The sequence below is a fragment of the Papaver somniferum genome, chromosome 10 (genome assembly GCF_003573695.1).
Source record: "Papaver somniferum cultivar HN1 chromosome 10, ASM357369v1, whole genome shotgun sequence".
Lineage (NCBI taxonomy): Eukaryota > Viridiplantae > Streptophyta > Magnoliopsida > Ranunculales > Papaveraceae > Papaver > Papaver somniferum.
The window spans coordinates 13660581-13727760 of record NC_039367.1 but is presented as its reverse complement, the minus strand read 5'-3'; the positions used below and the strand labels follow the sequence as shown (position 1 = coordinate 13727760).

Below are 67180 nucleotides of genomic sequence, written 5' to 3'. Positions count from 1 at the left end.
TTAAATACATAGTTTTATAATTTTGACCCTGAACACCATCAACAGCTTGAGAATATTCTCTTCTGATATAAGATTCACTCAAACTAGATCGAAGTTTCGATTGAGATCTTTCGACTGTTTGTAGATCTAAAGGCGTCTTGTGATAATCCATTGTTAACAGACTCCGTTCTGTGTGTGATTGATCACAAGAGATTCAAGTTGATTGTCTGCAGGTGTTTATTGAATATCTAAGAAGATTTGAAGACAAAGAAGATTTCTTATTTGAGTTCATAATATTTGGTGTGCATAAAACTTGATCGGCTGGGGATCCAACTATAATTGGTTTATCTTTGTGATAATATTGATTGATTAGTTGAGTAGATCGGCATCAATATATTGTCTTTGTGACTAAGAGTATTGATTGCAAAATCTAGACCCAACTACTTTGGTAGTTATATTGATAGATAGATCTAAGAACCTGACAAAGGAGTTTATTGGGATAAACGAAAGAGCCTTTTATCAAACTCATATCACTTGTTTGAAAAGAGTTGTTACCGAACAGATTTGTTGTTCCTTTACTGTTTGGAATGCGAACCAAAGGAATTGTTCCAAGTGCATGACTTATTGCAAGTTGAGGGCGCAGGGATACAGACGGAACTAGGTGAACTATAGGTTTAGTTGCTTGGTCTCAATTATACGAAGTTGGTATAGATTTTGTATAGCGGCTTAATCCTGAGAGTATTCAATTCTGGACAAGGTCCCGGGGTTTTTCTGCATTTGAGGTTTCCTCGTTAACAAAATCTTGTTGTGTCTTTTACTTTTCTATTTTCGTAATTATAATTTTTTTATTATAATTAGAAGTAAAATATATAAACGTTAATTTTTAATTACTTGATAGCAATCCTATTATGTTTGGTTAAGCCTGAACCTATTATCAAGTAATCATACTTCGTTGTTGTATATTCTCGATCTTGTATCCATAGTCAATCACACAAGTTATGTTGTTATCGTATTGTCTCGATCTCGTATGTGAACCGGTTAGTTGTACTGTCTCGATTCAGTCCATAGACAATCACTTTCGGAGAAAGAACTTATAGGTGAAAAAGTTATAGATTGAGGTATATTTGGGTACCCTCGTCTTTCAGGTTTCGCAGGAGCGGCTTTCTCCTTCATACCGTTAGGACCATTGTCCTTTCGGATATTTTGCGCAACGAACTTTCTCCAATTTGGAAAATAAGATCTTGTCTTTGTATTTACAAAGTCATCTCTCTTTCTATATTCGGGTCTTTTATGAGATGACCTTTTCGAGCGAGAGGCAAAATTTGAACTATCATTATAATAATTATTTTGCCTAAACTTAGGACAATAACGATCTGAGTTCTTTCGGGGAGCAAACTTAGCCAATTCATTTGATACAAAAGAAAGTGCATCTTGCATCTTACGAACTATGCATCCCCATTGCAAGTGTCCTTTATTACCACAATAATAACAATGCTTAATAACATACGAAGATTGAATTTTAATGTTACCTTTTTGTGGATCCTCTTGCATTGGAGTTCGACGAGTTTTCTTCTTCTTCTTCTTATTTTTGTTCAATGTTGTTGCTTTCTTGACATTAGCAGAAGTTCCTTCTTTGATGGATGTATTTGAAGAGTCTGCTTGAACATGATTCTTAGGCTTGACTGGTTTTACTTCTTTACAAGAAATAACATCAGTGGAAGCCTCTAATTGAGAAGAATTTGTAGCTTTAACAAATTTATCTCATTGTTATCGTTGGAAGCACTTGATTCATTATATCCTAATCCTCGTGTATCACCATGATATCTTCCTGCTTCTAACAATGAGGATAAATTGTTTGTGCTATCATTTGACTTTTTCAAGTACAAATTATCTTCTTCCAACGTCTTGATTTTATCAAGGCCCCCAGCGAGATCAGCCCCAAGGTGTTTTTCTCGTGAGAGATATACACCTTCTTTCTCTTCAAAACTCTTTTGTTGAGAATTAACCCTTGCTTCAGATTCAGCAAGTTTTTTTTTCAACATTCAAATTTCTTAGAATTTAGCTCGTCTGTATGATCTTTAAGAATAAAATCATTGGTGTCGCAACTAATATAATATCTTTGAAAACCCCTCTTCAGTTTCTTGTTTTCACGACAAAGAGGAGTCATAACACTAAGAAGTCAGAAGATCTCAGTTTTTTATTTTTTCAAAGGATCCAGTAGTTTAGAGTATTTTGTGATATCCTCTTCTACATCTCGTTCAAAATCTGAGTCATCATCATCGGAAATTTCATCCAACCCCTTTTGTAGACATACTTTCCAGTTGTCATCAGTTTTTACATCATTAACAAGATTAACTTTTCTAGTAGGTTCTCTCGAGATGATTTCATGAAGATCTTCAAATATTGATTCATAGATGCCATCATCAAGTGTTAATTCAAAACTCTTGATACCTTGTTTTACGTTAACTGAATCATTCTCAGTTTCAATAAAAACCATTTTTAGATTCCAGTCTTATAGGTTGGATCACACCAAGCACAGATTGTTAGATCTTTTCTTGTTTGCCTGCTCAGATACCAATTCACAAGACGAGGGTACCCAAATACACCACAGTATTTTTGTTTGAACCTATCAGTCCTCTTACAAGTGTGATCGTCTATGGACAAAGTCGATACAATACAACAACTTCGGTATTCATACTTTGTGTGATCGTCTATGGATACAAGATCGAGAAAATACTGTAGATGGGGAAAAACGAGTTGTTGGTTTTTTGGGAAGTGAAGAGAAGAGCGTGCTGTCGAGACTCCTCAGCCGGGAGAAATGTTAATCCTCACACAGATGCACTGCAAAGGGAGTGCTTAGATTCGAGAGATCAATCTGTATGACTCCGGCCTAAACCAAGTCAATGGCCATTCCAGAGTCAATTCGGTCGCAAAGAGGGAGATGGGTTGATCTGTAGGAGGGAAGCTGATAATTGTGTGGGATCAGTGATGATCAAGGATTGTGGGTGTGTTGAAGGTTTCTGCAATTTGTGGTGAACTGATGAGTTCGAATAAGTTCTGATGGATTGATGAATTCTTGAGAGTAGTTTTCTCGAGGAATTCTGCGTAGACATTTGATAGCTAGTGATCAATCATTGTCTGTTATCCTCAATCATAGATTCAGAGACTTATTTATGTTGTCAGAGTTGTGAACACCTTGATCCCTGTAACTGTGACGGTTTCTTGAGTGAAAGATTGGGAAAGTGGGAGATCGTGGTACAACCAGTTCCAGGTCGTGCGGATACTGGGTTGATCATTTACCCACTACTTTTCTAACTCCTCCAACCGTTGACACGACTTACTCACATTTCTCGTTGTGGATGAATCCACGTGCTTTAGGCCGCCAGACCAAAACCCTAGTTGTTATCCCCCAATTTGACGTGATTGATGTCTCACGAATCGTAGAGTCTGAATGGCAGGCGTGTATTTAGTTAGTTAGTTGTTGACTGATTAGACAGTGAGTCTAGGTTTTGTTGAATCGAGCATAAGTGATAAATGCTCAGCGATTCAAGGATCGAACATGTAGTTCTCTGAAATGATGTCAATATTGTAAGTTCAGTGATGAATTACTGACCCGTCGAACGACTGAGCAAGTATTGCTCAATTCGACGAATTGCTGAATATTGGGAATTTGGCAAGCAACTGAGCAAGTGTTGCTCAATTAAACAAATTGATAATTTTGACGTGCAACTGAGCAAGTATTTCTCAATTCGAAAAAATACTGAATGTTGATAATTTGACGTGCAATTGAGCAAGTGTTATTCAATTCGACAAATTACTGATAAATTATTAAATATTGAAAACTGAACAATATTTTAGCAACTGAGCAAGTATTGCTCGATTCGACGAAATATTTATTGGTGGCGTGACCCAATAAAGTATTATAATATTGGTAGAATACCGAATATTATATGATTAATTCATATGTTAGTTGCTGAATTAATACAAATCCATTAGTTCTTGAATCTTGCTCAGAATGATGATTCGTAGAACATTTATTTGAAACCCTAATTTCAGATCATAGTTGATGAATCGCTGAAAATATGTTACGAGTGATAGAGGGACCGACCACATGGGATGATGGGCGTCCATGTGGTGCCCGGTGCTCGAGTGAGCACGGACAGGTTCTCAGTTTGAGAGTTGGTGAAAGAATGATGATAAAATGCCGGTTTCATCATTTTACTGAAAAATTGCTAGGTTCATCATTAGGTGATGAAACCTAGGTATGAGAGATGGGGACCGACCAAGAGGCTATGGGACCGGCTCTTGGTGGTCACGTGACCAATTTTTGGCCGTTTGAGCAATCCCAGGTTGGTTGGAGAGAGTTTGAGCCCAATATGAGCAATTGAGCAAATTAGGTCAGAATTATGAAAACTTGTGGGACCGGATTTTTGCAAGCCTTAGGAATGACTCTGATCGGTCATGAGGGCATGCACACGTTGCCTTGGTATCCGTGTCTCCATACTGAGAGTTTCGGTATTTTCTGATGTGCGTTCGAGCAACATTGTGAATTTTCAGAAGAGTTTCATCTTGACTGAAATTCTTGATTTTTGTTGGAATGAGCATGTATGCTCAATTCATCAATATTTTGTAAATATTAAAATAAAAGTGTTTTAGTATTTAAAATTGTCGTGAGGGGCTGGCCAGTCGTGTGACCGTGATGGCTTTTGGTTTTTCATGATTTGAGCAATATTTGAGAAAATATGAAGAAATCATGAATTTTGCTCAAACCCGGGAGTTTCATTAATTAAAGAAAATAATAATTATAAAAGACTAGGGATTGCAAGGTGTGGGACCGTCCGGCTAGGTTATCCGGTCCCGCACACATTTCCCTAATTTTATATTATTATTTTTTCATGAATCCTTGAAATTATGGAGAATCCATGAGTTTTGTTGAAACGGAGGAGTTTCATGAGATTGGGAGCAATAATATAAAAGGCTAGGGATTGTAAGGTGTGGGACCGGGCACGGCTTGGGCATGGCCGGCCGGCTAAGTTGCCCGGTCCCCATACCTTTCCCTATTTTATAATATTATTTCATGAATCCATGAAGTTATTAAGAATTCATGAGTTTTGCACAAACAAGGAAAGTTGCTAAACTCAAGGAGTTTTCATGAGTTCATGAAAAATAACAAAATAGGGAAAAATAATAAAGGAGGCATGGGACCGGCCACGACTAGGCATGGCCGGCCTGCCGGTAGGCCCGACCCCGGGCGCCTCTTATTTTTTATTATTATTTGTTGTTTTTCTCCAGTTTTGTGTAGGATTCCTCATCTGTCTATGTTTTTGGATGCTCAGTCATGCATCATTGTCGAGTACACTTGCACCATTTTTGTGGGGCTTACTCAGTGATGGTCCAGATGCCCGGTTGTTGAGTATTTATTACTAATTTATGAAATTCAGTGGAGAATAATTCATGAAACTGAGTAATAAAAATGAATAGTTGTTTATTATTAATTCATAGGATCATCTGTGGATTTGGCTATGAATCCAGAATAATAAAACACGCATTACCATCCTATGGGATCGTGGATTCGACCATAGAATCAGAGTAATTAAGATTATCTATCACCATTTCATGAGATCAGCTGTGGATTCGATCATGAAATCGGAATAATGAGATAATGTAGTAGTTTATTGCCATTCTATGAGATCAAGCCGTGGATTCAATCATGGATTCAGAGAAATTGTTTATTTCCATTCGATGGGATCAGGCTATGGAATTCGACCATGGAATAGGAGCAATTTTTATTGCCATTCCATGGGATCAGGCCGTGGATTCGACCATGAAATAGGAACAATAATAGATTATTCTAGGAATTCAGTGATGAATGTCACGGCAGAATTAATCTATTGCATAAAAGATATTAGCCAGTTAAAGCATCATATCCATTCTGAGTGGTACATAGTCAGGAAGTCACGGGTGTTGTTTACGACCTGAAGGCGTTATTGTTCTCAATCTACGGAGAACTGCCTGAATCTATACACTATCTCTCCACATAATCAGGGAACGGTGAGTGTCACCGACGTCCTGAAGGCGTCCGCCGCCCAACTATTCTTCTATGTGGAGGTGGGTCTCTCTCCTGCAGTCAGGGAAAATGAGTGTCACCGACGTCCTGAAGGCGTTAAGCTCTCAATCTAGGGAGATCCTCCCAATTATGTTATTATGCATAAAGGTCATGATGAAATGCCAGAGATCGAATCGCTCAGCTAGTAGGGCTTTTCGAAAACATATTCATCATGGCTTCGTAAAATATGAATCGTTGCATGCCTGAAAGCCGTGTCAAAAACATGCCTCATAATTTTACGGTTTTGTCGTTGAAAATCCACCATCAACAAATACGAAAACAAGATAACTTCTGCGATTGACATACGAGATCGAGACGATACGACAATCAAAGTGTGATACTTGATAATAGGTTCGGTAATAACCATACTCTATAGAATCACTATCAAGTATAACAGAGTTAATGTATGTGTGTTTTACTTTATTATAATAACAATTACTCCCTCCGTCCCAAATCAGATGAGCTAGTTGTAGGTTGCATAATTTTTCAGGCAAGGAGGAAGGGCGGTATATTTAAGTATTTTTTACAATTATACCCTATGGATAATAACTAGTAAAACTTTGAAATGATTTATCTCTTAAACTATACCACAGTTTTTCGTAAACTTTATACCGTTGAAAAGCATTTTAGAACACCTACACAACGAATATAAACATAGCTATCAAATTATACATATTTCTTATAGTAACAATAATCAATTAAAAGGGTAGTCTTAGAAATACTCCCTTGATTAGTGAAATAGCTCATCTATTTTGGGAAAAAATTTAAAACCAACTAGCTCATCTAATTTGGGACAGAGGGAGTATAATGCTGAAATAAAAGTAAAAGACACAACAAGATTTTGCTAACGAGGAAACCACAAATGCAGAAAAACCTCCGGACCTAGTCCAGTTGCTCTCAGAATTAAGCCGCTATACAAAATCTAAACAAACTTCGTACAGTTGAGACCAAGCAGGGGATCACCATTGCTGCTGTTGCTGCTAAAGAAGAACATGAAGAACGAATCACAGTCAAAGACAATCGTTTATTGATTGTCATATTTTATTCTCTTTGTGACAGTTTCCGAGTGACATGCAAACAGTGACAACGGTATTTCTCTGTTATCGTACATTGTAACAGTGAATTTGTAACAATTATAAGCATTACAAATCTTTGTTTTCATATGTTTCATCCGTGTAAGCACCTTTTGAGTAATGAAAACAACTTTTGAGCGCTTTTCCAACATGACGAGCTAAACCCAATCCCCGGGGTGACGGAGGAAGCCATTCTCTCAAAAATTATGTAGTAATCTTTATTTAATAAATTTATGCAATATTTTTATATGATTAATTGCATTGATAAAAAATGAATTAAATGATGTTTATTAATCAAATGTGTTTTCTCTTGATAATGCATGCTTAGTTTAAGACTGTTGATGCACTATACTTGTGACTAACATTTGATATTTTAGAAATCTGATTTTGGAAATAATTTAGAATAGAATCAATTATTTAAATTGCATGATATAAATTAATCTTGAATCACATAAGTATTGACAAATGGTGGAATCTTATCCCCAGTTTCTCCATAATATTCACATCACCTTTTGTTTTGAGTTTGCTATATTTTTAGTTTTAAAATTAGGTCTAAAATCTATTTTTACAAGTCTTGAACGAACTATCTTACTACAACACTTTGAAATTACATCTACCCTCATCATTTCAATCTTCCCAGATGCTTGCAGATAGATAATATCACATGTAGATCCTTGGTCGATTAGTATCTTCCTGCAATCATATCTGTCTATTATTAGTTCTATTACCAGAGTATCACACTGTAGAAATGTTACTCCATCCAAGTCCTTGGAAGTATATATCATGTCGTCTGGAGGTAGCAGGAGACCTTCACATCTTGGATGGATATATGCGACATTAATATTGCATAGTTTCCTCTTTCTATCAATAAGGCCGACATTTGAGTCATATGAAAGTCGAGCTACTGAGTATATCTTATAAACACGCCCTTTGACTTCTTTAGCCTGAGTAGGAGCTTGACCCTTGGAGATGAACTCTTTTAGATTATCTTCCTTGACTAGGTCACTAATGAACCTAATCAAATTCCTACAACTGTTTGTGTGGTGACCGTGATCGATCTTTATGGTACAAGCAGTAATTTTTGCTTTTGGACTCATTTATCATCTTTCGAGGTGTCACAAAGTATGGTTTGTTCTTGATAAACCGAAGAATAGTTTCTGAGGATGCGTTCATCTTGGTGAAACCTTTGACTTCGTCATCCCACCTCGCTATCATCATTAACTCACAAATTCCATAAAAGCATGATAAAGTCTTAAATTGCAAACGTTCAAAATTAAAGTCATGTTATGATAAAATTGAATATTATATACAATCATTCCATTGATAAAACATCTGTTGTAGTAGTGTAATGATAAAAAAATCCATTACCAATCTTGTTAAAAACAAGATATTCGGAAACTAGATTCTTTCTCATTTCGGAAGTATGAACATCTTTAACAAGATTATTCTAACCGAAGTAAACTTTGAAACCATACCAATACAAATAATCCAAGTACGTGAGTATATCGGAACGCCACTTTGATTCAAACAATTTAGTTCAACTTTTGAACAATAACCTATCAAAATAAACATGGTGTAAAACACTAATATACCCACCTCTCATCGTATCCATAATTCAGATTAACTTAGATTGAAAATCATTGATTGTAACACTTGATATCCTTGCAATACCGAGTCAGGAAACTTGGTTTGATGCAAGCATAACAAATAGCTTCATAATTAAAATTATTTTCATTTCTTGATGAGAGTTGGTATTGATAATTGTTTTGACTTGGTTTCTTAATCTTTTTGTTTTAGTTTGGTATCAATTTCTATCTCATAAGTTTCAAAATTATAAGAGAGACACACATTTATTGTTATAAACAATAAGTATCTATTTTCACTACCTTGTTTACCTGCAATTCATTCTAATATTGAACAATCAATTTATTTTCAATCTAGAATGCAATTATTTGAACACTACATAACTACAAGTAGTTCAACAGACATACCTCATTTGCTTTGAAAGCTCAATTATGGTCATAAACCATTGTCCACTATTTCCACACTAACAAAAAAAATCACCAAAACCATTTCTCCAGACATTGATTAACTTCCGGTATTTACTCTTGCAGTTATTTATTTATTTATTAGAAATAAAAACTTGCTCAAGTAAGTAAAATTCTCACATGCATGTCATAATCATCTACCTGTGAACACAACAAAAAATAAGCAAAGTATGCACTTATATAATTGCTTAAAATTCAATTAAGAATTAGTAAGTTGATCTTAAGTGTCAAACAAATATTTACAGTTATATAAATATAACGTCATATATTTATAACTTTTTACTAAGTATATTATCAAGCATATAGATGTGGTGCACTTGCTAAAAATAATCTTATTTTCAATTGACTAAGGAGAGTTACATCTTGTAGCTGGGTAAAAAGAAGAAAGTTCAAGACGAGCGGGAAGGATATGGCGAAGCCCATGGGGTGAAACGTACGTGGTTGTACTGGTCAAATTTGGGTTGGATATTGATAATTGACTAAGCGTGCTTTGACAGCCAGTGGTGGAGTACTATCTGACAGATTCGCTCTATTATTGCCTCCTATTCTTGAGGGTGAGAGTATAAAGTACTAGATGTTTTGGGGTAAAAAATGATTCTGTTGTTTTTGGTAAACTTGGGTGTGTTGACGAGAAACGAATTCAAACCATAAGCAAATGTACTGCACATGAGTACTTTTAGATTCGAGAGATCAATCTGTAAGACTCTGGCCTAAACCAAGAAATGGTCGTTCCAGATTCAATTCGATCGCAAAGTGAAGGAGAAGGGTTGATCTTAGGGAGGGAAGCGAAGAAGGTGTTTAAGATCAGAATGTTGAATTATGAAGGTATGGCTATTTATGACTTGTATCAGAATATGGTTTCTGGATACCTGTGTTGATAACACTTGTGTTCTTTGTTGAAATAGGTTGAAATCCTATTTATACAAGTCATTGAACGCACCCATGATCTCGTAGGATGTGGAGGCAGTTAAGTAGTAGAGAAGTGGGGTTGTGTAAAAAGTTGCGATCACCATGTTTCCATTACAAAGTAAAACTGAGCACACTTTCACTCATTACTCTCATTGTTGTTAACAGCCTGTCCTTTCCTGACACTTTCTCGTAGTGGGCGCGTTGCACGCCGCACGCTGTAAACCGCCAGAACAATACCCCAGTGAGCATCCCCCAGTTTGTGACATGTTTTAAGTCTCGATTAAATAGGTGAAGTCGTGAGACTCGCCTCTAAAAGCAGCACATAGTGCTTTTAGGTCAAATAATAAATTATTTGTGAAATCAATATTTATAAAACATCGTTTATGATCGATGTTTATAAAGCATCACTTTTAAACAAACAGCTGAAAATAATCGATGTGCAAGAAACATCGTTGTTTTGGAATTCATTCAAATTAGTCGCGAACTGAGCATCTTAAAAAAGGTAGCATGACCGGCCACCTTTGGGTGATCGTTTGAGAACCCTATGGGTGAGATACCACTTGGTCGATTGCTCCCTATGGAGGAGGGGTGGCCGATTATCACATCGTTACCCTGTTGGCCTCCTGAAAACGAATCTAAACCATCCAACCAGGCTAGCGAAGTTGGATGGACGAGATGATTTACGGCAGTTGCATATTGTCGTTGATGTAATTTAGGATTTAGGAGCCGTGCGGACAACCCTCTTTTGGGCGAACGACAAGGCACTGCGCGCTTGTTTGAGCAGGCCTATCGGCCATGTGCAGCGGTGGGTTGCCAGTGAGCATGCTAATACCTTCGGTACTGACTGAAATTGAATCTAAGCCACTCGATTTGGCCAGCGAAGATGGATGGTTGTGATCGGTTTGCGACAGTAGCGCGCTGCTGCAACACAACTTAGGGTTTCTAAAACAGCACGTTCACCCTACTTTGGGCAAGCGATTCAATGCGCTCTTGGCTTTCTATGAGCAAGTCGACCGACCAAGGATGGAGTTGAGTCGCCGGTGAACACGCCAGTACCCTTTTGATCATTCGAAAGAATATTTAAGCCGTCCAACTAGGCTAGCTAAGTTGGGCGGTTGTGAAGGGAATCCGACTATCTGGATGCTAGTGCGCCCGCCGGTGGTCGTCACGGCGATTGCCTAGTTCCGCAGGGAGTAGCTTAGGCTTGTCAAATTGTCTGGCCAAATCGTGTGGCCGTGATTTCTCTTTAAGACTGCGTGGACAGTCTAGGTATTCCTTAAGGAATTTAAGTGTGTCGATTGTGCTAACTTTTAATTAAAAAGCGGGTTGACACGAAAAATCTCTTTATCAGAGAGTGGCGTAGCCTGTGTAAGTACTTTCATGCAAATCTCAATACTGACACTTCGGGAGATTCGTGTCACTCTGCTGCGAGTGAACATTAATCGTCATGTCATGCCAACATTCATAGTTCAGCTGGGGAACATAGCATAGGAGAATGCTAGACGGGTCCAGCATTAGTGAGTAATGTAGCTAAGAGCTTAAATACTGATTAGGCTCTATGCTAGTGAATTTTTTTCAATATAATATGAAGAGAGACATAGGCACTCATCAGATTATGATATATTCTCCAAATTCCCTGCGGAATATAGATATATCAAGGTCTACTACTTCTGATGCCGGGTCAAGTAGACAAACTTTTACAATTTTCGCCCTAAGCTAAAAACTACCATCAACACTAGAATCAAATCGTGATTTTTAATGTAAGTTCTTACATCTCTAATCTCTAAGCTCGAGTATCACGTATCACAATTTGGACGACATACACAACGATTTTAAAATCATCACATCTCTCAAACTAAAAACCCAAATGGAAATTTTTAAAAAGGGTTTTGAAGATAATTTCATGATATATAAGTTTCATACACATAGATTCAAAATATCTACAGGAAAATCAGGAAAACAAATTCAATCAGGAATAATTTTTCCACCCGTCATAAAATTTCAGCAACATATTGTTGTTTTCTAAAATACTTAAAAAATATTTTTAGGATTCCATTTTTTTTGAAATTTGACGTGGATGATCTTCATGATAGCTAATATATATGGTTAAAATTTCTAAATCCAATTCATTTTCACTAAAGAGATACACTGAAAACTCTATAACATGTTACGACTATGGTCTATCAAGACGGATATCAAAGTTCAATTTTAGTTATCAATTAATCTAAAACCCAAGCATAATTTTATATTGTTATTATACCGTAAATATTCAATAAAAAACTAAAAAAGCTTATCGTGTTTCAGCGATAATTTCTCCTTTAAACATAATGGTTCTCAAAATTATTGGAACAATTGCCAAAATTCGCCTGCAAAATAAATACGAAAAACAAAAAAAAAGATATTATGGCTGAGTCACCACCAGATCGCTCTCTTTAAGACGTTTCGTTGCTACGCCCAAGATTGTGCAATCAGTTCTTCCATGTCACGTCGCCCTTACGATAAAACAACCGAGTAAAATCTCTTTTAATATCACTCTTGCACTTTGAGAGTATGTGATACTTGTACACTTTTATCCTTGATCAAAATCAAAAGTTTTAGCAAACAAGTGATGATCACACGCTAATATTCTTTCTCTAAAATTTCTTTTTCTTTATAAACTAAAAGCATCTAGTAAAGCTCTATATTTTTTTTGTTTTTCCAACCAAAATCTTATTTTATATTCAAAAGATCTCACTGGAGTTTAATGAAATATTAATATGGTTTAATAAAAACCATTTACTCTTGTACATGAAATGGTCAAGGAATTTATGAAAAAAAAAATCTTTTATGATGATCAATAAGACTATTAAAAACAATTTTTTAATAGAAGTAATAAATGAAAATAATTTTTGTTTTAAAACATATATTTTCATATCCTTCTAGCTGCAATTTAATAGTATAAGCTGGTATTACGTAAAATATGATCATGTTCACCTTTAAAGCAGTACCAACTTTGAAAATAGATAGTTACAAAATGATACCGGTTGAGTGAGTTTATTCAGAAGTAAAAAAAGGACAAACAAAATCATTAACTAAATTAGTTCTCACAAATACAAGAGCATTGGCCTTTTCAGATGATAGAATTTTACTGAATTACTTCGTGTGTTTATAACCTTCTCCGCATCCTCTAATGCAAGTTAACAGTAAAATAAAACAAAACTTAACTTCTTGTAAACAGTAATAAACAAGGAATAGATTATATGAAGCTTAATTCATCATGTTTTTTTAGGATCTAGCCCTATCAATGGTGGGTATTCAAAATCATATGCAGGTCTACATTTAAAAAGTGTGATAATCCTGATGGATCAGGGATATGTTAGTTGGGAAATGCATTATATTGATCCGAGAATCTGTATTCTAGTAAATTTTGTCTTAATTTCCTTGGTAATAGTATACAAAGAATCAACATATAACTGATAAAGAGACATACATAAGCTCACCTGATATACGTAATACTTCTATTGCTTAGAATAATTGGATCACCAGGCTTGAGACTGAGAGATTTAGAGTCGTAAAAAATGATTGAATGTATACAAACTTCAATTTATTAGCCAATGTGTATCTTCGAGAGGTTTATTACCACAATATGAAAATGTATTTTATAAAATTCAGCATTGAAATGAAGAGCATGGTAAGTGTGTAAGTACAATCATTCATGATTTTCCAGTACCTTCTTACAGTTTGTTTAATCAATATAAGTACAAACAAACGTCTGCAAGATGCAAGTTACTAAATTACAAAGACACACCTTATGCGGTAGCACCATTTAAAATTACTAGATATATAGGGCGTTTATTTTCAGATGAACAAATCTTTTACCCGTCTAGGATAAAACTTGATTTTTTAAAAAAAATTGATTTGTAATACAAATATAACAAAAGTTACACTAGTTATATATTCAAGCTTCGCTAAAATTCATTGCAAACTTGCTCAAGAATGTTGTACGCATATAAGTCGAAATGAGGGAGATTAACAACTCATAAAAGATTATGGAATTTTTAAGATATTTATAAAAATAAAAACTAAATCATGATTCGTAGTAAGAAACTCAACAAAAAAAACCTGGAAAAACAAAACATATTCAAGTACAATTATATATATGTAGTATTATACATTTTGAAATGTAAAACTATCACATTAATCACATATATTTTTATATGTTTAAAAATAAAAGTAACCCATGAATCACATATGAGAAACAAGAAATTTTAATTAGACCTCTATTGTTTGAGATATCTAAATACATATTTATAGGTAACTAATGTCCTATGTACCGAAAGTTTCATTAGTCCTAGTGCATGTTCGAACAGGCGAAACTCCATCTTTCTCGTCTTTTCTTTTAATTTTGAATATCTATCACTAATATTTAAGACAATGTCAGACCAATCAAAATAGTTCACCTTTTTACTTCTTTTGGTTCTATCTGCATGACACTCAGTAACATAATACAGAAGAACTTCCTAGCAGAATATGCAAAGAGAAAATCAGCAACGAGACTTTGTCAAACATGGGTGTTCGTCTATTACCTCTTTTTATTTATATGCCAATGAATGTCACATTGTTTATATGTATTTTGAACGTGTCATTTTTTTTTTGTTCAACTTCTTTTGGAAGGTGATAAGGATAATGGACGGAAATCATCGGATGAGAATGGTAGAATGTTAATGATTGTTCTTTTCAAATCTCCTTTTATTATAATAAAGTCTTTTTTATTATCATTATTTTTTTTGAGTTTCTTAAACTTTTTTGTTTGTTTTGTTTACTTATTTGTAGGTTACCATTGATTCAACAACAGGTTCTATAGTTGAATTTGCTTGTGAAGCGGAAATAACTGAGTGGGTGTTGATATTAGTCTTTCCTTGTAATTTTTCATGGTTATTTTTCCACATTTTCAACCCGACACTTTTTTTGCCTCTTTGTTGCAGGTGTGAGCCATTTCTAGATGGAAGCTTAGATATAGAGAAAAATACTGTTATGTTGGGTTTGGATGCATAAATTATGATTCCAAAGAATTTATAATTTCAAGGAATCAAGTAAATTCTCGGCATGTTTGACAACTCATTCCAAGATAATCGTAGTTCCACCAAATCCCCTGGCCCCATGAATCCCATCTTTAAGATTTTGCATCCAAATTATATCTTGGTTATATCTTGGTTAATTGTTGTTGTACATTAGCAACGAAATAACAGACGTTAGATTAGACCATCTAGTTATCACATACTGATGTTCTTTGCAGCATCGTAAAAATAATAAAAAAGTCTTAAGCTCCGGATTACTTTTTTTTTCAACCAAAAGCACTTTGTAACTAACTTGTAACAAACTTTTACCAAAAATTGGGTTTGGTAAATTTTTTTCAAAGTATCATAAAAAAATAAAGAGATTGAAGAGATTGAAGAACTGTATCTTTAGCCATGATGTCAATAGCAAATTAGGCAGCTCTCTTTTTCATAGGTTAGGTATTACTATTCAAAAAGGTATTAGGGCGCAACTTGTTGCTAGGCTCCCAGCCATCTATGTGTAAATACTCTTCGTTTTTTTAGCCTTTGGTAGTTTCTTTTCGTAATAATAATAAAATAATACCTTTTTTTAGTAGTACGTCGTTGAAGCTTAGCTTGTTAGGTTTCCAACTAGTTTCTTGTAATAATACTCTTTAATAGATTAAATCTTTATTCAATTGACTCGCACAGAGCTTTGCTGGTAACCTAATTTTACTTATATTTCATTAAATATATTAGAATTAAAAATATAATTTATTATAATTAAAATGTATTCAAAACTAATTTTTGAAATATGTCTATTTTTGTCATTAACTATATCACCAGAATTTTAAATACTAATTACCGAACAGAATTTACAATTTATTAATTTCACCGTACTTTTTAAATTATGGTTTACCAAACGTCATGCCGATTTATTTTCACAGCACAACACAACATAAAATCACTTTTCTAAAACTCACACCAATACCAAACTAGCCATTAGATTCCCTCTCCCTATATACAACCTCAACCATTCTTTCAAAATTAAAATATGAGTAAACGTAACAGGGCTTTTTACTTCCCAAACATGACAGTAGTTGATTGGATGCGCATAAAATTGGTTGGATCCCCTGTTTGGCTGTTACCCCCTAACAAAGTTATGTTTGTATTTAAGAAAAAAGTAGCACTTCATCGTCCACCTGGCTAATCATCACTGACTAGCTATTCCACGTCGACCACTTGTTCTCCCGTTCCTGCAGTGTCAGTTCAGAAACCCAAAACGAAAAGAAAAGAAAACATTATTTCCTCTCTCAGAATACTCGCTCGATTTACGAATCCGAAAAGCTCTCCTTTATTTCTACTCCTTCCCCTGTCCTGTCATTAAAATCGGAACCGGAAAAAGAAAACCCTAATTTTATATCAGAGAGAAGATGAAACGAGGTCGAAAACCTAAAAATCCAGTACCCGAATCAATGCCAGATTCACCAGTGGTTGTAGATGATGTATTTTCAGTTAACGATGTTGAAGTTGCTGATGATACTGAAGAAGCAGAAGAACCTGTTGTTGCAGAAGAGCAACCTGATTCTGTTGTTCGTAGAGGAAGAGGAAGACCACCTAAGAAGAAATCCCGCAATGATGTAGAAAATTCCGATACTGCTTTTTTAAGAAGAAATTCTAGGGCTAATGGTGTTTGTTCACCTAATTTTAATAATAATGTATCATCCTCAGCTGTCCCTGTTGGTAAAGTTAATAATAATGTATCATCCTCAGTTGTTCCTCTTGGTATAATTAGTGAATCCGCACCACCAAATGTTACAAAAGTTGTTCCATCAATGGATGCAGTTGTTAAGGTATTTTGTGTACATACAGAACCTAATTTTTCATTACCATGGCAGAGGAAAAGACAGTATAGTTCAAGTAGTAGTGGGTTTATTATTGCTGGGCGCAGGGTTTTGACGAATGCCCATTCTGTTGAACATCATACTCAAGTGAAGCTTAAGAAACGTGGATCAGATACTAAATATTTAGCTACTGTGCTTGCAATTGGGACTGAATGTGATATAGGTAAAGTGTCTGGTTTATTAAAGCTTCGATCTTTTATGTTATTTTTGCAATAATATTGATGTTTGGGGTTCTGCATGTGTGTTTATTTATGATTTTAGTAGCATATTAGTAGTTGCATGTGTGTTTGCATTATGGAATTATATGGATTCTGTACCATTTTTGAACTGCCTCTGTGGAATTAGGTGTATCTTTAGTATTTGGGTTGTAAATACAGGGAGGGGAGTAGGAAGAGAGATCTTTATCTGTTCAACACCAATAAGTAGCTTGGAAGTTCTAGAATTATGATTCAAAAAAGCATGCTCTTTTTATTGAAACAAATATGGAGGCCTTAGATAAGAGGGTATCCAGAAGTATGATTTGTGTAGCACACTATCTTATTGTTGGAGTGAGGTTTATGATGCCAACAGGTTCTCGTTCTTAACTAATTAGCTCTTAGTTTGCATTTGAGTCACGAGACATGTGTATTCCTGGAAGTTATCTCTTTCAGCAAATGATGTTGGAGTCACTTGATTGTACAATCTAAGATATATATTGGCTTAAAAAGAAGTCCTCATTGTGATTTTGGTTTGTGATTGTGCAGCAATGCTGACAGTTGAGGATGATGAGTTCTGGCAAGATGTATCACCGGTTGAGTTTGGGTCTTTGCCTGCTCTTCAAGATGCTGTGACGGTTGTTGGATATCCCATTGGGGGAGATACAATATCAGTGACAAGTGGTGTTGTGTCACGCATTGAGATTTTGTCGTATGTACACGGGTCAACTGAGCTGTTGGGACTCCAGGTCATTCAAATGGCATCCACTTATTATATTATTCATGTCTTCCATCTGTTTTATAGGTAAAAGTTTTTGATATCTCTCATTTATGGTCCTTTTTGCAGATAGACGCAGCAATCAATTCAGGAAATTCTGGGGGTCCGGCTTTTAATGATAAGGGCAATTGTGTGGGTATTGCATTTCAGTCACTTAAACACGAGGATGTGGAGAATATTGGCTATGTCATACCAACACCTGTGATTACACACTTCATTCAAGATTATGAGAAAAACGGAGAATATACTGGTAGGGTTAAATGCCAAAATGAAATTTGGGTCAGCTGTAGTTTCTTTGATGTGGTCTGAGTTTACATTTCCTTATTGCAACTCTGGACATTATTCTACCTGTAGGATTTCCAAGTCTTGGAGTGGAGTGGCAGAAGATGGAAAATCCTGACCTGCGCATGGCTATGGGGATGAATTCCAATCAGAAAGGTGTTCGTATCAGAAGAATTGAGCCAACTGCTCCTGAATATAAGGTCCTGAAGCCATCTGATATTATCCTCAGTTTCGATGGAGTTGATATTGCTAATGATGGGACAAGTAAGCCTTTCTCATTGTTGTGATATTCATTTGTACAATATGCTGTTAATATGCTGTTAATATGGGTGTGATCCATGTCTCCTGTTTAGTGACATAGCTATTGTTCTGCTAAGTACTTTTTGATGCCAACCAGTGGTTTGTTCCACTTGATGGCTTGATTTATGTGATTCCATGCTCTGCTTGTTCTTTTTGAAATCATACTCTAAATTCCAAAGAGTTGTGAGAAATTAAGGATGCCAAATCTTGAATGTGACATCTGTTTACTGGTAAAATAAAGAATTCCTGTATCTCCATTTTGTTTTATTGATTCATTGTTTCTATTTAAGAATCTTTGTGTTGAAATGAACTTTCTTGTTTTCAACATATCAATATGGTCTTCACTTATATGCACTTTACATTCTCCTTCCTTTTACGCTATGATTTTGATTGGGATTTGGGAATTTGTTTGGAATATTTCGTCAATCTTTAGCGAAAAAATAAATAAATGAACAGAAAAGAAAAGAAAAGAAAAGAAAAGAAAGAAAAGAGTTACTAAAGAGAGAAGTATTTGAACCAAGCATGTTACTGGTAGAACACCTTCTTATTTAGAACTAAGGAATCACTTTATTAAGTAAAATAGTACACCTTATCTTTCTCCTGATAGGTATATTTCTGAGTTATGTTGGTTTTTTCCGTTTTGGTGTATTTCAGTTCCTTTCAGGCATGGGGAGCGTATTGGTTTTAGTTACCTTGTTTCCCAGAAATATACCGGTGAAAATGCATCAGTTAAAGTTCTACGGAACTCAAAGACCCTTGTATTCAACGTACAACTTGCACCTCACAGACGGCTCATTCAGGCACACATCAAGGGAAAGCCACCTTCATATTTCATTATTGCTGGATTTGTCTTTACAGCTGTATCGGTTCCTTATCTTCGTTCTGAGGTAGGCAAGTTAACATCTATTTCTTAAGTACATGTCGTCAGCAGGTATCAACTATTGGTTCATGCATCTAGTTGCTTGCTTAATTTTTTTTTTTTGTGATCAGCTTCTGTCAAGATTTGATACACTTAGAAATTCACACAGACTTGATTACTGAGGATAATTTTCAGAATGCGGACATAGTCCTCATCCATCCGTAGATTCGTTTCCGCTTGGCCCTTCAATCGCTTAAAACTCATTCCAGAAATTGAGACTTCACCATCATTGCTCTGTTTTCATATTCCTAAAGGACTTCATGAGCTTGAATTTGGGTGGTAATTTATTGAGTTTTTTTTTTTTTTGATTGGGTTCTTAAGTATCGGTTTGAGGCGGGACGACTTTTGGTATGGTTTGCTTTGTCACGTTTATCAACCAACTAGAGCAAATTAGAATTATGCTTAACTAGTAGCCCTTTGTTTTGCTCTAGTAATATGTATTAGTAGTCCTGATATGAAAAGGTTGCATATGGTTCTGTTTCCACCTTATTTTTCCAACAGAGCCCCGACATCTCAAGTCTCAGTAGCAATCCAGTACACATAAATATTAGATTCAGTTTTAGGCGAGCATCTTCTTTTATATTTTTTTACTTGGGTTACACCCTTACTCAGTGAAGGAACCCCCAAGAGGCTAAGACCACATCTTATTCTTTAAGTAAAAACTTATATTATTTAATTTTGATAAAGTGTTATCAATAGATAATTTATAAGTAATGACCTAGGGAGCGCACACCTAAAAACTCGCATAACCTGTGTTATTTATCAAAATCTATCAGTACGGGAAGGATTACGAGTATGATGCACCAGTCAAGTTGTTGGAAAAACATTTGCATGCAATGGCACAAACAGAAGATGAACAGCTGGTGGTGATCTCTCAGGTTATCTTCTCTCTTTTCTTTAGCCTAGCTTCCATGAGCTGTTGAATCATTCTGTTAATCTTACTCTTCAAACTCATTGAAGGTTAATTTGGCAAATATCTGGCAGGTGCTTGTGGCTGATATCAATATTGGGTACGAGGAGATAGTCAATACCCAGGTGAGGAACTCTTCTAGTTTAGCGTAGAGGTCATGTTGTTTAGTAGCTTATCCCCCACATTATGTGATGTTACTTTCTGAAAGCCTTATAAGTTCATGCTTTTAGGTTCTTGCTTTCAATGGTAAACCTGTAAAAAATCTGAAAGAGTTGGCACAAATGGTGGAGAAATGCAATAGTGGATTTTTGAAATTTGAACTAGAGTACCAACAGGTGTGTTCTCTCTTTCTCTCTAAATGCATGTGTGTGTGTATAGACACTGCTAGTTGTACTAGAATGTGTAAAGTCTATACTGCTAGTTGTATTTCCTAGATAGGTGTCTTCGTGCCCCTATTGCTCTCCATCTCTAACATATGACTTCACTTTTTTCATCTGCAGATAGTGGTCCTACAGACTAAAACCGCTAAAGCGGCAACACTAGATATTCTTACTACACACTGCATACCGTCACCAGTGTCTGATGATCTGAAGACATGAATCAGAACTGTGACAGGGTAGGATATGTGACGTCATTACGCCGACTGGACTCAGCAACTCTTTTTTTGTTCCTTGTGTACCTAGTGTAGTAATTTAATGGGGTAGAAGATGTCATCTCAATCTTGCAACCAGTTCCTTTATGCCTTTGGTTTCTGCTGTTTTCTGGGGGTCATGAATTCCATGCTTAACAAACTATATTGTTATAGGTCAACTACCCTTGATCTAAATGTAAGAAAAATCTATTGTAGAATTCTCGTTTATCTTTTCTTGTTGAATAAGCTTAGAGAAGAATCAAACTTGATGGTGAATGATATGGAGTAGTTCCTCTTTAAAATCTTGTGTTTTGAGCCACTAATTGAAATGCCGAATGGTTGGTGAAGCAAAGTTGTTTCTTCAGCTGGCAGAGGATCCTAAATCTTGGTCATCTAGGTTTAATTTTGATCGAATTTCACTGGAGATGGAAACCTTAGTTAAAAACATTTTAGAATATGGTCTGTGAGCTTTTATAATCAATCACTTGAAAATGGATTGTCCAAGTTCCAGTGCCAAGGATTGCTTGTAATGGCCTCCCAATTCCAGTAGCTCAAATCATTCATCAAATGAACCTCATATCTCTCCACATAGGCTCAATGCATGATGGATCTATGAGACATCTTTAAGTTAATTTTTGATGGAAAAAATTCATTGTAGGCCTAAGTCGTCGAATGACCTTGAGTAAGGATTAAAGAATAGCAACATATGAGCTCGTTTCCGATAAAAAATTCTAAAATCAAGTATCTTTATAATGTATTTGATAAAAACGAAATCATAAACTTATTATACTATATTATTTTATTTAACCTTTCCATAGTAAATTTTTTTTTTTTTATTAAATATCCTTAGTTTTGACATCCAACAAATATACCCTTATACAAAAATAAATATACCCCTATCATTTAAAAACCTTATCCATTACAAATTAGATTACCTTAATACCCTCACTCATATAATGTATTTCTTTATTTCAAAATACAATAAAAATTTGTATCTAACATTTCACCGCCACCACCACCACTAGTCCACCACCGCCCGCCACCACCACCACCCGCCACCACCGCCGCCGTCGCCAGTGGCGTCAACAATCTAAGTTGATCCCCAAAAACAAAAATCAGAAAATAAGAAAAAAAATATATTTAATGTCAACAACCAAAGTTGATTCCAGAATCTGGTGTCAACAACTGAAGTTGATACCTGAAACAAAAATAAAATAAAAAAATCATGAAAAGGTAATATGGCGTTAACAACCCAAGTTGATCCCAAAATCCGGTGTCAACAACCGTAGTTGATCTCCAAAACAAAAATCATAAAAAGGTAAAAATAACATGGTGTCAACAACCGAAGTAAATCCCAAAATCTGGTGTCAACAACCGAAGTTGATCCCCAAAAACAAAAATCAAAAGCTCATAACAAAACAATATGGCATCAACAACCGAAGTTGATCCAAAATTTAGTGTCAACAACCGAAGTTGATCCTCAAAGAAAAAATCAAAAAATAAAGTAAATAAATATAAAATAATATGGCCTCAACAATCAAATTTAATATCATAATATGGTGTCAACAACCGAAGTTGATCCCAAAATATGGTGTCAACAACCAAAGTTGATCCCAAAAGATGGTGTCAACAACCAAAGTTGATCGACTTCCGTTGTTGACACAATAAGTGAAAATACTCCAACTTTTTTGGGTCAACAATGGATGTTGATCCCATTTACTGGGATCAACAATGGAAGTTGATCCCAATGAACGACTCAACAACCAAAGTTGATCCCAAAATCTGGCGTCAACAACCAAAGTTGATCCATAAAATTAATGTACTAAAATTAGTACAAACGAACCAAGAAGACAAGGTTACTCATAAATAATACAAATGCACAAACTACAATGATCAGTTTTCAACAGTAGAGAGAATAGGAGAGATAATATTAGTCACCTCCCCATACCCAGTACATGTTCCTAGTTATAGTAAAAGTACTTAAATTTGGCTGGTGCACTCCGTAAATGGCAGTGAGAAATGCATGTGATGTGAAAATTCATGTTTATATAGCAAACTCAACAAGAAAAGGAAGTACTAAGAAACACCAACAACTAAAATCTGGAATAATTTACTCACCTAAAGCAGCACACGAAACGTTGTTTAGAGATTACAATAAAAGTGCTTTACGGCTGAAACATCACTGCAACTAAGCAATTCAAACAAAGTGAAATATGTATCATTTTGGCAATTGCAGCAAGGTATGAACAACAAGAGTAAAACAAAACAATGGAAGAAATTATGAACATACAATCAGAATGTATACCTCTTTTCTTTCGTATCATGAAGAAACCACACAACCACCATCTCCCAAACCACTAATAATTTACACCCAATTTCCACAACTATATCAACCAGAACCACCACCCACCACTATTTTCGTAACTAATTTATCATTCGAACCTCACCACCACCAACAATTACACATCTCCACCACCACAACAACAACCAGAACCATTTTAACCCCACCATAGCCAATATTTCTGGATTTCCATCACCAATTTTATCATTCCAACCAAAACCACCACCTTTTAATTAGGAGCAGTTCTTGAGAATAAATTCAATTAAGATTTTTAAGCTTAAGAAACATCAATTGCAATCTCTCAACCAGACCAAAAATTGAAATTGGAAATGAAAGTTTGAGAGACGGAGTGATTACCTCAAGTGCATGGTTGAATCAAGTTTAAAAACACCATAATAATGTTAGTCACTTCTTAGATCCAGCAATCAAAATCGATGACTTTTTATTAAGCAGTCGAACCTTTAATAAAACTAATAACCATGTTCAAAGTATCCAACAAAAATCAAAATCATATCTAGTTACCACACCACCACCACCACCAGTAGCTCAAATCCCTAATCCTAGCTTTATAAATTCAATCACCGTCACCACCACTACCACCACAAGAAACTAATACAGAAAAATAAAATGCATAATTAAAACCTCAATCTCTCTCGAACTCCAAAATCTGAATCAAATATTCATCTTAATAAAAGGAGAGAAAGTTCTCTTCCGGAGAAAAAGACGACGGTAGTAACAAAAAATTTTTGAATCTGAAATATCTAATATTGGAGAAGATAGTGCTGGTATTGGGGGTAGCGGTGGTGATGGCGGCGATAGATATGGTGGTGCTCGTAGCAAAAGTGGTGGAAAGAGAAGGAGAGATTCGAGCGAAGAAGAAAGAAATAAATGAAAATGAAAATGAAATAGATGTGGGGAGGGTGAATATGAGATTAATAATCTCTTCTGGATCCGGAGGGGTATTATTATAGGTGTCAAGGGTATTTGTGAAAGTCAGTCAGAATAAGGGTAATTATTAATTACCACTAAAAAAAATGATCTTGATTTGCCAACTTTAAGTTTACCCCCATAATATTTGGTTTTCCCTATTTACCACCCCTTATTTTTCTATTTCCCAATCCCCTTATTTGTCAGGAATTTTTATTTACACGCAAACACTAAAACCAACACAACAATTAAACACTAAAACTTCAAGTTCTAGTTTACTTCTTGTTCTTCTCCACCTCCATCTGCTCCGCAAGTCCACCGTCTCTGCTAGTCATCTCAATAAATTAAATATTTTTATTACTCCCTCCGTCCCTAATATAAAGGTGAAGAAGAAAAATTCTTTAGTACCAATACATAGGCATAAAATCAATTTCAATGTAGTTTCTTCCATATTTACTTTTATTAATGTGTGTGACATTAACAAGCTTAGTTAATGTCTTTAGTAATTCCCAATACAAATACACTTTTTTAGTAATGGCTTGCTGATGGAGAAAGGAATTCCAAGTTTTTTTACAAGAATGCTTCGTACAACCATAAAGTAAACACTAGTTACTCTTTGGTTATTAATGGTTCAATGTGTCGTGATAAAGACTTGATTAATGAAGAATCTAAGAGTTCTTATGTGAAATTGTTTTCCTAAGATTCTTATTTCATGCCGAAATTCGATAACATTGAAATGCCCTCATTAAGTGTTCAACATTCTATAATGTTAGAAAAATCATTTGAAGAAGAAGAAGTAAGAAGAGTAGTCTGGAATTTTGGTACCAACTACCAACAAGTCTCCGGGTCCGGACGGGTATATAATGGAATTTTTCAAATCAGTGTGGGAAATAATCAAGTTGGATCTCATGGTTGTAATCAAAGAATTTGAAATCCATGGAAATCTTGACTGGAGACTCAACTGTATCAACATCATATTAATTCCCAAATTCGAGGGTGCCACTTCTATGCATAATTTCATACCCATAAGTCTGATTGTGGTGTTTATAAGAAAATCACTAAGCTCTTAACATAAAGAATGAAAATGGTAATGCCTACTATTATCTCTGAGTTCCAGGGTGCTTTTGTAGACTCAAGACAAATCACATATGGAATTTTAATTGCATCAGAACTTATTGATGCTAGAGAAAGAGCCGACATCCCTGGATTGGTGGTTAAAGTGGATTTACAAAAAGCGTTCAAAAATGTTAACTGGAGTTGTATTGATTACACGTTAGCTATATTTGGCTTTGGTTGTGTATGGAGAAATTGGATTAGTCTACGACCAGATTTGCGATGGCTATCAATGGGACTACATCTACTCTTTTTAGAAGTGATAAAGGTATTAAACATGGAGACCCAATGTCACCTTTTCTCTTTATTATGGTGGTCGAAGTACTATCTTTATTGATCAAAAAAGCTGCTTCAATGGAGTTATTTGTTGGTTTTAAGCCTTCTCAAGATACTGCTGCTATTAATCATCTTTAGTTTACAAATGATCTCATTGTATTTATAGATGATGAGATAGAGCAAATCAATAATCTAAAAAATATTTTACTGTCTTTTGAACTAATTTCTGGGTTAAAAGTCAATTTTAGTAAGAGAGCAGTTGCGGCAGTTGGGGATGCACAAAATGTAGCTGAATGTGCTAATAGTTTTGGTTGTCAACTTGCTGCCTTCCCAATAAAATATTTGGGAATTCCACTAGGTAGTAAGTCAAAAGCTGTGGGAGTGTGGGATGTAATTTTTTAGAAGTTCCAGAAGAAGTTAAGTTCATGGCAGAGAAGATATTTGACAAAGGGAGGTAGGCTGATGCTGATTAAACATGTACTTTCTAGTTTGCCGGTATACTACTTATCACTTTTTCAACTGCCTGCTTCTGTGGAGAAGCAAACGAAAAAGATAATGAGACATTTATTATGGGGTTCAACTAAAAACAAAGCAAAAAGGAGTTGGGTGGGATGGAAAAAGGCTTGTTTATCAAAAGAAGGGGGTGGAGTTCGTATCAAGAAGCTTAGGGTGATGAACAAGTCATTTCATGCAAAATGGATATGGAGGTACGGTATAGAATAAAAGGCACTGTGGAGAATGAGTGTTAACCAAAAGTTTAGCGGCAATCCTAAGGCTTTGTATCCTAACTCGACAAACAAATCAGTCGGCAAAATTTTGTGGTCTGGCATCCTCAAGTGCAGCTCACAAGTGGATAACAACTAAATATTGCAGGTTAATAAGGGAGATAGGTGTTTGTATTGGAAAGATAAATGGGTGAATGGCCGCTCACTTCAATTTTTATTTCCTTCATTATTCAATCTCAGCAGATTAAAAGATGCAACGATACAGGAAATGCATACTACAGATGCAGGTTGGAAGTTACACTTCTGTAGGGAACTAAAGCAAAATGAAGTGGATGAAGTTGAAAAACTAATACCTATTCTACCTGATATTAATCCCGACAGTGGTGATGATCAGAGAGTCTGGCAATTTGGTTCCAATTTTTCTGTGCCCAACTGTTATAAAGCACTTGAAGACGATGGTTTGCTTTCTTTTCCTCACAAGATCCTTTTGAACCCAAAATATCTCGGAAAGTAATTTTTTTCGTTGTACTCTATGCTATAATGCAACACCAACAATGGGTACTATCAAGAATTCTATTCAAGTGAATGGGTGTTTACTTTGTAAAGCAGCTGAAGTATCTAATCATCATATTTTTCTTCACTGCCAAACAACAAGGTCAGTTTGGCTGTATTTTCTACAGGGTTATAATCTGAATTGGGTTTTCCAGCAGTCCATCAAGTAGACATGATGGGAATGGAACAAAAAAAAAAAGGCACTAATATGTCTAGGAAAAGAAGAATTTGGGACATAATACCGTTTGCTATTTAGTGGACTGTTTGGATTGAAAGGAATAATAGGACTATCAATGGCAAGTATATGAATCTGGACGAGATCATTGATAGCGTACGTAAAGATTTTCATTTTCAATTGGTCATTTAGTTCAAACATTTTTGATGGCATTACTCTAAACGTATGTTGTCTTGGGTCCATTGTAAGTTTAGCTCTAGTATATGAGCTTTGTATCTTTTTTGTTTACTCTGTTCTCTGCATCATCTTCTTAATGGTGTAGCTGAACTTTTCTTTTTCAATAATATTTTCCTTTTTGCGTCAAAAAAAATGGGATAAAACCTCTTATTTTATTGATTTTTCCATCTTTCCTAAATAAATGTATCGGAATTGATGAGGGTGAATCAGGCAATACTAGAAAAATTTATAAAAACCAAAAACTTTCTTATTCTAAGAGAATTCTACTTCTTCGCCTATATATAGGGGACGAAAGGAGTATTTAACTGGGAAAGTTATGCTCAGGCCCCACCTATGGGTAACCCATAATATGAGGCCCTTAATAAAAAGAAGTTTAAATCTAGGCCCCGTAATATTAAAAGACCTTGATACCCTTATGCATCTTGTCAAGCCCATAATTAAATAAAATTTAGATCTAGGCCTAAAATTATTAAAATATAGTAAACATGATGTCGCACCCATCTTTACCACCGATAACCACCACCAACTACCGCACCGCCCACAACCACCGCCACCACCACCTCTGGCCACCACCTCCAACCACCACCACCAACCGCCGCCGGCCATCACCACCGACCACCGCCTCCCACCAATAACATATGGATGTATAATCTGAAGTTACATATGCAACGTGCATGTGTATCCAGAGTTACACATGGGTATGGCATGAAAAGGTTACACATGCGTATGACATGTGTAAGCAGAAGTTACACATGCATATGACATGTGTGAGCATAGGTTACACATCCATATGGCATGTGTAATGAGAAGTTACACATCAAAAAAAAAAATAGACATCAAAAAGAAAACATAAAAAAAACATGTATTACTTTAAGATTTATTTACAATAATTTCTTAGCATGTGTAGTTAAAAGTTACACACGCATCTGTCTAGTGTAACTGGGAGTTACATATGCATTTATCTAGTGCAATTGAGATTTATACATGCATGTAACTTGTGTATTTAGCGTCAACTCCAATTCCAGCAAGACCGATACCACATATAAGCAATTAGATTTTATAAAGTTATTGGAAACCTGAAATATAACACCAAGCAATCAATTTCTATAAAGATTAAATGAACCATACACACAACAATGTACAGTTTCACATGAATCTGACTAGTGTAACTAGAAGTTAGACATTCATATTGGAATTCAGACTTCTTATTCCTTTCTAACCACAATCACATTAGATTTCACGACCGAATCTAGCAAAATCATCAACATCTTCCTAGTGTAACTTTTAGTTACACATGCATTTTCCTAGTGTAACTAAAAGTTACAGATGCTCATATACAAATCACCTCCAATACATGAATACTAGATAGTTCAGTTGTAGAAGGCTAAGGAAGTACCTATATAGATATAAACGAAGACTCACAATCTGTGCAAGTTTTTGCTGCAGGGCCATCAAATCAACTAACTAAGTCAAATAAAAAAGTGATTCAAAACGGACGTATTCATAGCACGATAATACTAAAAAAGACAAAGTTACCTGGCGATTAACAAGTTCCCCTCTAACCAGTGAGATCAACTCTAAATAGAGCTCGTACGTATAAGCACGCGCATACAAAATCTACCAAAATCATTTGAAACCAAAACAAAAACCTTCCTTAGAGTCACAAGCTTAGAATTTAAATTATATGCAATTATCAGTTCATGGTTTATGGTGGTTAAAGAAAAATTGACTATACTTACATTGTCCTGCACCGCCACTGGATCCAAATCCTCCTCTAAAACCTACACCTGCACCTCCACCACCAACACCTCCTAAAATCACAAACTCAATAGGATAGTTACAACAATTTGCAATTTCACCTCATAAAATCACAAACCCAATCCGAAGGCATCTACTTAGTTTTCGCATGTAACTAATAAACATAACTTCTCACAATTTCGGGTTCACTCAAACTTTTACACATATAATTAGCATGTGTAACTCGCAGTTACACATATAATTAGCATGTGTAACTAGTATATACACATCCAATTATCATTGCATACTCGTAAAGTCTGAAGGCATCATACTAAAAGCTAATAGTCCCTACCAAAAATATACATTTTTGGATATTTCATTTGATGTTCATACACTACTTTTTCTATGGACTTAAACTAGTTAACTTAGTTTCACTAGTTTCTCACACTTACTTCAACAAACCATTTTCATTACTTACATATAGGCAGACACAGGGGCATATGGATTCGACCGAAGTGGAATTATCTAATCACTCTGATCATCATTTATAAGCGTTAAAAACAAGTTGATCATTTCTGTTGTTTCAAGAAGGGTCTCTCTAAATTCTCGATCATTAACTGAAACCTGGTCATTCAAATTGGCATTAGGTGACAAGTAACTTTACATCTGCGCAGTTGGAACCTAGAAATCTGTTTAACATGTTATCGGACAAATCAAGATTAAAAATGTACAAGATACTCAAATCATCTTTGGATTCTTATTTCCGTCCTCGATATCCTCTTCTTGTTCTAAATCATTGCATTTGAAGTCCCCTCTTTCTACTCCGCCAACACAAGAACCTGAATTAATTACTATATGTAAGTAAAATATATGTAACCTGAAGTTACACATTTAATCAGTATGTGCAAGTAAAAGTTGCACATGCTAATTAGCATGTGTAACTAGAAATTACACATCAATTTAGCTTGTGTAACTTCTAGTTACACATCTAATTAGCATGTGTAACTAGAAATTACACATCTATTTAGCTTGTGTAACTGAGAGTTATACATCCAATCAGTATGTGTAAGTAAAAGTTACACATCCACTTAGCTTGTGTAACTGAGAGTTACACATCCATATAATGCAAAGAAATGTCTAATGTATTACACCTAACTGAGAATTACACATCCATATCTGTATTTGAATTACCTGCTATAACATCCTCTGATGTGTTTGAGCTTACAATGATTAACCTATAGCATCCTCACAACAATCATTAACTGTAAGATTTCCAGGCTTAATGTAATAAACAACAACTTGAGAATCCCTAAAACTGAAACATACTAAAAAGAAATATATGCAGTGAAAAGTAATGCATGACACCCCAAAATGGGTAGAGAGAACTTACAACTGTGATCGAATTAGAGAAAAAAAGAGAGGTTAGACTTATCTTTCAGTTCCACTTCATTACAAAATCTGCTAATATAAAATAGCAAAAGACATTTTGCACAAGAAGTGCTAATTGAGAAGTATGAACATAGATGTAATTACCTGCTTGCATAGAAACCATAGTGAAGCAACATCTTGGCTGGTGAAATTTATTGGGTATCGCTGAATCATTGCATAAGCTACTTCATCCAAGATGAGTTTCATGCCTCGCCTTACACAAACAAATAAAACCAACACCACCATAATTGAGAAACAGAATTAATACTGAATAAAGATCATAATTTCACAAAGAAACATTGATTTCAATGAATTTGCATAGACGAATTATTTTACAGAGAGAAGAAAGTCGAAATTAGGCTTTGAACTTTTAAATGACTTAACAAAGGCTCTGCAATCCATTGAATCCATTCCCGACACCATTCAAAAACAGCTTCCATTTCATATCTACCAAGAACATATGAAATTGGAAATTAAAAGCGAATAAAATTCAATCAAATCTACGAGTAATAGAGATGATGAGTCGTTGATATCGAATCTCTAATCAATTTTTAGATCGCAACTTGAAATTGAGAGTGTTGATGGTGGATTTTGGTTCAAGGCTAAAATTGTAAAGGCCAAACTTAATAAGCTGACATCCTGCAGAGGATAAAGCTTTTTGATAAGTGATGAATACTTCTTCACTTTATTAATTCACATAGAATGGAGCATGTGGCAACAATCCCAATATTCTGTGAATTAAATACACAAAATTCACCCAGAACGGAGCATGTAGCAACAATCCCGAGTATTCTGTAAATTTTTAATATTATTAATTAATGCACGGTTTGCCTAATATTTCTTGTGATGTTCCCGGGAACTCTCACTATTGGTGCGGCATGATGACTGAGTGTTTCTCTTGATAGAATAACATGAATATCCAAGTATCAATAATGAGGCATGCACGAAATACCCTGATGTGATTTGTAGATAGTGGTAAAAGTGGTTCGATTCCTAGACTTGTGAAGGATATTAATTAGACTTAAATTCTAATATTAAAATAGAAAACTCACTAAAAATTATAGCAAACTCAATCAAAGATGATATCAATACAAAAAGAAACACTGAGGCTAAGATTCCACTATTTTCCAAGTTCAAAGTGATTAAACCAATACTTATATTTATGCAATTTTCTTGTTTAATTTGATTCTAAAATATTGCAACAAGTAGATTTTCAAAAGTAATAATTGTAAATACCAAGTATGAAGCATCAAAAGTCTTAAAACTTAGCATACTCCATCAAAATAGATCACAATCACTCAAATAAAAATCATATTCAATAATAGTTCAAGGCAAATAATCATATAATTATTGCAAATAAAAAGATAAAATAGAATATACCACTTTTTGTTGGAAAAATAGCTTCCTCTATCGCCTAAGCAATGGGGTTTAGCTCCTCATATTAATCATGATCTCAAAATATGTGTTTGTTGCTCAAAAGATGATCAAAAGAGTGAAAAGTAATAACACAGACTGTTTGCAACAGTGTATTGGTGTTGCAGAATCACTGTTACAGAGCGAAATAGTCACTAAAGACCTAATGCAACCGCTGTGATGAACGACACATAGGTTCTGCTGTGAAACAACGATAGTTTTCTGCGACAATTGCTTGTGCGTCAATGTTCTTCGTGTTCTTCCTCTTCAGCAGCAGAATATTGTATTTTCCTGCAACTCGATCTCTGGAGCTCTGTGGTGTTCTAAACTTCTCCTCAGGTTTTCTCCTCCCCCTGTTTCGGTCCCAACATCCTATTTATATACACAACAACCAAAAATACCGATTAAATCTCTGGTTTTCTTTTCCAAAAAGGTCGCGGATTTTCTTCCCTGTTTTGATTAAAACTCTCATTAGTAAAGATAGGATATGATTCTATGCGTCCATATACTCTCTCAATCATTCACGTATCTTCCCAAATCATCAACATACTCGACAATGTTTCCACGTACTTTCCAAAAGCAAAGCCAATAAACCCGAGAATATGTCCCTTCTCTGTTTTCTTTGAGAACGAATGTTAATATTCTCACACGTCTTCTGTACTAATACAAACTCTTTTACCATCGCTGGTTTGTCGTCAATACTCATTATCAATCCAAGTTTATCCATTCCCGTGAATATCTATCACACTATCTTGCTCCAACACGATGCTGCAACGAGTTTCCCGCCAAAAAGCAAAAAATTCAAATGTAGAAGATGACGCCCCTTATCCTGCTGTTGGGTGCTTTTAACACTTAGGGTGTCCTGGGTGTAAATAACAAGTAGGTTCCCCTTAGTAATTGAGTGCCTCTGATCCAAATAAAGGGTGTCTTTAGTGATTTCCTCCCACGAGCGCAAATACCATTTTTTTTTGAGCCAATTTTCGCGCAAAAGCTTATTTCTCCAAAAACACCTACATAAACATAAAATAATCAAATAAGTATAAAAGCGAGCACTAACAATACACATAATTGGGATCAAAATAGACACATAAATGCGTCTATCAAATACCCCCGAACTTATTATTTGCTAGTCCTCGAGCAAAAATAAAATAAAAATCCTAACTCACTGTCGCAGGCATCGTCGATTGCATTTAGCGTATGCAATAAGCCTTTAAACCCCTAGGTGTCCCTAGTGGCGGAGTGTTGTCTCCGGAGGGCTTACCAGAGGTATACCCACAAAACCTTTATACTCCAGACCCTAGCTATCTACACAGAACCTTGGAAGGCACTAAAGAATCTCCTTGGTTGACATACTTATTGACTACAGGAGGAAGTACCCTGATGCGAAATTCCAATTGTTGTACACGAGTTTGCACTCAAGCATACTAAAATTCATATGAAGTGACAGAGCTCTACTCAGATAGTCGCACTATGGACATCAATATCCGGAGTCAAAACTAATCACATGGATAGATCCAGAAGATGGATATATAAAAACATAGATGGTTTTGATGTTTACTAGGTGAACGGTGTTTCTCATATCTGTCTGAAGGCCTCCGCAAAAATGAACCTATCCTAATGGACTAAGATACCGGTCTGACTAATATCAACACACTGGCATATACAAGGGTACCAGTGGTCGATAACCCTAACTCTAGGTCAACACAACTGGCATATACAAGGGTTCCAGTGGTCGACTTTATTGAATTTATTCCAGTTGGTTTGATGGTCTGGTCTCTTTTTCTTTTTCTTCTTTTTTTATTTTTTTTATTTTTGTATCTCAATCACTCTAATTCACCCTAGCATTGGTAACAACTTGAATCGTGAGCCCCACCTAATCACTTAGAGAAACATAGTTTAAAAACAAAACAAAATAAAAACAGAAGTGAAAAGGACTCAACGAGATATGGTGAAACTATCATGTTATTTCTAACACCTGAGCCACCTGAGCTCTGTGCTTTTATGAATAGACTCTTTAGATGTTGCCATCTAGTCAGATTGGTTCCTCAACTCCTACAACCAAAATGCTTCCATCCACTTAGATTGGTTAGTGCCATCCTTAATAGGGATAAATTTCTAGGCTCTGGAGTTTATTTATTGCAACGAAAAGGTAACAAAAAGTTCTACCCACCCCCAAACTTAAATCTAACATTGTCCTCAATGTTTCTAATCAAAGAACAGTACTAAAAATATAAGTAACATGAGGAAATAGTAAAGAGAGAAGTAAGAAAGATAGTACCTGGGTGAAGTGTAACCAAAAACCTACAAAAAACAAACTTTTTATGGTTGGACTCGTCAAACTAAAATTTCAACTGTAACTATATAAGGGTTGATTAGTCATTATTATTATTTTTTTTGATAAGGAACTTTTGAAATTACCATCTAATGACCGATTTTGTCCTATTATAACAACCCCTCTAATGGATTTCACAACCCTTATAAAAGGACTTGTCCTATTGATCAAATAAGGGATAGCTAGTGTATATCCCTTACCTTACCATATTGTCTGGCCTTGGTCATAATTAAATAAGGATGATTTAATTATTTTATGAAATCCTCTATATACCCCCAGAAATATTAATGACATCCTTTTATCTGTGTACCCCATAATTTATCTACCTATCCCGTCTGATCTATAAACTTGTATACCCCCGAACAGAGCAATAGAATTCTGCTGCTGCGATTGTAAACCCTATGGTTAATTCTCGCAAAAAACAAATAAGTTCAATTTTTGATGAGGTCTATAAAGCATAAGGTGAATTTGTTGATGGAGATAAAATTTTTGGAGTGGTTGAAGTAAACCTCTCATCCATATTTTTGTTCCTAATATCATTCAGGTTTGATTTTCTTTACCCTAAACAATCCTGCCGCTACTTTTTGGTTGATGGTTATCATGTGCTAGACTGATTGTAGTCATGTAGAGTACTTCTTTTATTGAAATTATGAATTGATAATTAGGACTTATCACTTAGCAGTTCATGATGTCCGTGGTCTTCAATGAGAATAACATTGGATCAACACTTCTTCTGATTATGATATCCATAGGGCGATATGACATGCTATTTACGTTTGATACAATGATTGATCAACGGAATGGAAAGAGAAACAATGATTTTATCTTTTCAGAAAAAATGATAGAGAGTCCATCGACGGATTGGAAAGAGGACAAACAGAGATTGTCTAGATAAATCCTTCTTGTTTACCCTACAATGATGTCATATTCTTACAATATTTTTCGCTGTAACTACTTAGCTAGTACTTTTTCGCTGTAACTACTTAGCTAGTACAAATTGATGTTTTTAACATCAACAACTACTGCACTCATGTGAAAAAAATATGAAAATATACATAAGCTTAATTGGTACTGTTGTTTAACACCCAATAAACGTTCAATCACAATTCCCATTTTGGTTTCCAAGAACAGAAGGAATTTCGCTTGATACACAAGTCCTATCTGTATACATAAGCCCAACAATCAATCCCTACTTTGTTGATGTATTTTGTTGATAAAGGGATTGGTGTGGGTGAAGCCCTCTGTTTTGAATAAAAAGTATGATAAATTTAGTTACCTACATGGTTTTTCTATGTTCATCCATAATATAGATATAACATAAAGGGATTGGTGTGGGTGAAGCCCTCTGTTTTGAATAAAAAGTATGATAAATTTAGTTACCTATATGGTTTTTCTATGTTCATCCATAATATAGATATAACATATTTTTAGAGGATATGAATATCAAAATTTTCAAACAATTTAACAATTTTCATGATAATCAAATTATAACTAACATAACTAATTAATGGGGTACCGTTATTATTTTTAGGGGGTATATAAAGGAACGCCCATAAACTGTATGGATGTGGTAATGGACCTAATGGTTATCGAATTTACTTCAAAATAACCTCTTTTGTTTTAGTTATCAGTCCCGGATTAAAATCGACGGACCCTAATCAAGGGTTCTTTTTTTTCTATTTAATTTTTGTTTAAGCTTACAATATCTTTAAAGTCGAAAATTAGTAAATTACATTTCCAATGATAAATAGTCTTAAATTGTTACAAGTAGTGAGCACGTACGACGCACATCGGTAACATTATTTTATTTTTTAATTTTTCCTTCCATTTATGAAAAAGTAGTACTTTCATTTTATTTTTCAATTTGGTTTATTATTAGATATAAATGAAAGAAATGAAAATATTATTTTTAATGAAACAGAGGCAATCTTTCGTATCCGAAGTGTTTGAGCGTCATATAGGCAACATGTAAAAAGTATACAGACTCTTCCAATTTACCTTTAAATTATAGCTATTTTTTGGAGAACTACAAATATATTAAAAGTAAAATTTGATATAGTTGTTTATACTCGTTGCGTAGGTGATTCAAAGAGCTTTTCAAATATATAAAATTCACAAAAATCCGACGTACCATTTGGAAGATATGAAGTTTGAAAATATTTATCAACATTTTTATAAAAACTGGCATTTCTATAAATAAACGATTTCATATATTATTAATTTTAAGTCCCTATTCTGTTAGGCATTTCAGTCCATATTGAGATTTATTAACCAAACGGTCCTATTCCGTTAAACATTTTGATCCATATTCCGTTTGATGAACCAAATTCTGTTGGATGAACCAAAAATGGATAAGGATTTTTGATTTTGCTTGCTTGCATTAAAGAGGGAGAGATAAACAGATGCTAAATCTTATTTGATGAAAACAGAGTAAATGAGAGGCGGGAGATTCCGAATAGCATTTAATAAATCTTGGCTAGGGGCAGAGCGGATCTCCAATCCATTTTCAAATCTTAGTTTATTTCGATCCTGGCGGACTAAGAAATAATATTCTTAGTGCCTAATGTTGCGACAGGATGCCATGACGCACTACCCGCTTAGTAGCGCGATCGAGTAGCAAGTACTCCCTCTGTCCCATCATTAAGTGATCTATTTGGTTTTTAATTTTGTCCCATCATTAAGTGACCTATATCACTAAACAAGGAGATATTTCTAAAATTATCCTTTTAATTGATTATAAGAAATATGCATAATTTGATAGGCATGTTTATATTCGTTACGTAGGTGTTTTAAAATGCTTTTCAATGGCATAAAGTTTGCGAACATCCGTGGTGTAGTTTGAGAGATAAATCATTTCAAAATTTCATTAATTATTATCCATAAGGATATAATTGTAAAAAATGCTTAAAAATCTCTTTTTCCTTGCTTGTCTTAAAATTTGTGCAAACTTCAAGTAGGTCACTTAATAGGACCGAGGGAGTAGTAGGTAAGGTAAGTCAAACATGTGTTAGATGTATCTGAAAAAGCAAACGCGTTATGCATCAGCAAATCTTGAAATTTCACCCTCCTTACTTTTGTTGCGATCCCACTGGGGTCAAACGGAATCTCTTTGTTTCTCTTTCAAGCCACACAATCTCTTACTCTCACCATCATCTCGTCTCTGCATGCATGCCTCTATAAATTGAGATACTTTCAATCTACACTCTCACATCTATAATCGCTTTTCAGTCATAATATTATTTATCAATCTTTTTTCCTTTTGGCTTCCATGGCTTCCATTTCTCTCTACCTAGCCATTGTATTCTCTTTTGTTTCTTTGCTTTTCTTTTCATCTCATGCACAGTTATCGACGAACTTCTATGCTACAACTTGCCCCAACTTACCCACGATTGTGCGTGGTGCCATGACCCAAGCTCTTAACGCAGATTCCAGAATAGCAGCCTCTTTGCTTCGCCTATTCTTCCACGATTGTTTTGTTAATGTATGTCTAAATTTTTAGTGATTTATAATTTTATATTATTGTTTTCATCAAGATCAGTACACTGCATAGTTAAGATCTTTTATCCATTAGTCTAGTTCTTACATATATGTAGTAGTGGTACGTAGTGCCCATCATGCATGTTTAATCCCAACGATATTAATCCTGTTAAACATATGTGCGTGACATTAATCCCAACCATCGTTTAATGTTTGATTGTCAGTGTGTACATATTTCATCATCAAACACGTGTATATAGGAAGACACGTGGAGAGCATGCGGACAAAGTCATCAAAACATGATGACACACGCCCACAGCCAAGAAGTCCGTCCCGTCGACGTCGGATCTTTGCCCGAACAAATCTAAGGGCAAAAGTTAAAGGATGTATCGAAAACACGATGTACTGCGGAGCACCAAATAACTCCCGAAGAGTTACTTTATCTCATCCCAAAAGAAAGTAAGATCAACGGTGAAGAGAAGGTTAACTGACATGGATGTGACAGGGGCAGAAGACACTTGTCTGACACGAGCATGCGTCTCAACTACCCGCATTAAACACTCTGAGCAGTATACGTGTCGATCAACCCGTGGAACGAACGAGGATTACTCTGCGTGATTAAGTAATGAACGAAGACCTCCGCGTGATGGACACAAAGCACAAGAAAATAAGGTTCCAACGGCCCTCAGAAATGGGTCCCACAATCTGACCCTATAAATACCCCCTCTCCACCAAGAGTAAGGGGGATCGAAAAGAAAGAGTGGAGAAAGGAGAGAGAGAAGAATTGTAAGTGTAAGTTTATCTTTTACAATTCACAAACCTATGTAAACTCCAAAGTCATTCGACTACCTCTGTAATCATCAATGCATAGGAAAAACGACAACCCCGTGGATGTAGGCCTTAGTGCTGAACCACGTAAATCCGAGTCTTATTTACATTTCAGTACTATACGTTCATTTGATACTCCACGGATTTTACTTTTGTACTACGTTTTCTTTATCTTCCTCTATGTGAACGTCTCTAGTGATGATATTAGATGAGGCTATGATAAACCCGAAGGTTTTGAGCCAAGGAATCAGTACAGTCATTTCATCAGTACGAGTGGGCACATAGAGTGCGAACATTGTTTGTGAACATATAGATGCCTTCGTGATTTACGTGTTCACAATTTGGCGCTAGAAACAGGGACTTCGTCCCGGTAAAAGATTTATCTTATCCTGTGATTTCATCTTAAACTAGCATATGATTGCTCTGCTTCATTAGCTCTGACAGTATTTATTTTACCATATTCAAAAAACGCACCCGTTATCTTCGTTAGCTCCGGCAGTATCTTCATTTATTGGTTAAAAGATTTACTACCTAGATCCATGAATTTACATTTTTTTATCTAGTACGGACATGTCTTTCCGGTGGGTTTTCGTAAATCTTCAAAGGATCTACAAGCATTTTTAAAAGGGATCTTCTCGCGTTTCCACGTACTTTCAATGAATCCACACTTTTAATAAGACTTTAGCCCGTGTATTTTAACTCATGTGTTTTAATCGAATGAGCCCCCCTAAGAGTTTTTTCTGTGGCCATCGGGCAGTTTTTCCCTGTCTTGGAGTAAGGTATTTCGCAAACTAACCCGATCCGCACGAACATTTCTATTTCCCGCTGTTTGAAATTCTCCTGTGCAGAAAGAAAGCGACAAAAGGACCCACTATGGAAAAGATGCAGGAAGCAGGAAAGTCCAAAGCCTCGTCAAAGGAAGCACCAAGAACAACCCCGGTCATCACCCGAAGCAAGCAGAAAGGGGACAAAGCCAAAATGACTAGTCAGAGGCAGGATACCGCGGAGATTACTTCGCCGATGAATGCTAACTCCGTTGCAGCCGCGGCTCTCAGAGCAGCGGCGACAAAGTACAGTACGGCAGCGGCAACCCTGAAGGCTGCAGAAGCCAGCAAAACTTTTGCTACGAATCAATTTCATCATCCAAAAGAAAAGGTGGATGAATCCAGAACACATCAACCCGCGCAGCCGCCAACCTTCGGAATGCCATCAACAAACGATCAGAATCAAACCGTGTCGGCGGCTCTAACACCGCAGATGGGCACTCAGCCCGATTTGGAAAATCCAACAATCGAAGCTGAACCTCTACCACCTTTAGTACAGACCGTAGAAGAAGGCGGCACCATGGCCGTAGTAGCACGAGCTGGGACTCCCAATCAGGGGTCAAACCAATCACATCGATTGATGGCTAAGCTTGAAGAGTTGAAGAAGAGCCAGCAGGTTTACGCAAATACTGTAGCTCTGTTGGACAGAGAAAACCAAGATTTAAAAGACCGGATTGCCCTAAGTACGAAGACCAGCCAACAACTTGATGAAGCCAATTCAAAGGCACCAGAACCTAATCGAGACCGAAGAGTCATCGTAGCAGCTAATGGAGACGCGGCTAGGGGAAGTAGCGCGTCCGACCCGGATTCTAATGACGCAGAGTCAGAATCACACGAGCAGAAGAGCGTAGGGCACCACGCGGATGGAAGAGCTGCGTGATGAAATGATGGCCGAGATCAGGCAGTTAAAAGCTAGACAAGGCGGGGGAAGGTTAGAGGAGGTCATGAGAGAGGCTAATTCCACGCCCCTAACTCATCGCCTGGCCAACACCCCTATTCCGCTGAAGTGCCCTGTCCCGACCTTCGAATGCTATGACGGATCCAGTGATCCCGCTGCACATATTCGGTATTATAACCGTGTTTAGCCAGATGGAGTCAGAACGACGCCGTACTCTGTAGATACTTCCCATCAAGCCTGAAGGGATCGCATTGTCTTGGTTTGATAATTTGCCGCCGGACTCCATCCACTCCTACGACCAACTCGCAGAAAAGTTCTTAAGAACTTACATGTACAACAAGGCTGTTAACACCGGAATGGATAAGCTCTTTTCGCTGGCAATTGGCTACAAGGAAAACAAGGGAATACACTAACAGATGGCACAAGATCTGCCAAGCCATAGGAAGTGTGGACCCAGTGGTAAGTATCAACTGCTACAAGTGGGGATTAGACCGAATGAGTCCACTATTTGTTGAGATTCATGGAAGCGTGCCTAAGACAGAGGAGATCTTCGAATAATTATTGAAAAGCACGCTCGTCTTGAAGAAATCCAGCGTGAAAACCCGAGGGCATCCGCAGAGGTCTCACCGTACCAATTCCGCAGAACAAACCAATGGGGTCAAAAGGAATAGCTCAGTGGAACGGCCCACGAAGAAGGAAGGAACGAAGGGATGAACGACGAAAAGACGATCGAAAATTCGAAGATCAAGTTTACACGAAGCTCAATGCTAGCTATGCCGGATCCTGCGAGAGATCAAAGGAAGGGAAAATTTGGAGTGGCCATGGTCTAAGGGAAAACAGCCCCTAGATCCGAGAAGTCTAAAGATTACTGTGAATATCTGCTTCAACGGACACCAGACCGAGAAATGTAAAAACCTCAAAATAATGATCCAAAAATTGATTGATGCTGGCGAACTCAACATACATACGAAAGGAGGTCACCGAGGACAGATCCAAACGAACAAGCAGTCCAACTTCCGGAGGGGAACCGCACAATCAATACCATCTCGTGTTCTGAAGCCGCAGGGCCCTCACTTACACACAAATAGGAAAGAGGCTACGGAAACAGTTCGAGGACCACTGCGAATTGTATAAGATTGATGGTGTAGAAGTGGACGAGCACGAAGAGTGGATGGACTCACCTATTATCTTCGACGCTGAAGATATCGAAGAAGATATGGAAGACCATAACGACCCCTGGTCCTGACACTACCAGTGGCTGGATGTAACCTCAAAAAGATCCTCATAGACGGGGGAAGCTCAGTAAACGTTCTATTCTACGACGCATTCAAACGAATGAAACTCCATGAAGAACAGCTGATGACCTCTTATTACACCATCTACGGATTCAATGGGGCACCCACGAAGCCATTGGGAGACATCGTGTTGCAAGTTAACGCCGGACCCATGAAAGTAGAAACACGATTCAGCGTGGTTGACGCCCCATCCCCCTACAACGCCATTATCGGACGAAAGTGGTTACATAAACTCAAGGGAGTGGCGGCAACTTACTACCAATATCTCAGATTCCCTACACCTGAGGGAGTGATGGAAATCAAGGGAGATCGGGTCTCTGCAAGAGAGTGCCAAGCCACTCAGGATCGTATCAACAACGAACAAGAGCAGCAAAAAACCCGAAGAATTAAAAATAAAGAAGCCGCGAAAGAAAAGGCCATAGACCTGTTCCTCAAGGAAACCACAGGGAGGGGTTTGACAAAGGATGATAATGTCCTAAACACAGAAACAGGTACTTCAGCAGCCAAAAGGACAAACATACCAAATAGCAATCAAAGAACGTCCCAGTCCTCGGGGATCCGAAGCCGGTGTTCACACCAGTAGAGCCCGTGAAAGAAATCAACATAGGAACGGAAAAAACCCGAAGATGATCAAAGTAGGGACCATAATGGACGAAAGAAGAGAAGATTCCTTAACCAAATTACTTAAAGAATACGCGGATGTATTCGCCTGGAAGCTAGGAGATATGCCGGGGATTGACCCGAAAATAATCCAACACGAGCTGCGCATCAAACCAGGCACGCCACCTTTCAGGCAGAAAATAAGAAAAGTTGCACCGGAGTACCATAAGGCAGTGGAAAAAGAACTTCGGAAACTACTAGAAGCGGGGTTCATCAAAGAAGTCAAGTACCCTACATGGATCTCCAACATGGTCGTCGTTCCTAAGAAAAATGGAGGGGTTAGGATATGCATCGATTTTACTAACCTCAACAAGGCATGTCCAAAGGACAGCTATCCCCTGCCAAGCATAGATCAGCTGGTTGAAGCAGAAGTAGAGTAGAAGGATACGAAGAGCTGTCTTTCATGGATGGATATTCTGGTTACAACCAAGTAGCCCTGGCAGAAGAAGATCAACTACACACACATTCTACACCCCACATGGCCTTTATTGCTACTAGAATGCCCTTTGGACTTCGAAACGCAGGGGCAACATACCAAAGAATGGTCGATGCTATCTTCAGGCCATGGATGGTAGTACCTTAGAAGTCTACGTTGATGACATGCTCGTCAAAAGTAAGCTGCGCAAAGATCACCATCAGGATCTGAGAGATATATTCGAAGCAATGAGGAAGCATCACATGAAAGTAAACCCAGAGAAATGCACCTTCGGTGTCACTTCAGGGAAATTCCTCGGATATCTGGTAACAAAAAGGGGCATTGAGGTAGACCCAGCGAAGATTCAAGCCATAGTAGAAATGCCATCCCCGAAGAATTTAAAAGAAGTGCAGAAGCTCAATGGGTCCATAGCAGCCTTGGGCAGATTTATTGCCCGATCCTCGGACAAATGCAAACATTTTTTCAATATTCTCAAAAAAGGGAGTAAGTTTGAATGGACCGCAGAATGCGAAGAGCCTTCCAGAAAATCAAAGAACACCTCGCTTCAATTCCAATCCTGCAGAAGCCTGATCCTGATGAGGTTTTGGCATTGTACATAGCAGCGACGGAAGACGCAGTTAGCGCAGTTTGGTCAAAACCAATACGAAGATAAAACCTATCTTATGTCAGTAAGACCCTCAATTCTGCAGAAAGGAACTACACGAAGATCGAACAACTTATCCTAGCATTGGTATGGGCTACTCAAAAGCTGAGAACCTACTTCCTAACTCACTTCATCCGGGTCCCATGCAAAGCACCACTGGAAGCAGTCCTTAAAAGCGCAGGAAAAGTGGGCAGAATAGCCAAGTGGAACACCCACCTGGATCAATTCAACATTCATGAAATTCAACATTCCCGAAAATCCCAAGTTTTGGCGGATTTCTTAGCAGACCTCCCCCTGGACAACGACGAGGAGATTGAGGGAATACCAGAAGCCGAGGAAGAAAGCAAGGATCCAATGGATATCCTCGAACCCGCGAGTCAAAGACAATGGGAAGTCTTCGTCGATGGTTCCAAAAATAAGGAAGGAGCAGGAATAGGCATCGTCATCACCACCCCAACCGGAGAAAGGATCGTACAGGCACTCAGGTTAGAATTCAAAGAGCATACTAACAACATCGTCGAATACGAGGCAGTCGTACATGCCCTCCGTTTAATAATAGAATGGGGGTAACCGATGTAAGACTGACAAGTGATTCGCAGCTTGTCATACGGCAAATAGGGCTCGAGTACAATGTGTACGAACACCCTCTCAGCTTACATGGCCTTGGTCCAAACATTGGCATCACAAATTCCAAACATCAAGTTCCGGCACTTATGCAGAAGGGATCTCAGGCACGCGGATGCCCTAGCATATATATCCATGCTGAAGGACAAAAGCGTCGAAGCTATTAAATAACAAGGGTATACGAGCCTTCGATTGCATCACAATTCTCCTTCGCTACCAATCAAGATACAGTGGAAGAAAATATCGAAGACCAGGTAGGAGAAGACATCCATAACGATTTTGACGAAGAGATATCCTGTCAAGAGCAAATCAAGACGAAGATTTCAGCAACGAAGATGATTGGAGAAGGGTGATCCATGCGTTTCTCAAGAAGGAACTTACCCGCGGATCATAAACAAGCCAGGAAAATACTCTCCAAAGTAGGAAGATATGACCTTCGGGATGGAATCCTGTACAAGAAATCCTTCCTCGGACCGTTACTACGCTGCTTGTCCAGGAAAGAGGGGCATCGAATTCTAAACGACATCCATTATGGCGACGCAGGGAATCATAGCGGCATGAGATCACTAGCCGACAAAGCAAAAATGCAAGGATATTACTGGCCCACAATGATACAGGATGCCGCAAGAATGTCCCGACGATGTGAAGAATGTCAGCGTTTCGCCAAAAAGATACACGCGCCAGCAACAACGTTAAATTCTGTAGGTAGCCCGTGGCCATTTGCAAAATGGGGCATAGATATCGTCGGGCCTTTCATCGGGATCAGGGAAAAGACGATTTTTGATAGTAGCCACGGACTACTTCAGTAAATGGGTGGAAGCTAAAGCCTTAGCCAGGATCAGAGACGTGGATGTGTTTACTTTCATATTCCAAAACATCATTTGCAGGTTCGGCATACCAGCAGAAATCGTGTCCGATAATGGTAAGCATTACAAGGGAAAAATATAGACATGCTCTTCGATACTTTCAAAATAAGGAAGAACAAATCCACCCCCATATACCCTCAAAGCAACGGACAAGCGGAAGCCACTAACAAGACCCTCGCCCTTATCCTCAAAAAGCAATTAGACGAACATAAGGGGCGATGGTGTGAACAGTTGCACAATGTGTTATGGGCATACAGGACAACACGAAGATCTGCCACTGGGGAATCCCCGTTTCTCCTCACTTATGGAGCTGAAGCGGTCATCCCAACAGAGATCCTCATGCCAACCACAAAGACGAAGCATGGGAGAAAAATCTCACAACAGACATGATGTTAGAGAGATTGGACGACCTGGAAGGAAGAAGGGAAGCAGCATTGCAGAAGATGGAAAATTATCAACGAAGACTAGCAAGGGAGTACAACAAAAAGGTAAAACTTCGAAATTTTGTAGAGGGGCAGTATGTGCTAAGAACAATCCCACAGTATCAACGAGAAAAGAAATGGGGAAAGCTAGCACCTACGTGGGGAGGACCTTTTATAATACACGACATTGGGGAACGGTTCCTACCATCTTCGCAATCTGAAAGGCGAGGTTCTCCGACATCCTTGGAATGCTAAGTGGCTCAAACCATACTACCCATAGGTGCAACGCAGCTTTGCATCTGCGTGAAGAATCCCAGAAGAAGAAGGCAGCGTAACCGCTCTACATGTTTCTATCTCTGGACGAGGAGTAGCAAGCCTCAACCTATCAATCAAACAAGCTTTCTGAAATTCGAGTAAACAAAACTAATCAACAATATTGGGGAAAGTAGTCAACCTACAATCTCTCAGGGCTCCCATCAGTGTCCATAAGTGTAAGACCGGGGAGAAGGCACCCAGCAGAAAGAGATACCCAACCAATCTTAAGGCAACGGGTCGACGGAATGGGTGTATGTAAATATTTTACCCCATATCCTAGAACGTTGCCTCGACCCCCACCGTCTGGGAATCCTCTGGCCAAGGGTTCGCCAGCGGGGGTGACAGGTCTCAAGACGACACGAAGGTACTCCCTTCGGTATCGCACCCAAACACTTAAAACACTCTTCTTTTGTTTTTAGTGTCCTTCCTCACAATGCTTAAAATAAACAACAAACTGATATTGCAGGTATATCAAAAGAATGATCCATTTCATAAAGATTGGTTACAAAAAGCGGCAAGGCCAATACAAGGAAAACACATCAAAAATATTCTTTTTACAAAATACTAGCAAAATAACGGACGGCTAATGATGCCGCGGTCTCTACTTAGATGATGCCGCCCCATCAACAGAGTTGTTCCGAAGAGTTGAAGGGACGCTCCCACCAGATGAGGGTCCCGAGGAGGAGGAAGGTACTGGACGACGCGGATAGCTCTTCACGAGGCCATGCTCGGTCTTTAGGCCAAGCTCAATCTTCTCCAGCATCTTGTTTGTCTCCTCAGCCAATTGACACCGAGCCTTATGCATAATAACTGTCGTCCGCTGGTGGGCTTGGGATAACAACGAAGATAAAAGATTCACTTCTTTAGAAGCAACACCAACGGCCTCCTCGCGGGATGCCGTCAAACTCTTAAAATGATTAGTCTGTTCTTCCTGCTGCGCTAAGAAAGATTGAACCTTTTCAAAATTTTCATTTGCAATGCGGAGTTGTCCCTCGAGCTCTGAAAAAGACAACACAAGGGAGTTAGCACAGAAAAGACAGAATCACACTCGACGAAATAGGGTTATACCTTCGACACAAGCCGAAGCCTCTTCATACTCATTAACAAACGCATCTCGCGCTTCATCAAGATAGTCATATTCCTCGGATAATTTCTTATAATCTAGTTGAAGGTTGGTGAGAGTAAATTGACTGGCATCTAATTCTACCTGCTTCATCGAATCCATGTGACGAAGGTGGTTGACTTCGTTGTTTATCTCTGTTACCCCTTTGCTAAGTCTGTACATACATACTTCAAGATTCCTCTCAGACTCAGCCTGGCGGGCTATTTCAGCGAGAGACCGCAAGGGCTTTGCTGAGAGCCCCAACTTCGGCTCTGGCATCGTCCCTTTCTCTAGTAAGGCACACATACTCCTTAATTCCCGGAAAAGGAAGGGAGCGAGCCTTTTGTAATTCCTCTTCCAGAAGATGTATTCTAGACTCCAACAACGAAGTACGCTCACGGGATTCCCGCAGATTCTCACGTGTCCACAGCAGCGTACCATTGAACAAAGTACGGTCATGATTATACAGATTCTGCATATCAACCATCTGAACATGCCTTGCGCGCCATCCCTCAGCTCGAGCGTCCCACTTTTTGGCTTCGCTCTTAATTTTTCGACCAGCTCTTTGATACGAGATTTTTGCGGGCCCTTTCGTTTCGAAGCCATATCAGCTCGGGGACGCCACCCACTGAAGATAGGGTGGGGAGGCTCAGACAGAACAACTAAGTAGTAGAGAGGAATTACGAGGGATAAAAGATGAAGAAGAACCAAACCTGTGAAAGCTGAAACTTGGCCGCGAGTTTGCTCTAACTCAGCACGAACGGCGGCAAGCTCTGAACGAAGACCAGCCTCCGCTTCAAACCTTTCTTTCTCTTTAAGGCTTTTCTTCAGTTCTTCTATCTCCACCTCAGCCGCAGATAATGCCTTTTCTCTGTGACGAAGCTTAGCCTCCAGCTTCAAAGATTTCGCTTTAAAGAATTGATACAGCACATGGTTACAATGCTCACTCCTCATCATCTACACGTCAAACGGCAAACATTATTACACCGAAGGATTCAATTGTCACGAAGAGATACGTACGAGACTTACCTCCAAGACACGCTGCTGGGGAAAACCATATTGGTACCCATCGGCTATGGCCATCATGTCAGCAACAGAAGAGGGAGGGTCCGATACGAGGGTAGCCTCTGGAACACTCAAGCTTTTCCCCCACATCTCAGCAACACGCGCCTTGGGAGATAGTTCCATCATCCGACGGGTATAAGCATCGGAATCTTTCTCACCAGCAACCACCGGGGCAGGGTGAGGAACAAACAGCAGACTCTTTTTCTTGAGCCAATCCATTATGGCATCCTCACCCTCAAACATCAGCGAATGAGGGAAATCCTCGGACGGCAAGTCAACCACAGACTTCCCCTTGCTGACATTGCCCCATCGGCACAAGTTTCGGCATCACCACGCGCATTATGATCATCCGCGCCCTCATTTGAACAGCAGCATCTTCCTTACCAGAACCCCGAGCACATCCCAATCATCATTGGGGGAAAGCAAAGAAAAGTCTTCGGGAAAATCGAGGGCATCGTCAAAGAGTTCCCCGCGGAATATATCCTGTCAAACGAGAACTCTTGAGAAATGGTGGGGAGAGTTTCCGCAGCCTCACCAGCAGGAGCAGACATGTCCGCGATAACACTTCGTCAGCCACCCGGCGTTATTCCTCCCTACAACACCATCAACCCCGCACCAACCTCTTCCTCGACATCAGGAGGGGAAGTATCAGTGCGTTCTTCCCCATCAGAATTTCTTCATCCTCGGCAAACTCTTCGTTCACCGGACTGGTAACTTCTTCATGAACCTCAGCCTCACCCGTTACAATGGTAGAAGACTGCTTGGGCCCAATCTTTTTCTTCTTCGACACCTGCAAACCAACACACGTTCCACAAAAAGAGTTATTTCTTCATAGTTTGATTTTCAAAAAAGGAGGGGCGCGGCCAGAATCTACAATTACCATACCTTGGCAGTAGTGGCACTCTTCGATGGAAGTATAGCACCAGAACCTTCCTCCTCGTCTCCTTCAACGACGTCGAGAGCATAAGGAAAGTTCATGCCTTCGAAATTTAAACGCCAAGGACAGAAATCTCCATAACGAGCAGGAGGAGATTCACGAGGCCTGCTGCTCTCAGAAGGACGCCAACCGCGCGGACCGGGAATCCAACCATACGCCCAAGGACCAACAATTTCAATAACAGTGGCGTGCCACTCATAATCATGGTCACGCTTGATCCTTTCGCGCGCGGGAAAAAGTTTCCGCTGACTCGACCCCTCGGTGCCTGGAACATATTTCAGTTTGGCATCGCTCACCTCACTTAACAGACGAATTTCGCCCCGAGGAGCAGCGAGGTTCCGAAGGCTAACACTCCACGGTTTACGGTTCCTACTATTGACATAATCCCCAAAGGAGTTGTTGAAGTTTTCAGGAGTATACCATTCCCTCTCAGCGGGATTTGGAACGTAACATGTCATCGTCGTCTCCCCCTTACTCCGCAGATAACATTCCCTCAGTGCACGGAGATAATTCCCCGATAATTGCGACACGGAACGACTGTGAGTATTGGTGGAAGAGCCTTCACGACCAGACACATCGTAATAAAAGAATCACCAGACTTGTACAACGGCAGCATAAGACCCGCCTCGAAGGCTCCAACCGTAGTCAACAGGTGAAACTCATCAAACTGATACTTCGAGATGAGCTCGTAAGTAATATCATCCTCAGGGGCATAGAAACGAACCTCGAAGGCTTGAAGCTCATGCTTTTCCTTGAAAACTTCAAGGTCAATGTGCTTGAACGTGACTTTCTTCTTGCTGACCGAAACGCTGCGTATCACCGGGCAGCTCATCCTCTTCCGCGGGATCGGACGAACCAACAAAAGCTTCGGAAGCTTTTTTCAAAGGAGGATTCTTAGACGATTCAGTTCTCGGCACACCACCTTTGGAGTTCTTCCCTTTGAAAGAAAGTACTGGAGGCGGCGAGGAGAGGGTGCTGCACGGGCGCTACAGAACGAAGAGGAGGAATATCGAAGGCGCCACCACGAGGAGGTGTCTGCGTACACCTAGAGTCATCACGAGGACGAGAAGCAACAGACGCAGCATATCGAGACCCGGAAGGACTCTTCGATGGATCCCCTTTCCTAGGAGGAGAGGCCTTCGTCCCAGAGAAGAGACGAAACTTTACTTCCGCGGGGATCCATTTGAGACAATCTAGAGAGATCTCCCCCAGGTGGATATGTATCAGACTCTTACGAGGAGGGGATCTCGGTAGACTGGATGCCGGAGTTGGATAAGGAAGCCGCGGACGGTCAGACATGGCTGCGAAGATACAACATAAACAAGTTAGAACCAAACACGAGGACATCACCAAAGATCAAAAAACCACAAAATTAGCAGTTCATCTCAATAAACCCAGAAACCCTAAAACTAGCATACATGCTTGAATTCCCCAAAACCCTAAAACCTTAACTTAAAAATCCAATCAAAACAAAACAATGGCCTCCTCGACTTGAGAAGAAGAACAGGGCAAAACTAGCATACATGTATCAAAAGATGTTCTTCATCACAAACAAGGGACGACAGCAGCAGAAAATTTACAATCAACACAACTTAAAACAACAGAAAGAAACGAAGAAAAGAAACCTTACCACCACAAAAAAATCCCGAAAGAAGACAACAAACCAGAAACAAGAAGAAGAAACGAGCGTGATTAATGCTAGGGCAGAGAGAATTTAATGGTTGAAGAACAAAGAATGAAGACTGACAGGGAGAATGAAATTAATTTGTGGAACGTTGAATGAAATTAATTTTTCTCTTCCTTAATATACTCGAAAGAAAGAGAAGGAAGTTAAAGGAGGAGGGGAAACGTGCCCATTAAATGAGCAGTTAATGCACAAGTAAGAAACATGCCCAAGTATCTAGGAGAAGTTATTAGGAGAGAGGAAGAATATGTAACGTCTGTTTTCTTCAATGCTCCCACTAAACACTCAAGCCCGAAGAAAAGGGGAAAATTGTGTGTACATATTTCATCATCAAAAACGTGTATACAGGAAGACACGTGGATAGCATGCGGACAAAGTCATCAAAACATGATGACACACGCCCACAGCCAAGAAGCCCGTCCCTTCGACGTCGGATCTTTTCCCGAACAAATCTAAGGGCAGAAGTTAAAGGATGTACCGAAAACATGATGTACTGCGGAGCACCAAATAACTCCCGAAGAGTTACTTTATCTCATCCAAAAAAGAAGCTAAGATCAACGGTGAAGAGAAGGTTAACTGACATGGATGTGACAGGGGCAGAAGACACTTGTCTGACACGACCATGCGTCTCAACTACCCGCATTAAACACTCTGAGCAGTATACGTGTCGATCAACCCGTGGAACGAACGAGGATTACTCTGCGTGATTAAGTAATGAACGAAGACCTCCGCGTGATGGACACAAAGCACAAGAAGATAAGGTTCCAACGGCCCTCAGAAACGGGTCCCACAATCTAACCCTATAAATACCCCCTCTCCACCAAGAGTAAAGGGGATCGAAAAAAAAGAGTGGAGAAAGGAGAGAGAGAAGAATTGTAAGTGTAAGTTTATCTTTTACAATTCACAAACCTATGTAAACTCCAAAGTCATTCGACTACCTCTGTAATCATCAATGCATAGGAAAAACGACAACCCCATGGATGTAGGCCTTAGTGCTGAACCACGTAAATCCGAGTCTTATTTACATTTCAGTACTATACGTTCATTTGATACTCCACGGATTTTACTTTTGTACTAAGTTTTCTTTATCTTCCTCTATGTGAACGCCTCTAGTGATGATATTAGATGAGGCTATGATAAACCCGAAGGTTTTGAGCCAAGGAATCAGTACAGTCATTTCATCAGTACGAGTGGGCACATAGAGTGCGAACATTGTTTGTGAACATATAGATGCCTTCGTGATTTACGTGTTCACAGTCAGGGTTGTGATACTTCAATCTTGCTGGATGACACATCGACTTTCACCGGCGAGAAGAACGCAGGACTGAATGGAAATTCTGCACGTGGGTTTGGAGTGATCGACACCATTAAATCACAGGTTGAAGCAAGCTGCGCTGGTGTTGTATCTTGTGCTGATATACTTGCTCTGGCCGCTAGAGATGGTGGCCTTGGTCAGTATTATTCTAGTTCCAATATTATAATGTATCGGATTCAGACCGCAAGTTCATTTCCAACTCAAATCTATCTGGTTTCACATATTTTCATATATATATATAGATACACCTTGACAATTGATAATTGAGTAATTGAAAATTAGTTAATGATGAATTGTAGCAAGGTGGGCAATCATGGACAGTGCCATTAGGAAGAAGAGATGCAAGGACAGCAAGCCAGAGTGCTGCAAACAACCAGATACCTGGCCCTTCAAGTAGTCTATCAACCTTAGTTTCTATGTTTTCCGCCAAGGGGTTTACTGATGCAGAAATGACTGTTCTATTCGGTTCTCATACCATAGGTCAAGCTGGTTGTACCAGTTTTCGTAACCGCATTTACAATCAAGCCAACATTGATCCAGAATTTGCCACCACCCGAAGGGCAAACTGCCCCTCTACCAGTGGCAGCGGTGATCGAAACTTGGCTCCACTTGATATCCAAACCCCAACTCGGTTTGATAACACCTACTTCCAGAACTTGGTCGCTCAGCGCGGGTTACTAAATTCGGACCAAGTCTTGTTTAATAACGGATCACAAGATGCATTGGGTCGAACATATAGTCAAAACAATGCTCGGTTTCTTGCTGATTCCGCAGCAGCAATGGTTAAAATGGGAAACCTTAGTCCAGCTTCAGGCACCCAAACAGAGATCATAACGAACCGCAGGATAACTAACTAATAACTTAAATACTTAGAGCGTCCACAGTGGGCGATTAAACCCAAATATTTGGTCTTTTGAACAGACGTAGTGGAACGTACTATCGATCAAATTTTGATCGACGACTAAAATCCAGAGCATATTTGGTCTGGGACCAAGACTAAACCCAAATATAGTCGAGCGTTGGTATAGTCCACGCCCCACCACCAGGCGGACGTATAGTACACGTCCCACACCAGGCGGACGTATAGTCCACGCCCCACATCAGGCGTTGGTATAGTCTACGCTCCACATGGGGCGTACGCAAAGTCTACGCCCCATTTTTGTTTTTTTTTTAAATTTTGTATGGGGCGGGCATTATACCCCCGCCCCATTCTTTACAAATTCAAATTGCATGGGGCGGGCTTAATACCTCCGCCCCATTTTTTCTATTTCTTTTTTATTATTTTCTTTTGAATCTTTCTTACTCGGGCGAACGTATAGTCCCCGTCCCATACCAGGCGTTGGTATAGTCCACGTCCCACACCAGGCGAACGTATAATGTACGTCTGACCAAATTTAGTCTTTCCACCGTAGCGTCACACACCAGACTAAACCCAAAATTTGATCTTTGGTTATACTCGCACCACTGCAGTTGCTCTTATTCTCTTTTATCGTCCAATTCTGAAGTAGCAGTTACATGGTGAAACAAGCCATTTTTGTCGGTTTAAATGATTCAATGACTGTATGTCTCTTCTACAATAATGCTTCAATAAAGAAAGTAAAATGATTGCAAAATAAGGTCCGATATTTATGATTAGCTTTATTTACTTAGTTTCTGTCTGCTTGGCTATGACTGTGGACAAATTGCTCCTATATACTTACGTACAATCTGGCCCTTACATGCATCTAGCTTCTACGGCCTCGTTGAAGTGATTGTGCTGCGCATACATATCGCAGTTACAAGTTAACAAATGCCAACCCGGGTTTGGTTCTACTTTGTCAAGACGAGGTCTCCGTCTCAGTAGCATTAGTGAAATGTTATTTTGCCTCGTTTTTTTTCAAAATGTCATTTACTTACTTTTAGTAGGTGTCTGAAACAATTATTAAAAAGTAGGTGTCTGAAACAATTATCAAAAGTAATAGTAGTACCCACGGGGTCATGATTGATGACCTAATGACAATGAATCTCACCCTATCCATCAACTGTGTTTCTGTTTTGGGTGGACTTTGGAGGGATTTACACTGTTATACTTTTAAGTCTAGAATTGGTCCACTGATTATGATTGAGTATATTGGTAGGATATACATTCCAAGTTTCCGACTTTGAGTCTGTTGAGAATTTCAATTAGCTACACCCTCCAACTCTCAAGAAAAATCAAAATTGTATCGCTAACCATTTAATGCCTTTGGAAAGATTAAGATGTTAATTGACAAAAGAGTTCAGTTGAATTAACTAAATTCAAACGTTCACACTTATGAGCGTAGGGGAGTTACTAGTACAACGGTTATCACTGTGGGAGGGCCGGCCGAAGAAGAATCTGAAGATGGAGTTTGTCTGCGATTATTTTTGTCCCTTTCAGAAAAAATGATACTTTCGTTTTATTTTAAAAAAATTAATATTTTCGCTCCGTTTCAAAAAAAAAAATGATACTTTCTCAACGTTTTAAGAAAAGCGATAGTTCCGCCACGTTTCAGAAATGGAGCGAAAGTATCACTTTTTTTGAAACGGAGCGAAAGTATCACTTTTTTTCTGAAACGGGGCGAAATATCACTTTTCCTGAAATGGAATGTGAAAGTATCACTTTTGCAGAAACGAAAAATTAGTTGATCCATAAACCAAAATGTGGTTTACATAATGTGTTATGCATCATTTGTGGTGGTTTAATAGCTATGCATTTAATTTTCGAAAATTGTGCTTAAAGTGAAAGTATCACTTTTCTTGGAGGGAGTACATCGTTTTGTTAGTCGTAATGGAAGATTAGTTGATGCATAAACCAAAATATGACTACATAGAGTATTATGTAACCTTTGTGGTGGTTTGCAGAATGGATATACATCGAATTTTCTAAAATTGTACCTAAAATGATAAATACCTGCGAATTTTTCATAAAAACTCTAAATTTGATATTGTTGTTTGTACTCATTGCGAGATTTTTTTTATAACCTTTCCAACGAAATACAATTTGTAAAATTTCAAGGCACTGATTTTTAGATATGTTATATTAAAGTTTGGTTCCCAATTATACCGTTAAAAAAATATGATACATAAGGAATTATAATACAGTTTGACACTTATATCTATTTGCCCTTCCTCTTTGATTTATTTACGAAAATGTCTAATACATACAACCCTTCCTCTTCGGTTTATTTACGAAAACGTCTAATCCATACTGCCCTTCCTCCTCGGTTTATTTATGAAAATGTCTAAAGGAAAAAAAGAAAATTTTGATTTGGAAGGTCATTTTAGGTCTTTCGGCCGGACCATTTCCAATCTTTTTGTTTCAATTGATCACTTAGATTTTACAAAAAAGTGTCCATTTAAGGTCCTCCCTTGCTTCGCTCGGTCGGCCCAAAATTTCCAGCGAGCGTTGATTCAATGAAGAAAGCCATGACCGAGCCAAAATAAAATAAAGAGAGCCAAAACCATTACAGAATTCAAAATAACCAGAAGTATCCAGTTTGGTGGGCACAGTAGGAAAGATTCTTCGAATGATGACAGGTCAAGGAACAAGATTCTTCGAATGATGACAAGTTCAATGTGATAATGCAAAGCATGCAAGGTCTCACTTCTATGTTACAACAAAACCAACAAAAGACCGATTCGACAATCAAGGCTTTGGAACAAAAGGCCGGTTCGACAATCAAGGATTTACAAACTCAAATGGGACAATTGGCGACCGATATGAACTTAATGAAAGCTCAAGCATCCACAAATCTTCCTTCAAAACCATTTGTGAACCCAAGAGATAATGTTAATGCGGTTACTTTAAGAAGTGTAAGACAATTGGAGAGTCCAAGTCACCATGAAGAAGCTACTGAAGAGGTAGTCAAAGACAAGGAGGAAGCCGAACCAAAGGAGAGTTCAACACCAACCGACCAATCCAAGGAAACGGTTCCTACTTTCACTACTCCACCTCCTTTTCCTAGTCGTTTTGCTAAATCTAAGAAAGAAGCTCAAGACAAGGCATTCATGGATATCTTCAAGAATATCGAAATTAACATCCCATTCATAGAGGCCATCAAGACAATGCCAAGGTATTCTAAGTTTATGAAGGAATTATGCACAAAGAAGGATAGGTTGCTTGATAATGAAATTACTAAAGTTGGCGAGAGTGCGTCGGCTATGCTATTGAAGAAGATGCCTACAAAGTGCACGGATCCCGGTGGTTTCACGGTGCCAATTACTATTGGTACAAAAAGTTTTGAACATGCTTTACTTGACTTGGGAGCTTCCATAAGTGTAATGTCGGCCGATATATATGACTCCTTGAATCTTGGACCTTTGAAAGAGACAAGAGTTATTATCCAATTAGCAAACAAGTCTAACATATATCCTAAGGGACTTGTAGAAGACGTGCTAATGCAAGTGAATGAGCTAATTTTTCCGGCTGATTTCTTCGTGGTGGATATGGACAACAATGAGAATCGGTCATCTACTTCTTTACTTCTTGGGAGGCCATTTATGAAGACCGCAAAGACGAAGATTGACGTTGATAAGGGTACACTTACTATGGAATTTGATAAGGAGATAATACACTTCAATATATTTGAAACCATGCGCTACCCAAGTGATGTGCATTCCGCTTACTCCATTGATGTGGTTAGTTCGTTAGCGCAACAAATGGTGGAATTGAGTCAAAAGGACGAACTTGAGGTGGTGTTGCAAAAGAGCATTGAATTGGACGTCCACGACTTGTCTAATTTGGATGTTGAAATTTCCAAGGAATTGGTGGAGATGTGTGGTGCCTTGACCGCATTGCAAGAAGCTAAAAAGTGTAACGTTTCATATATTTCTTTACCCATGGATGATGAATTACTTGTACCATCTATTGTGAAGGCGCCTAAGCTAGAATTGAAGCCACTTCCGGACCATTTGAAGTATGCTTTCTTGGGAGATGGAGATGAGATTCCGGTGATTATTGCAAAGAACCTCACACCGGTACAAGAAGACCGTTTGCTTAGAGTTTTGAAAGAGCACAAAACGGCTATTGGGTGGACAATTGCGGACATCAAAGGCATTAGTCCATCCGTGTGCATGCATAGAATTCTAATGGAAGAACGTGAAGTGATGATCAACGTAGGCTTAGTCCTCCCATGATGGAGGTTGTGAAGAAAGAGATACTCAAATTGCTAAGTGCAGGGGTGATCTATCCAATTTCCGATAGCAAGTGGGTTAGTCCGGTAAAAGTGGTACTAAAGAAGTCCGGTGTTACGGTTGTTAGAAATCAAGATGATGAACTTGTTCCTACAAGAGTTCAAACCGGTTGGAGAGTGTGCATTGACTATCGGAAGCTTAATTCCGCAACCTGAAAGGATCACTTTCCTTTACCTTTCATTGATCAAATGTTGGAGCGGTTAGCGGGACATACACATTATTGTTTCTTGGACGGTTATTCGGGTTACAATCAAATGGTTATTGTACCGAAGTACCAAGAGAAAACCACCTTCACTTGTCCGTTTGGAACGTTTGCATATACATGGATGTCGTTTGGTCTTTGCAATGCACCGGCTACTTTCCAAAGATGCATGGTAAGTATATTCTCGGATTATGTGGAGAGCATCATCGAGGTATTTATGGATGATTTTAGTGTTTATGGCAATTCTTTTGATAGTTTTTTAGACAACCTTGAACTAGTTCTTAAACGATGCATAGACACAAACCTCGTCCTTAATTGGGAGAAATGTCATTTTATGGTAAACCATGGCATAGTACTTGGTCAAATTGTGTCCTCTCGAGGGCTCTAAGTGGACAAGTCAAAGATAGATTTAATAAGGGACTTACAATATCCCACTTCAGTGAGGGAAATCCGTTCATTTCTTGGCCATGCAGGTTTCTATAGGCGGTTTATCAAGGATTTCTCCAAAATCTCCATGCCGATGTGCAAGTTATTACAAAAGGAGGTACCTTTTGACTTCAACAAGGAATGCAAGGATGCCTTTGACAAATTGAAGGAAATGTTGGCAAGTGCGCCAACTATCAAATCACCGGATTAGAATCTTCCATTTGAATTAATGTGTGATGCTAGTGATTATGCAGTTGGAGCCGTTTTGGGTCAAAGAGTGGACAAATTGTCCCATGTTATCTATTATGCATCGAGGACCCTTAATGATGCACAAATCAACTATTCTACCACGGAGAAGGAGTTATTGGCTATAGTTTTTGCATTGGAAAAGTTTCGATCATACTTGGTGGGCACAAAGGTTATTGTATATTCCGATCATGCCGCACTTAAATACTTAATAAAGAAGAAAGAAGCTAAGCCAAGGCTAATACGATGGATCCTATTGCTACAAGAGTTTGACATAGAAATTCGAGACAACAAAGGTGTGGAGAATACCGTTGCAGATCATCTCAGTAGACTTGTTATGTCTCAAGAAGAACTTCCATTACAAGACCGCTTTCCGTACGAACAACTTTTCTCCTTAGAAAATTCTACACCTTGGTACGAGGATATAGTGAATTACTTGGTGACCAGGAAGGTACCTAATACAATGTCTAACTTCCAAAAGATGAAACTTAAGAAGATAGCCAAGCAATATGTGTGGGATGAACCATACTTATGGAAATATGGCGTGGATCAAATGATACGAAGGTGCGTGCCTAATTCTGAATTTCAATCCATTCTCTATTTTTGTCACACTCTTGCTTGTGGTGGCCATTTTGGTTCTAAACGTACCGCTCTCAAAGTTCTCGAGAGTGGATTTTATTGGCCCACCTTTTTTGAAGATTCATATGTTTTTTGTAAATCGTGTGATAGATGTCAATTCTTGCCGTTGAGATTTTTGATGTGTAGGGTATTGATTTTATGGGCCCTTTTGTCAATTCAAATGGAAATTGTTATATACTTCTTGCGATGGATTATGTTTCGAAATGGGTGGAAGCTAAAGCCACCAAAACTAATGATTCTCAAGTTGTTTGTGATTTTATAATAGAAATAATATTCACTAGGCACGGTATACAAAGAGTGGTGATAAGCGATGGCCGTTCACATTTCAAGAAGTCTTTCCACGCTCTCCTCAAGATGTACAACATTACACATAAGATTGGTACTCCTTATCATCCACAAACTAGTGGACAAGCGAAAATTTCAAACCGGGAAATCAAGTTCATTCTTGAGAAAATGGTGAATACTACAAGGAAAGATTGGAGATTTAATCTTAAGGATGCACTTTGGGCGTATAGAACAGCGTAGAAGACACCAATTGGAATGTCTCCATATCAGTTGGTTTATGGTAAAGCTTGTCATCTTCCGGTTGAACTTGAACATAAGGCTTATTGGGCGATAAAGAAGTGCAACATGGAGTATGACGAAGCGGGGAAGCAAAGGAAGTTACAACTAAATGAGGTAGAGGAGATACGTAATGATGCATACGAGAGTGCCTGTATTTACAAGGAAAAGACCAAGCTTTTTCATGATAATATGATTTCTCGTAAAAGCTTCGAAGTGGGACAAAAAGTCCTTTTATATCATTGTCTCCTTAAACTATTTCCTGGAAAGTTAAGGTCCCGTTGGATTGGACCATATGTTGTTACTAATGTTTTTCCTTATGGTGCAGTTGAAATTACTAGTCTTAGAGACAACTCGTTTTCCAAGGTCAACGGCCATAGATTGAAGCCATACTACGAGAACATCGCATATGTGAATATGGATGAAATCTCATTTGAAGATTCACTCCCTCTGGAGGAGTAATGTGAAGCAAGATCTAAGTCGGACCGTCGACTTTAAAACAAGCGCTTAATGGGAGGCAACCCATAGGTTTTGTATTTCTTACCTTTTAATTTTTATTTTCTCTTTGTTTTGTTTATTTATTTTTTCTTGTTCCATATCATACTAGGATTTCCCACCTTGGACGATTCAATTACATTGAGGACAATGTAAAGTTTAAGTGTGGGGGAGTGGTTAACTATATTTTAAAAAAAAAAAATTGCATAAAACCTCCAACTTGTAGAGATTTTAGAGTCACTCGCATACTTCTAGGTATGTTTACATAGAGAATTCTGACCGACATAACTGAACTTGGAAGTGTTGGGGAACTACATTCGGATTTCTTACTTGTTAGAGTGTTAAATAATGGATTTAATCATGCCGGTGATGCATATTAGGAGCAGGGAGACATGCATTATTAGAGTTGTTGATCAATCATTAGTGGAGACTACCCTATTTATATCATGCGAGGCACCGACTAGATTTCTTTGAAAATAACTAAAGAGCTTTCTTTTGAGTGTGTGTCACCGTACATTAATTCCAGGTAGAATGGTGAGCTACCCAACTTCCCACCAATAGAAGCACTACTTTTTGATCTCTTGAGTGCTAATTTTGTCAATCATGAGGGTGACGTCTATAGATGAAAGCCTCCTTCTTGTAGTTTGATTTGCAGTTAGCACCATTCTTTCTCTCGACAACAGCGGATCCATAGAAACACCATCATTATCAACAAGGGAGCGACATCAAAATCTACAAGGAAAGTTGAAAAAGTTCAAGGTTTACAAGCAACAAAACAAGAAAAGAGTAAATTTCATATCCAAGTAAATCAACATAAAATGAGCGGATTTTTATATATACATGTTGAAGACTTACATATGAGGAGCATAATTATATATACATGTTGAATACTTATTTACAAGAGCAAAGAAAAATCAAAAGGTGAGAATTATTGAAGTTTATGATTTCGAGACGATACAAGTTGTGAAGAATCAAGCGGTAAAGTTCTTTTCCCACAACCATGGTTTGTTTTATTTTCACTTTGTTTTGTATTTTATTTTATTTCTCTTGTCCAGAAAAATAAATATAATAATAATAATAATAAAAAAAATGATGATGATAAGAGAAAATTTTATTTTTTTGGTTTTTATTTAATAAGCCATGATGAAGGAAAATCTATAAGGAAGTTTCAAGCAACAAGGATTTAAGGTAAAGAGTTACAAATTTTCAAGGATCTATGAAGTTCGAGAGTTTATCATCAATAGTTGAAGCCGAAGACGAATACCAAGAAGATGAAAACGAGGAGCGGAAGACGTTTCTATTGGATGTTGTGAGAGTGGTGTTATCATCATTGCAATCGTATGTGAAGGTGAGTAAGTAATCTCATTCTCGATAATAGTGGTCGATTTCCTTTCTTAGAGATCGTCAGAAAAATGGTTTTTCAAAACGTTAAAAGATGTGGGTTTTTAAAATATTTCGGAAGTTGTCCTTCCCACCATTCAACGTGTTGCAGGATTTTTCTCTTCATTCCTACCTGCACACATGTGAAAACCATAAAAGTACGTCTTTTGAGTGAAATTTCATAAAACCCTTTTTGGTGAGGCAGAAGTCAAGGCGAAATGCTTATTAATCGCTCTCAAACATGTGTTCTCTCATTATGGTGTGGTTATTTCTCACTCAATATTTAAGAATTAGAATATGTTCTTTAGTATTTCTAACTTCTTATTACTAGCATGCAGAAACTCTATGTCCTCATAGCTCTTTGGATGCTTGGGACGCTGGAACGCTTTGAAGTTGTAAGTTTTAGTTTGATTTTCTTGAGGACTAGCAAAGTCTAAGTGTGGGGGAATTTGATAGGATATAGAATACACCTTATTTATTATCTATTGGTTATGCTTTCTTTTCTAATTTTCTTATAAATTGTGTATTTTACGTGTGTTTTGATTTTTATAGCTACTTTGGAGTCGCACAGAGGAAAAGAAGAAGAAATCACCAAATTTGAGTAAAAATGGAAAATGTACTATTTCATGGGCGAACACTATCTGGATCCCAGCAATGTTAAGGGCCAACTCTTTTGCCGTTGAGATGAACCATACTTAGACTTTGCTAGTCCTCAAGAAAATCAAACTAAAACTTACAACTTCAAAGCGTTCCAGCGTCCCAAGCATCCAAAGAGCTATGAGGACATAGAGTTTCTGCATGCTAGTAATAAGAAGTTAGAAATACTAAAGAACATATTCTAATTCTTAAATATTGAGTGAGAAATAACCACACCATAATGAGAGAACACATGTTTGAGAGCGATTAATAAGCATTTCGCCTTGACTTCTGCCTCACCAAAAAGGGTTTTATGAAATTTCACTCAAAAGACGTACTTTTATGGTTTTCACATGTGTGCAGGTAGGAATGAAGAGAAAAATCCTGCAACACGTTGAATGGTGGGAAGGACAACTTCCGAAATATTTTAAAAACCCACATCTTTTAACGTTTTGAAAAACCATTTTTCTGACGATCTCTAAGAAAGGAAATCGACCACTATTGATGGGAAGGTTTTGAGTTTGCATAAGATGGTTTGAGATGGGAGTTAGGGAGGTTTTAATGAGTACAACTCTTCCAGCTTGAGTTAGGCATTTTTTCATCCATCATTTGGATTTTCGAGCTAATCTTTGTGGTAGTTGCGCAAAGGTGTGGTTAGATGATCTTCCTTGCTTGAGCTGAACTGCTAGATAGATTGGAGGTTTTGATGTTGTTGGCATATCAAAGAATTGTTGAAGATTACTAACTTTGATCGGATCCAGTCTTGGTGATGAATGATTACTGATTTGGATGTACTAATTACCTGGCCCGCCGAAGTGCCATAAGAGTGAAGCAGATTCTTGAGATGGAGATTACTCTGAGTAGAGGCTTTATAGGTGATTAGAAGATCATTAGCATACATTAAATGAATAACGGGTGGTGCTTTTTTTGAAATGCTAATACCTTGAACCAACTTCTGATTTTGAAGGTTTCCTAAGTTCGTAGACAGTATCTCTGCACATAATATGAATATATATGAAGATAGTGGGTCCCCCTGTCTAATTCCTCTAGTTTGACTGATATATCCATGAGGTGTGCCATTTATGTTGATTGAGTATGTAACAGTTGTGACACATAACATAATGTAATCTATAAAGATTGTTGGAAATCCTAACTTGGTGAAAGCGGTCTTGATGAATCCCCAATCTAAGTTGTCATAGGCCTTTTGGATATCTAGTTTGAGTGCCATTTTAGGGTCCTTGGTGAGGCTTGAGGTTTTTTACATGATGAAACATATCTCCAGCAATTGCTATGTTATCATGGATTGATCTTTGCGGGACGAAGGCACTTTGATAAGGGCTTATTAGAAAGGTGAGTAAGGGTCTAATTCGATTAACTAGGATTTTTGCAATAATTTTGTAGGTGACGTTGCAAAGTCATATGGGTCTGAATTAAGAAGATTTTGATGGGTGATTTACTTTAGGTATCAGTGTCAAGTTTGTGTGATTCATGAGTGAATGGATATTAAGATCTTTGAAAAAACTTTGAACTATAGATACCAATTGAGGATGAGTTGTTTCCCAGAAAACTTTGAAAAACTTACTGGTGTAACCATATGTACCCGAAGCACTCTCAGAGTTTATGGAGAATAGGACTTGTTTGATTTGCGCCTCAGTCACTTCCTTAGTTAGCATGTTCATTTGTCTAAGAGACAATCTTGGATTGATATCTTTGAAAAGCTCTTCAGATATGACCGTAGGTTGAGCCGTATATTGTTCAGAGTAATGGTTAAGAATGAGTTGAACCACATATTCTTTCTTATTAATCCAATTGTTTTGTGAATCTTGAAGTTGTTATGTGTTGTTGCAGGCTCGATGAATGGTTGCTTTAGTGTAAAAGAAGGTTGTGTTGAGATCTCCTGATTCTATCCATTGAATTCTGGATCTTTGTTGCCAGTAAGTTGCATGACATTGTAACAACTCAATGTGATATGTACTTCATTGCTTTTCTTGATCTATCCAGAATTCTAGTTCATTACCCGATTGGATAGCACATTGATGTTGCGCCATTTTGATCTTTGCTGTCGATTTTTTGATCTTGGTTGGAATGTGCCCGAAATTTTCCTTTTTCCATTCTGGAAGAGTTTTTCCAGTAGTTATTAGTTTTAATTGAAGGTCTAGGGTAGGTTCAATATCTTATTGTTGTGTCCAAGCCGAATCAATCACTTGTTTGAGTTGCGGATGAGAGAGCCATAAATATAATATTCAAACTTGTAATTTTTTGTTCCCTGCAAATCTATTGCTTTTTCTTGTAGTAGAATTAGGTAATGATCAGATGTTATTCTGGGAAGGTGAGTAACTGCTGCATGAGGATTTGCAGTACGCCAATGTTGAGTTGCTCGATTCAGTCTTTCTAGAATGTTGTCTTTACCCATTTGGTTGTTTATCCATGTATATGGATCGCCTCTAAAGCCTAAGTCTATAAATCCCATATGGTTCATCATTGTGAGGAGAGGTTGCAATTGAGCATAAGTTACTTGTCTTCCTCCCTTTTTTTCTGATTGATCTAGCACGTCATTGAAATCTCCTAGCAAAATCCATGGCATAGCTGGATTGATGTTATTGAAGATTGATGGGAATTCTTTCCATAAGATTTTCCTCATATCTGGGTGTGGTGGGCCATATATACCTGTGCACAACCATGGTTGTTCAGGAGGTAAAGGGGTGACCAAAGCATGGATGAAGTTTTGCGAGTGAAGTGATAATTGGATGTTGAGTCTATCTTCCCACATTAGGAAAAGACCACCTCTCTTTCCAATTTTAGGAACAGAGAAGTGATTATGATATTGCAAGGATTGAGCTAGTCCTAGTGATAAGCACAAAAGTGCGATGCTTTTTCACCCATAATTATAATAGCTATGACTCATTATTTTTTCAATAAACTTGTTTTCGTTGTTTTTGGAAGAATAAGCTCTTGTAGAGAATTGACTCGAAAAAATGTTATTTGCACCCGGAGGACACGTCTTATTCGGACTCTCAATGTTGGTTAAGGGGCACCTCAAATGATGAGGGGCACTTTCGTTAGTATTCACACCCCAGCGCTATCGGCACCCCTAACCTAGATAGGGGGCGACCTTCTTCTTCATCTGGTTTTTGGCGGGAAAAAGTGGCTTGAAAGTGCGAAAGTTCCGGGGGAGTTTTTGGCGAGATTTTGGGAGATTTGTTCATATATTTGGACTTGGAATAGCCTGTTATGGTTAAAATGGGATGGTAATCCATTCAGATTCGCAAATCAAGGGAGAATTCTTCGATTTGAGAAAAACATAGGAGGAACAATATTGTCGGGTTTCTGGTGATTTAATTCTGGCATTTACGTGGATATTTTCAAGGGATTTGGTCAAGATAATGTTCTTACCATATATAGATGATAGATGACGTGTTCTGGGAGCTTAGAAGGAGATTAAATCCCGTCTAAAATAAAACAAGGAAGTACGCTAATGAAGGAAATTTTCACGTGATAACATGAATTGCAGTCAGACAAGAAACATGCAGCATCATGTTTGGAGTGTGTGGGATGTTACCAGACGCGTGAAGGATAAAAATAAGGAAACTTAACAGCTGCAGAGAGCGTGAAAGAAATAATAATGGAAAATATTCCCGTGGAGAATAATGAAGCGAAGAGAGAATATTTGCGCATTAAACAAGAGAGATTGGGTGCTGCTGAGACTATATAATGAGTTTACGGAATTCATAGAGAATGATCGAGAGTTTGGGGAAGGTGGCAGAGAGCTGAAGACGAAAAAACGAAAGTTGCAGAGTCGTTCTCTGCACTTTCAGGCGAAGAAGACAGAACAATATATATATACAGTCGCAGAAACCGTTGCCTATACTTTCAAATTCAATAACTTTGTGACAATTATTTCGAGCTTGCAACAGTATGTTAGTGTTTCTCTGTAACAGTTATATCTGTTACAAACACACTGCTATACACTTTCCTCTTGCAAACACCTTTTTGAGCAATGAAATCAACTTTTGAGCATATTTCCAACATGAGGAGCTAGACCCCAAAACTGGGACGATTGAGGAAGCTGAATGTCATACGTGGGTAATTTTAATTAATTATTTTTATGACTTTTGCACTAATTATAAATTGATTTATGATTTTGATTAATTAGTTGTCATTTCATTTGATGGGTCATGCTTGCTTAGATGTTTTGATGTCCCATGCTTAGGATTTACAACTAATATTTTGAGAATCTGCCTTGGAAAAAATAAGAGTCCATGTTTTTATTTATTGAGATATAATTGTTAAAAGAATTAATATTTGAACCTTTTGTTATGAGTTTGGCGGAATCCTGAGTCCCAGCACCTATCGACATATTGTTACCATTATTTGTATATATTTTGTTATTTTCAGTGTTTTGTATTTTTAATTATTAAAATCAATCTCATCAAGTCCGAGTGAACGACAACCTTTCTTACCACTATCTAAAATTCGATTACCTAGCATATGATGGTGATTTGCTAAGGTTTCAGAGAGGAATATGATATTGGGTTTATGAAGGAAAACTAGACCTCGCAGGTGCTGTATAGTTGTCGGGTGGTTTATGCCTTGACAATTCCAAGACAAGGTAATCATTATCAAGGTAGGTAAAAATTGAATTAAATAAGCTTGGATTATAGATGCTCATGGAAAGAGACAATTCCGGAATCTGTAGAAGTGAGAGCGGAAGTGAATGGTTTTAGGTAAGTGATACTGATAGTTTGGTGGGATTAGAGCGAGGTGTTTGGTAGGTTATGGGATTAGTTTAGGGTATGTGGATCGATGTGGTTGTGGGCTCTAGTTACGGAGAGGGAGTGAGCGGTTTTATGGAGTCTGGTGGAGTCTTTTTAGATTTACAGGATTTGAAGTGGTTTGAAAGCCGAGTAAGGATAATCAAAGCGCAGCAAGACTCGCAAAGCGGAGAACTGATAAGTGCTTAAGACATGATCAATATAAACAATATAGGTAAATTGAAATGTAAAAGTGACGAATTTGATATAACCAATGTGATTTGGATGGACTTACCCGGGGGTTACATAGATCAGAGGAAATATCTCATGGTACCAAAAATCATTGACTTTGATTATTTCTTCTATCTTGTAGACTTAAGAATTTCAACACACATCAAGTCATGTGAACAAGTATTATCATGAGGTATATAGGTCATTAGCCGCATTGGTTTGTGTATCATAAATACGTCACCTTTAATCCATTATCTCTTAACCCAGAATCTATATGATTATCATGTCTTGAGAGTTCTACCCAGAACTTAAGTTTAAATATCAACATTATGATTAGATATAATATCCATTGCATATCCTTCCTAGCTTGTTATGCAGAAATTCTCATGTATCATATTCTCATCTCTTGTAAGGAGTCAGATAGGCAGGGAGAACTCTAGAAAGAGCATAAGAAGTGTTGATACCCACATCAAGTCATTAAAATTTGGACTCACTAGCGATGTGGTACACCTTGATTCATTTATAACTTATTTTGATTCATTATAGGTGCATAGAAGAAAAATATTACAACCACTATGGATTTTATTATCATAACCATTCAATCAAAAGGTTGAGAACCTCTTGAACTTGGGATCATCTTTTTGGAATGTAGGATCAACAAGGTAGAGATAAAAATTCTTGTCTTTAGAAACATTGTGTATGAACTTAAAGTATATATTCAAATA

The 67180-nt window shown here is 37.9% G+C and overlaps 2 protein-coding genes and 1 long non-coding RNA gene across 6 annotated transcripts; 2 read left to right on the top strand and 1 right to left on the bottom strand.

The window, feature by feature from the left end:
• Positions 1-16438: 16438 nt before the first annotated feature.
• Positions 16439-21350, top strand: LOC113318462 (protease Do-like 9). The gene is made up of 9 exons (XM_026566625.1): positions 16439-17197; positions 17778-17977; positions 18076-18256; positions 18361-18552; positions 19243-19475; positions 20284-20385; positions 20492-20542; positions 20648-20752; positions 20918-21350. The coding sequence occupies exons 1-9, from the start codon at positions 16564-16566 to the stop codon at positions 21014-21016; spliced, it is 1797 nt and encodes a 598-aa protein (XP_026422410.1). The 5' UTR covers positions 16439-16563; the 3' UTR covers positions 21017-21350.
• Positions 21351-22112: 762 nt separating this feature from the next.
• Positions 22113-24226, bottom strand: LOC113317730. Of its 4 annotated transcripts, none has more exons than XR_003343906.1 (4): positions 23747-24226; positions 23354-23634; positions 23167-23236; positions 22113-22246 (listed from the first exon to the last, which is right to left on the bottom strand). It is a non-coding gene; the product is annotated as an uncharacterized LOC113317730 (long non-coding RNA). The 4 variants fall into 4 exon arrangements; XR_003343908.1 differs by having other exon boundaries at positions 23354-23570; XR_003343905.1 differs by having other exon boundaries at positions 23354-24226.
• A 13322-nt stretch (positions 24227-37548) lies between these two features.
• On the top strand, positions 37549-52552 carry LOC113317255 (peroxidase P7-like). The gene is made up of 3 exons (XM_026565400.1): positions 37549-37785; positions 51642-51831; positions 51999-52552. The coding sequence occupies exons 1-3, from the start codon at positions 37573-37575 to the stop codon at positions 52550-52552; spliced, it is 957 nt and encodes a 318-aa protein (XP_026421185.1). The 5' UTR covers positions 37549-37572.
• Positions 52553-67180: the final 14628 nt, after the last annotated feature.

What these genes read in the sequence shown, in the direction of transcription:
- LOC113318462 (XM_026566625.1), top strand. Translation starts at nt 16,564, where the DNA reads ATGAAACGAGGTCGAAAACCTAAAAATCCAGTACCCGAATCAATGCCA. An exon ending in CTGAGCTGTTGGGACTCCAG is followed by an intron (nt 17,978 to 18,075) that starts GTCATTCAAATG and finishes TCCTTTTTGCAG; the next exon opens with ATAGACGCAGCAATCAATTC. An exon ending in GAAAAACGGAGAATATACTG is followed by an intron (nt 18,257 to 18,360) that starts GTAGGGTTAAAT and finishes TTCTACCTGTAG; the next exon opens with GATTTCCAAGTCTTGGAGTG.
- LOC113317255 (XM_026565400.1), top strand. Translation starts at nt 37,573, where the DNA reads ATGGCTTCCATTTCTCTCTACCTAGCCATTGTATTCTCTTTTGTTTCT. An exon ending in TCCACGATTGTTTTGTTAAT is followed by an intron (nt 37,786 to 51,641) that starts GTATGTCTAAAT and finishes GTTCACAGTCAG; the next exon opens with GGTTGTGATACTTCAATCTT. An exon ending in CGCTAGAGATGGTGGCCTTG is followed by an intron (nt 51,832 to 51,998) that starts GTCAGTATTATT and finishes AATTGTAGCAAG; the next exon opens with GTGGGCAATCATGGACAGTG.